Genomic DNA, 61,016 nt, shown 5'->3' with positions numbered 1-61,016 from the left:
CTTCTACAGGATGATTTATCTTACCTTTCACAAACCAGCATTTTGGGAGCAAATGTCTTAACTAATGAAGGAGAATGATATATGTTATCTAGAAAGAAGAAAGGCGGAAGAAGGAACACATGTGCTAAGCATTTTTATATTGTTGCATAGAAGGCTAGCTGGTAGCAGAGATTTGAGTGTCCCTTCCATAATTGTTACTGGGAAGTAGCTGATCTGCCAAGGACTATGTTCCCACCTCATTTACATTCAAGTGTGGTTATGTCACTAGTTTTTGCCAATGGAACGTGTCTTCTGGATTGAGGTGGTTAAGAGGCAGCTGCACCTTGTCCAGTCTCTTTTTGTGGCAGTTTGTGAAGCCACGTGTGACTATCACGAGATGAATTGTTCCCAATTTACTACCTCAATGATTACTTGCACTGGGATTATATACAAGGACACTTCTGTTGTACTAAATTATGATATTAACACAGTTTGGATTTTGTTAAAGAAGCTTGCATTGCTCTAACACACATACATTTTAATTTAATATTAATCTACTTTATGAAGTAGAATTATAGGTGAAGATGTGTTTGAGAAGTAACTTCTTTTTAGGCCAGAGCAGATCTGATTGAAAAGCTAATGAGTTCTCCATTATAACATGTTGAATCTTCGAGAAAGGATATTAGTTGAGATAGAATAAATCCCAAACTTTCAGATTACAAATTTTATTTTTATTTTTTCATTATTGTTTTGTTATTTATTTATCTTTATTGCTGAAAGTATTACAGATGTCACTCCCTTTATTCCCCCATTGACCCCATCTCTCTGTTCCCACCCTCCTCCTCTCTGTTTCCAACCCCCTCCAGCCTTCCCCATATTATTGTCTGTGTCCATTGGTTGTGCATATATGCATATAAATTCTTTGGTTTATCTCTTCCCAACCCTCCCACCCACCTTCCCTCTGAGGTTTGTCAGTCTGTTCCCTACTTCCATGTCTCTGGATCTATTTTGATTGTCAGCTTATTTTTTTTAAATTGTATTCCATAAATAAGTGAGATCGTGTGGTACTTGTTTTTCTGACTCAGCATAATACTCTCCAGGTACCTTCATGTTATCTCAAAGGGTAAGAGATCTTTCTTTCTTACAGCTTCATAGTATTCTACTGTGTAAATGTACCACAGCTTTTTAAAAAAATTTTTAATTTTTTATCTTTATTGTTGAATGTATTACAGATGTTCCTCATTTTCCCCCCATTGACCCCTTCCTTGCCACTCCCACACCCCTCCCACCTTTTCTCACACTGTTATCTGTGTCCATTGGTTATGCATATAAGTTGTTTGGTTTATTTCTCCACCCCCACCAACCCCTTTCTCTTTGAGGTTTGTCAGTCTAGCAACCAATTTGTTCTTCTTAATCCCTTCACCTTTTTCACCCATTCCCCCAACTCCCCTCCCATCTGGCAACCAACAAAATGTTCTCTGTATCTATGAGAATGTTTCTGTTCTGCCTGTTCATTTTGTTTGTAGATTCCATTGCCGATAGATATGTAATTCATTGCCATTTTGTTTGTTCATACATTTTATCTTTTTCTTCAAAAAGATCTTTCAACATTTCATATAATAACGGTTTGGTGGTGATGAACTCCTTTAACTTTTTCTTGTCTGGGAAACTCTTTATATGGCCATCAATTCTAAATGACAGTTTTGCAGGATAGAGTAATCTTGGTTGTAGGTTCTTGCTTCTCATCACTCTGAATATTTCTTGCCACTCCCTTCTGGCCTGCAAGTTTCTTTTGAGAAATCAGCTGACAATCTTATGGGAGCTCCTTTGTAGGTAATGAACTGCTTTTCTCTTGCTGCTTTTAAGATTCTCTCTTTGTCTTGAACCTTTTGCATTTTGATGATGATGTATCTTGGTGTGGGCCTCTTGGGGTTCATCTTGTTTGGGACTCTCTGTGCTTCCTGAACTTGTATGTCTGTTTCCTTCACCAAGTTAGGGAAGTTTTCTGCCATTATTGTTTCAAATAGGTTTTCGATTTCTTATTCTCCCTCTTCTCCTTCTGGCACCCCCCAAGATGCGAATGTTGGCTCGCTTGAAGTTGTCCCAGAGGCTCCTTACACTATCCTCATTTTTTTGGATTCTTTTTTCTGATTGGGTGTTTTTTGCTTCTTTGTATTCCAAATCGATGGTTTGCTTCTTGGCTTTACCTACTCTACTATTGAATCTGTGTAAATTATTCTTTTTTTCTTTTTTTTTATCCTCACCCGAGGATATTTTTCCATTTTTGTACAGATAGAGTGGGAGGGAGAGAGAGGAAGGGAGAGAGAGAGAGAGAAACATCGACGTGAAGGGACACATCGAGTGGCTGCCACCCGCACGACCAACCAGGGCTGGGGACAAACTGCAACCGAAGTACGTGCCTTTAGCGGGAACCGAACCCGGGTCTCTCCGGACCGCAGGCTGACGCTCTAACCGCTGAGCCAAACTGGCCAGGGCTGTAAATTATTCTTTATTTCAGTTAGTGCCTCCTTCATTTCTGACTGTGCATCCTTCATTTCTGACTAGTCCTTTTTAATGCTCTTGAGGTCCTCACTAAGTTCATTGAGCATCCTTATAAGCAGTATTTTGAAGTCAGCATCTGTTAGGTTGCTTATCTCCATTTTGCTTAGTTCTTTTCCTGGAGTTTTGTTCTGTTCTTTCATTTGAGGCCTGTTTCTTTGTCTCCTCATTTTGGCTGTGTTTGTTTCTGTGTATTACTTAACGAGAGGTATGGGGCTAGCTGAGACCAGATGCTGCTTGTTTGAAAGGATTTAGGAAAACCTGAAGCAGGATCCAAGACAGGCCAATCCTATGGTGAAGCAACTGGCAACAGCTTGGGTGGGCCTGAAAGTTGGGTGGGATGGGGCCTCAGGGAATCACCAGGGAGGGGCAACTAGTGTGAGCCAGGTTGCTGGAGTCCCAGATATGGCAGCTGTCTGCCACCCCAGGGAAGGGCTCACCAAAGGAACAAAGGCCTCTGACAGCATGTCTGTCCTGGAGAAAGCCCCCTCTCCAGCCCTCGCTTCAATGCCAAACAGCTCAGTTTTTCCCTGTATGTCTCTGGCACTCCTCGAGCTGCCTCCCCTCCAAGCTTGAGAGCAAGTCCGATAAGTCTGTGTGCGGGCCCTTAAAAGGAGCTGCCTGGGGCTCCAGCCACCTCTGCCACCCTGAGGTGGACGCCTGGTGGGGATGGGGACCCCTCAGTCTTTAGGGAGGACCTTCCCAGCCGAGGTGTCCTGATTTTTTTTTTTTATCCTCACCCGAGGACATTTTTTCATTTTTTGTTCAGATAGAGCGGGAGGGAGAGAGAGAGAGAGAGAGAGAGAGAGAGAGAGAGAGAAACATCGACGTGAAAGGGACACATCGAGTAGTTGCCACCCGCACAACCCAACCAGGGCCAGGGACAAACTGCAACTGAGGTACGTGCCCTTAGCGGGAACCGAACCCGGGTCTCTCTAGACTGCAGGCTGACGCTCCAACCGCTGAGCAAAACTGGCCAGGACGGTGTCCTGTTTTTATCTGCCACACGTGGGGATAAAAATCCTGTCCGCCTCTGCCCCTCCTACCAGTCTCCATGCAGTTGCTTTCTTAATTCCGTGGTTGTAGGACTTCCATTCAGCTTGATTTCAGGTGGTTTTGAATGATGATTGTTCTGTAGTTGTAACTTTGATGTTTTGAGAGGACACGATACTGCGTTTACCTACACCGCCATCTTGACCGGAAGTCTTTTTTTTTTTAATACCAGTAATTTTTTCTATGGACAGTGACAAGATCTTGGTAAGATAAGAAGACTCTTAATTGTTGTAAGTGAATATAGGGTTTTTTTTTTTTTTTAATCCTCACTCGAGGATACTTTTTTTCATTTTTATCTTCAGATAGAGTGGATGGGAGGGAGGGAGGGAGGGAGGGAGAGAGAGAGAGAGAGAGAGAGAGAGAGAGAGAGAGAGAGAGATCTATTGGTTGCCTCCCGCATGACCCCAACCAGGGCCAGGGACAGAACCACAACTGAGGTATGTGCCCTTGACTGGAATCGAACCTGAGACCCTTTGGTCCTCAGGCTGATACTCTACTGCTGAGCCAAACCAGCCAGGGCATGAATTTAGGTTTTAATTAAACTCCTTTTTTTTACTGGATTGTCTCTCCAAGAGACAGATTTACTATTTTGACTGTTTTGCTGAAAGATTTTGTGGGAGGAGTAGTAAGACAATTATTCAGGGCTACAATACTTATTAGCTATGGAGGCCTTAGGATCTAAACCTTCATTTCTGACTGTGTTCACCCTTGCTCACCTATGTTCCAAATGTCAGGCTCAGGAATCTGATTGGCAGCATTAGAAATTTTTCACTTGGTTTCAAACTCAAAAGAAATAACCTTTGGAAGATTAATTGGCTCTGAAATTAAGCAGACCAAAAGGTATAGAAGCAGAGTAGAATCTCCCTTTTGTATTTTATTCCTCTCATTTGGCTAAGACTTCCATAGCTATGAAATGTGGAGGGCAGGGAGTAATAGAACTTGATGCCACTTATCTGCCCCCAAAATAAAAAATGTACCTTCACCAATGGCAATTCTATTGACAAAGTTAGCCTCATGTTCTTTGAGCCTTTTGATGAGGACAACATGACAAACATTATATTTGCAGTTAGCCATCTTTTTAGCTATCTTTGGATTTTTCTGAAAGGCAAAAGTTCTTGTTAAATGGCTATCAGGTTTTGCCTGTATTTCACCCTCCATTCCTTTCTGGAAATGCTAAAGATATACCATGTTCCAACATTAAGAATTAGTATGTATGTATAGCTCTGGCCAGTTTGGCTCAGCGGTTAGAGCGTTGGCCTGCGGTTCAGAGAAAGAATTAGTATGTATACCCTGGCTAGTGTTTCCAAGTGGTTAGAGCATCAGCCTGTGCACTGAAGGGTTGTGGGTTCGATTCTTGGTCAAGGGCACGTACCTGGGTTGCAGGTTTGATCCCTGGCCCAGGTTGGGGCATGTGTGGGAGGCAACCAATCAATGTGTCTCTCTCACATTGATGTTTTCTCTGTCTCTCTCTGTCTCTCTCTCTCTCCCTCCCTCCCTCCCTTCCTCCTTCCCTCTCTCCACTCTCTCTAAAAATCAATGGAAAAAATATCTTTGGTTGAAGATTAATAACAACAAAAAAACCTGCTAGGTGCCATGTATGGTCAGAAGCTTGGTCTTATTTTTTTGTCTTTAACCTTTTATATTTTGAGTTTATTTTTTTTCCTCCAGGGACTTAACAGTTCTTATGAGGAAAACTTGCCTTTGTTCATGAGGCCAGATGGTAGTGTATAACCTGCTGGCTTGCAGCCTGTGGTTTGGGTCATAAGGACATATTTCTAAGGCTTTTGGTTCAATGAGGCCTAAATAGTAGGAACCATGGATTGGCAAAGAAAATATTGACATTTGAATTCAGGTGGCCTTGACACAGGCCTGTTTTCTGCTCTCAAAAGAAAAGTGGCATGAAAGATTGGGTACCTCAAGTCCTACCTATAAAACTTGGATAACTAAAGCAATAGCCTAACCAGTTAGATAATAGGAGAACTTCATTGCTTACATGCCTTGAAAGACCAAAAACTAACATCTATACATATTTTTTAGTCTTATAGATTGTTTTAAGTGGAATGCTTTACCCCCAAATAGAGTATAAAACAGGCAGGATTCCTGGGAATACTCACAGTGCTGGGGTAAGATGACATTTAACACCATAAGCTTGCGTGCTGGAGAAAGCATTCCTGTTCAGCATTACCCCCTTCTACCTCTTCTCCAAATGTACCTAATTAAGCTCTTTGCCAGTTGAGAATGCCTCTTGTCAGATAGGTCAGCATAGCTACTTTTGGGGAGAGAGGCTTGGAAGAATGAATACTATCTTGTTCAAGTTCAGGCTACTTCACAATAATCTGAGAATGCCAGTCTGAAGTCTCTAAAGTTGTAGGTATTAACATATGAAGACTCCCAGATATGAGCTAAGAATACACCATTTCTTTCTTTCTCTTTCTTTTTGAAATCAAAATGTATTTATTTAAGAATGCACCATTTCAAATCTGCTGTATTTCACTGCCTATAGGAGGCCTACTTTCCCCTATGGCTAGCTGTCTTTAGCTATCCTAGCAGACATACACTTCAAGGACTCCCAAGTTTCCAGGCAACAGCTATAGCTGAGATTCCTGCAAAGCAGGAACAGCATAGTCTGATAAGGGGGAAAAAAGATCAAGGCAGACTGGCATAAGCAACAAGGATAGAAAAGTGCCTAGAATAGCCCATTTTAATTCTGCTTTGTATCATGCCTACAGCATAGACAAAGGGCACAGAACTAGATTGTTAAATGTCAGTTTTCCTGAGGGCATTTAGGTGATTAAGTCCAGGTGGCCTTTGATTTGGAATAAGGTGCTTTTTAGGAATACAAACCAGGGTGGTTCTTTAAAGCTTACATTGCATATTAATGATTGTATTAGAGCCATGGTAGAGGCTTCTGGTCAAGATGAGGGAGTAGGCAAATGTGGTACAAGAATACTCCTAGGACCACATCAGAATTACAACTAAACTACAGAACAACTATCATTCAGAACTGCCTAAATTCTAGCTGAATAGAAGTCTTGCCACTAGGGATATAAAGAAGAAGCCACCCAAGTGTGATGGATAAAAACCAGGAGGGATATCTCAGCTGCAGAGGTCCCCCCTGAGGAGTGAGGGGTCCCAGCCCCACACTAGGTTTCCCAGCTCAGGATTTCAGTGCCAGGAAAAGAAGTCCCCATAATTTCTGGCTGTAAAAACCAGCAGGGATAGTGGCTGAGTGAGATAGAGGGCAGCTGGAGTTTCAGGTGTTGCTCTTAAAGGGCCCGTGCATGGACTTACTAAGGTTTTCTTGCTCTGAGCTACAGCACTGGGGAGGAACTTAATTGTTCGGCATCAGGGCAAGAGTTGGAGGGGCAGCTTTCTCCCAGACAGAAGTGCTTGTAGAGACTATTGTTTTTTTCGGAACCCTCCCCACACAGAGCCAGAAGGCTGGTGCCATATCTGAGCCTCCAACAATATGGCTAACACCATTTAGCTCCACCCCTGATGATTCTGAGACCCCAATCCACCCAAATTTCAAGCCCTTCAAAGCTGTTTCCAGTGGCTTTTCCATACCAATGGCTTGTCTTGGCTCATGCTTCAGACTTTCCTAAAGATCTCTCAAATGAGCAGCATCTGGCCTTGGTGTACCCTGTACCTCATGCTAAGGCCTCAGGCGCAACACTGGTGGCAGATGGCCTTGGTCTGAAGCTTGGCTTCATCTGGGCACCTCCAAGCCCAGCACAAGCAGAAGCCATCTGCAGATTGCTCTGTAGCTCATGCCGGGTGACCCTAGGCAGAATCTAGATGGTGGCTGAAGTTGATCTGCATCTCCTGGGAGGCCCCAGAGCTGTTGCACTCAGTGAACAGCTTCAGACCACATCAAGAATTACCCAACCACCTCCACGAGTGACACACTAAAGGGGCAGACTCAGTGGGCATCAGAGCCCTACTGAAGTAAGTCCTGCTCTGTGGGATGGGCCCCTGTACAGCTGATCCTCCATAGTGGCCATAGCCAGTCCTTGCAGCTGATTGGTCTGGGATTAAATCTCTCCCATTGATGTACCAACAGCAATCAAGGCTCAACTACAACAGGAAGGTGTATACAGCCCACGTGGTGTGGGGAGGATATACCTGGAGTGCCCAACTTGGGTGATTGGGGAGTCTGTGCTACTGGACCCTATAAAACACCTACTACATAAGGCCACTCTACCAAGCCCAGGAGATGTAGCAGTTCTACATAATACATAGAAACAAACACGGAGAGGCTGCCAAAATGAGGAGACAAAGAAACATGTTTCAAATGAAAGAACAGAACAAAACTCCAGAAAAAACGTTAAACAAAAGGGAGACAAGCAATCTACTACATGCAGAGTCCAAAACACTGTTTATAAGGATGCTCAATTAATTTAGGGGAAGAGTAGAGGAACTTAGTGATAACTTCAACAAAGAGAGAGAAAACATAAAAATGGAACTGGAAAACATAAAAAAGAACCAGTCAGAAATAAAGAATAGATGAACTGAAATGAAGAATACATTACACAGTAGATTAGATAAAGCAGAGGATCAAATCAGAGATTTGGAAGATAAGGAAACAGAAAACACCCAATCAGAACAGCAAAAAGGAAAACAGAATTTCAAAAGTGAGGATAGTATAAGGAGCCTCTGGGACAACTTCAAGCATACCGACATTTGCATCATGGGGGCGCTGGAAGGAAAAGAGAGAGAGCAAAGAAATGAAAACCTATCTGAAAAATAATGAAAAACTTCCCTATGCCTGGCTGGTGTGGCTCAGTGGTGGAGCATTGACCCATGCACCAAGAGGTCATTGGTTCAATTCCCAGTCAGGGCACATGCCCAGGTTGTGGGCCAAATCCCCAGTGTGGGGCATGCAGGAGGTGGCCAATTGATGTTCTCTCTCATCGAGGTTTCCATCTCTCTCTCCCTCTCCCTTCCTCTCACTCTCAAATCAATAAAGAAAAAAAAAAAAACACTAAAATGAAAACCAAACACAAAAAACAAAACAAAATAACACCAAAATCTTTCCTAACCTGGTGAAGGAAATAGACATACAAGTCCAGGAAGCACAGAGAGTCCCAAACAAAATGAACCCAAAGAGGCCCACACCAAGACACATCATAATTAAAATGCCAAAGATTAAAGTCAAAGAGAATCTTAAAAGCAGCAAGAGAAAAGCAGTTAGTTACGTACAAGGGAGTTCCCATAAGACTGTCAACTGATTTCTCAACAGAAACTTTGCAGGCCAGAAGGGATTGGCAAGAAATATTCAAAGTAATAATAAGTGAGGACCTACAACCAAGATTACTTTACCCAGCAAAGCTATCATTTAGAGTTGAAGGACAGATAAAGAGCTTTCCAGACCAGAAAAAGCTAAAGTTCATCACTACCAAACCAGTATTACATAAAATGTTAAAGGGCCTTCTTTAAAAAGAAGAAGGAAAAAAAAGAAAAAATATGAATAGTGAAATGGCAATAAATACATATGTATCAACAATTGAATTTTAAAAAAACCAAACAAGCAGAACAGAAATAGACTCATAGACACAAAGAACATTTTGATGGTTGCCAGATGGAGGAGGGGTTGGGGGATGGTTGAAAAAGGTGAAGGGAATAAGAAGTACAAATTGGTAGTTACAGAATAGTCATGGGGATGTAAAGTACAGCATAGGGATATAGTCAATAATATTGTAATAACTATATATGGTGTCTAATGGGTACTGGATTTGTTGGGATGATCACTTGTTATATTATGTCTAATCACTGGGTTATATAACTGAAACTATATAATATAATATTGTATGTCAACTATAATTGAAAAATAAAAAAATATTAAAAAATAGCCCTGGCCAGTTGGGCTCAGCAGTTAGAGCGTCAGCCCGTGGACCGGAGAGTCCTGGGTTTGGTTCCTGCTAAGGGCACGTATCTCGGTTGCAATTTGTCTCTGGCCCCAGTTGGGGTCATGTGGGTGGCAGCCACTCAATGTGTCTCTCTCACATCGATGTTTCTCTCTCTCTATTCCTCCCTCCCTCCCTCTTGCTCTATCTGAAGATAAATGCCCCCCCCCCAATGTCCTTTGGTGAGGATAAAAAAAAATAAAAAAATACTAGAGTATGCTTCAATATTGTATATAGTTATCTTTAGAGTTTTAAAGATAAAGGGAAAAGAGCTTTAATATCTAACTATTGTCCTTAGATAACCCAAACCTTTATTTTAGTCAGCAGCTTAGAAAAGTATGAAGTTTGACCATACTGATAAGGCTGGTCATATTAAACACAGTGCTTCAGAATAGGTAGTGAAAACTGACAACTTTGAATCATTCACCTAATTATTAATAGTTGACTATTGAACTAGGGAGGCCAAGGTTATAATGGAGGCCATTTGGTTTAGTCCACTGTAGCCTTGGTGAGATCTTGATGTATCTTGACACTAGAGGATCTTGAGACCTACCTTATTCTTTTTTTAAAATTTATAGTTTTTACATTATTTTTTAAAAATGTATTTTTTATTGATTTTAGAGAGAGAGAAAAGGAGAGGGAGAGAGAGATAGAATAATTGATGAGAGAGAAACATCAATAGGCTGCTCCCTGGGCATGTGTCCTGACTGGGAATCGAACCAATGACCTCTTGGTGCATGGGTCGATGCTCAATCCACTGAGCCACACCAGCAGGGGTAGACCTTCCTTATTCTTTAAAAAAATTTTTTTTTTCTTTATTGATTTTAGAGAGAGAGGAAGGGAGAGGGAGAGAGAGATAGAAACATTGATGAGAGAGAATATAGATTGGCCACCTCCTGCATGCCCTCCACTGGGGATTTGACCCACAACCTGGGCTTGTATCATGACCGGGAAATCAAATCCGTGACCTCTTGGTGTATGGGTCGATGCTCAACCACTGAGCCACACTGCTGGGCAACCTACCTTCTTCTTGAAGCATTTCTGTCAAGACTCTAAAGGGAAATGTCACTTGAAGAGGAAAATAATTCTTTGTAAGGCAAAACAAAGCAAATAGTTAAAGTTTGAGGAGAGGGAAAGCATGGTACCTTTCAATCAAGTGATATGAATCAACTTTCTGTTCAAGCTATTCAGTTTCTCTTCTCCCACTGTATGTACTATGGTTTCTCAAAGGTTTGGAAATTTTTGATGTTATAGTTAAGTATTGGAGAAGTGGTTCTTAATCCTGGTTATGCATGAGAAACACTGAGTAGTTTTAAAGTGACAGATTCTTTGGCCCCACTCCAAAACTATTGGGTTAGAATCTTCAAGAATGGAACCTGGCTAACTGTGGTTTTAAAAGAGTTCCACAAACCCTGGCCGGTTTGGCCCAGCGGTTAGCGTTTCGGCCAGCGGTCCTGAGAGACCCGGGTTCGGTTTCCGCTAAGGGCAAGTACCTCGGTTGCAGTTTGCCCCCGGCCCTGGTTGGGGTTGTGTGGAAGGCGGCCACTCGATGTGTTGCTTTCACATCAATATTTCTCTCTGTCTCCTCTCTCCCTCCCACTCTATCTAAAATAAAAATGGAATTGGGTGAGGATAAAAAACAAAAATAAAAGAGTTCCATCTGACTTGTAACTAGGGTTACTGGGCCCCACTCTGAGGTAAATAAACTAGCCTTGGATGGGCTCCTATTGTTTATAGGAGGAACTGCTGCATGATCTCTCCAATGAAGTTTCTTTAAAGACTACTACTAGAACTGGCCGGTTTGGCTCAGCAGTTAGAGTGTCGGCCTGCGGTCCAGAGAGACCCGGGTTGGTTCCCGCTAAGGGCGCGTGCCTCGGTTGCAGTTTGTCCCCAGCCTTGGTTGGTCACACAGGTGGCAGCCACTTGATGTGTCCCTTTCATGTCAATGTTTCTCTCTTTCTCTTCCTCTCTCTCCCTCTCACACTGTCTGAACAAAAAATAGAAAAATGTCCTCGGGTGAGGATAAAAAAAAAAAAGAAATAAAAATAAAGACTACTACTAGTTGCCTCTGACTGGTTTGGCTCAGCGGTAGGGCATAGGCCCTTGGACCAATGAGTCGAGGGTTCGATTCCAGTCAAGGGCATGTGCCTCGGTTGTGATTGGTCCCTGGTCAGAGTTGTGTGGGAGACAACCAGTTGATGTGTCCCTCTCACATGGATGTTTCTCTCTCTCTCCCATTCTTTCCCTCTCTCACCCTCCCACTCTATCTGAAGATAAATAGAAAAATATCCTGGGGTGAAGATTTAAAAAAAAAGGCTACTAGTTGGTATGATTAATCCCATTTTTAAACCTGGCCTTTTTCTTTATGGGGTGCCAAATAGAATTCCATAGAAAGTGACAGGCTCATGCATACTCAGAAATCAAAATTTTACTTTATTGTTGGAATTCCTAATTTAATGTACAGATCTTGAGCCAAATGTTTATATATACTTCATTGTTTAATCACTTCCACAGTTGTGTGAGGGATGACCACCATTTTACAGGTTAGGAAACTGACTCAGTGGTGGTGATAGCCTAAAGTTACAAAGTTAGTACATGTTTGAGTACTTGGTTCATGGTAAATAGCTAGGTAATCACTTTACATGTAGTAACTTATTTAATGCATACGATAGCCCCTCGAGATAGGGAATATTAGCAGTATTATCTCCATTTTATAGACAGGGAAACTGGTTTGTGAAACTGAGCTGGTAAGTGATAGCGCTGGGATGTGAATTCAAGTTATCTGGCTCTAGAACCTGGGTTCTTAGCCTCTAAATCATAAGGCTTAGCCTACCTGTACTCAACTACATTTGAACCCAAAATTCTGTCTGATGCCAAAATGTAGGCTTTTCTCATATACCAAAACAGGCAAATAAGTGTTTCCAGGCTCCAGTAATCAGTTGGGGTGGCAGTATAACATGAAATGGATAATTAAAGGTGGACCTGAGCCCTGGCCAGTTTGGCTCAGCAGTAGAGTGTTGCCCTTATTGCCTTTATTCTCCCCCATCAAGGTGAAAGACCAATCAATAGAAATCCTACAAATCTCTTTAGTAGAACCTGGGTTTCTTTGATAACAACAGGTGATTCAAATCTTCAGGGCTAGTATTCCTAATGCCATGCCTATAGCTTTCCAGAAACATACCCAATAAATAAACTGGAAGGCGGATTCTGTTTTCCAAAAATGCAGTTTCCCTTGAAGATGTTTGAAATTTCATATGTTAAGCGTTGCCACCTTGTTTCTTTAAAAAATATATATTCTCTTGGGAGCAAACATATTAAGTTTCTTAAATAATAATGCTAATAAACTCCCCACTCCCTTGGTTCCAGGATATACTGGGACAATGTGAGGGCCCTGGATATGAAAAGTGGCAGTGGTTGAAAAGTAGGGAAAATGTATTAGAAAGGAGGTAGATATGAAGACAACTCTTGTTTGATTTAGAATTTTTCCGAGGACCTTCTGCCTTGAAAGACTCTTGAAAGTGAGCTGGTTTTCTTGAATTAGGGAGTTATAGCTTGGTTGGAATGGCAAGAATATTTTAGTGTTAAAATTCACCCAGTTGCCTTGGCTGATTTGACCCAGCAGTTAGAGCACTGGCCTGTGGACCAGAGTCCTGGGTTCGATTCCAGCAAAGGTTATGTATCTCGGTTGTGGTTTGTCCTCAGCCCCGGTTGGACTCATGTCGTGTGGGTGGCAACCAGTCGATGTGTCTCTCTCACATTGATGTTTCTCGCTCTTTCTCTTCTTCCCACTTTGTCTGAAGATAAATATAAAAATATCCTTGGGTGAGGATTAAAAAAAAAAAATTCACCCAGTATTCTAAGATTTAAAGTCTATATTAATTTCCCTTTATTAATCTCAGTTAATTTGGTTCTTCTTCATGGGACCTATTTACAATTTACTCTTAATAATTCAACAAATAAATCAGCATATTTATTGAGTGGCTACTGTGTCCAGGAGGTGGTGTTCTAGATCAGTGTTTTTTAACACATGCCTGATAGAACATTTACACCGAAATGTTCTTATAAATACAGACTTCTAGAATGCACTGCAGACCATCTTTTTCTTTTCTTTTCTATTTTCTTAAATCTTTATTGTTGAATGTATTACAGTTGTTTCTCATTTATCCCCCACTGACCCCTTCCTCCCCCCTCCCGCCCCCCTCCCGCCTTTTCCCACACTCTTTTCTGTGTCCATTGGTTATGCACATAAGTTCTTTGGTTTATTTCTTCCCACCCCCCAACCCCCTTCTCTTTGAGGTTTGTCAGTCTAGCAACCAATTTGTTCTTCTTAATCCCTTCACCTTTTTCACCCATTCCCCCAACTCCCCTCCCATCTGGCAGCCAACAAAATGTTCTCTGTATCTATGAGAATGTTTCTGTTCTGCCTGTTCATTTAGTTTGTAGATTCCATTGCCGATAGATATGTATTCATTGCCATTTTGTTTGTTCATACATTTTATCTTTTTCTTCAAAAAGATCTTTCAACATTTCATATAATAACAGTTTGGTGGTGATGAACTCCTTTAACTTTTTCTTGTCTGGGAAACTCTTTATATGGCCATCAATTCTAAATGACAGTTTTGCAGGATAGAGTAATCTTGGTTGTAGGTTCTTGCTTCTCATCACTCTGAATATTTCTTGCCACTCCCTTCTGGCCTGCAAGTTTCTTTTGAGAAATCAGCTGACAGTCTTATGGGAGCTCCTTTGTAGGTAATGAACTGCTTTTCTTTTGCTGCTTTTAAGATTCTCTCTTTGTCTTGAACCTTTTGCATTTTGATGATGATGTGTCTTGGTGTGGGCCTCTTGGGGTTCATCTTGTTTGGGACTCTGTGCTTCCTGGACTTGTATGTCTGTTTCCTTCACCAAGTTAGGGAAGTTTTCTGCCATTATTGTTTCAAATAGGTTTTCGATTTCTTGTTCTCCCTCTTCTCCTTCTGGCACCCCAAGATGCGAATGTTGGCACGCTTGAAGTTGTCTCAGAAGCTCCTTACACTATCCTCATTTTTTTGGATTCTTTTTTTTTTTTGCTGTTCTGACTGGGTGTTTTTTGCTTCCTTGTATTCCAAATTGATGGTTTGCTTCTTGGCTTTACCTACTCTACTATTGAATCTGTGTAAATTATTCTTTATTTTAGTTAGTGCCTCCTTCATTTCTGACTGTGCATCCTTCATTTCTGACTGGTCTTTTTTTATGCTCTTGAGATCCTCGCTAAGTTTGCTGAGGTTCTCACTAAGTTCACTGAGCATTCTTATAGCAGTATTTTGAACTCAGCATCTGTTAGGTTGCTTATCTGCATTTCAGTTAGTTCTTTTCCTGGAGTTTTGTTCTGTTCTTTCATTTGGGACCTGTTCCTTTGTCTCCTCATTTTGGCTGCCTCCCTGTGTTTTTATTTCTATGTATTACTTAACAAGAAGTATGGGGCTAGCTGAGACCAGTTGCTGCTTGTTGGAAATTAGGAAAACCCGAAGCAGGATCCAAGACAGGCCAATCCTATGGTGAAGCAACTGGCAACAGATTGGTTGGGCCTGAAAGTTGGGTGGGGTGGGGCCTCAGGGAATTACCAGGGTGGGGCAACCAGTATAAGCCAGTTGTTGGTGTCCCAGATATGGTGGTTGCCTGCCGCCCCAGGGAAGGGCTCACCAAGGGAACAAAGGCCTCTGACAGTACGTTTGTCCCAAAGAAAGCCCCCTTTCCAGCCCTCGCTTCAATGCCAAACAGCTCAGTTCTTCCCTGTATGTCTCTGGCACACCTCGAGCTGCCTCTACTCTAAGCTTAGAGGGAGAGAATACAAGTAAGTCCGTGTTTGGGCCCTTAAAGGGGAGCTGCCTGGGCCTCCAGCCATTTCAGCCTCCTTGAGCCTCAGTTCCTGCTCATTTTTCCAGCCAGAAGTGATGGGGACTTCTCTTCCCGGCAGTGGAACCCTGAACGGGGTGCCTGGTGTGGGACAGGGACCCCTCAGTCCTCAGAGAGGACCCTTCCAGCCGAGGTATCCTCCTGATTTGTATCTGCCACATGTGGGTGTGGGACTAGCTTGTCCGCCTCCACCCCTCCTACCAGTCTCGATGTGGCTGCTTCTTTAATTCCGTAGTTGTAGGACTTCCATTCAGCTCGATTTCAGGTGGTTTTGAATGATGATTGTTCTGTAGTTTAGTTGTAACTTTGATGTGGTTGTGGGAGGACGTGATACTGCGTTTACCTACACTGCCATCTAGACCGGAATTCCAGACCTGTCAGTTTTGAATCTCTTAAAAAATAGGGATTGATATCCATTTCATAAGTACCTTTCAGAACCATTGTGTTAGAGCAGTGGTTCTCAAACTTGAGAATGCACTGGGATCACCTGGAGGTTTAAACAGAGTGCTGGACCCTACCCCAGAATTTTGGATTCAGTAGGTCTGCGGTGGGGCCTCAGAATTTGTATGTTAATAAGTTTCCAGGTGATGCTCATGTGACCACATTTTGAGAATCACTGTACTAGAGCATTTTGAGGGATATAAAGAAGTATTAGATTTAATTCTTTAAAAATTTTTTTGTTTTGTTTTGTTCAGATAGAGTGGGAGGGATAGCGAGGAAGAGAGAGAGAGAGAGAGAAACATGGACATGAAAGGGACACATTGAGTGGCTGCCACCCGCACAACCCAACCAGAGCCAGGGACAAACTGCAACCGAGGTATGTGCCCTTAGCGGGAATCGAACCGGGCTCTCTCTGGACCGCAGGTCGAAGCTGTAACTGCTGAGCCAAACTGGCCAGGGCTAGCTATAATTCTTCTTAAGGAGCTTATGATGGAGTTGGGGGAGATAATACATACACTTCAAAATGTAACAAGAAATACAGTATTATGTACATATTTGACATTGGATGGGATCATTAAGAGGAGCTGGGACTTAGTCTGGGCTCTAAGGGATGAATGGGCCTAGGGTTCAGGAGAGAATACCATAGGCATTCTTTTTTGTTTGTTTTCTTTCTCACCTGAGGACATTTTTCCATTTTTTGTACAGATAGAGTGGGAGGGAGGGAGAGGAAGAGAGAGAGAGAGAGAGAGAGAGAAACATCGACGTGAAAGGGACACATCGAGTGGCTGCCACCCACACGACCAACTAGGGCCAGGGACAAACTGCAACCGAGGCATGTGCCCTTAGCGGAAACCGAACCCGGGTCTCTCCGGACCGCAGGCCGATGCTCTAACCACTGAGCCAAACCAGCCAGGGCACCATAGGCATTCTTTTTTTTTTTTTAATCCTCACCCGAGGATATTTTTCCATTTTTTGTACAGATAGAGTGGGAGGGAGAGAGAGGAAGGGAGAGACAGACAGAAACATCGATGTGAAGGGACACATCGAGTGGCTGCCACCCGCACGACCAACCAGGGCCGGGGACAAACTGCAACCGAAGTACGCGCCCTTAGCGGGAACCGAACCCGGGCCTCTCCAGACCGCAGGCCGACGCTCTAACCGCTGAGCCAAACCGGCCAGGGCACCATAGGCATTCTTGATGGGGATTTAAAAGAAGGAAAGTATAAAGGTGTATGGGAGTGGAGTTGTCAATATTTGTTTGCTTGATATAGAGCTTTATATAGGGGTGCTAGTGGAGCGGTAAGGCCAAAAAGTTTGATTGATGCCAGACTGTGAAGAGCCTTGGCAGCCTGTTTCCCCTGCCTCCACCCATTTCACAGTCTTAGCTACACAGCTAGAAAGAGGAAGTCTCCCCGGCTGAATGTGCAAGAGGAAGCACAAGAAGATTCTGAGGGCCTGTGAGCCAATTGTAGAGGCAACAGGAAGACTAACAGACCAACCAGGCCGGGTCTCTCCGCCTAAAGGGTGTCACCACCCAAGCTGAAAGTGTTTGGGGAGATCAAGCGTTGCTGTCTGGATGTTCCGCTCTCTCGGTGGCCATCATGTCTTTGACCTCTGCCTACCAGCATAAATTAGCAGAAAAGCTCACTATCCTGAATGATCGAGGTCAAGGGGTTCTCATTCGTATGTATAATATCAAGAAGGTAAGCATGAGCAACTGGACTAGTGTTAATTATTCTAGCAGTGGTAGGGCAGGGAACTCTGAGGCCAGCATGTTCAGTGGTTAGACTTTCTCCTCTTTCCCACAGGTTTAACTGGCCTTGAGTCACCTAGATTATATTGGCGGAGCGGAAAGGGAGGCTTTTTCAGGGCTTCCCCTTTCTAGATATAATTCTCACCCCAATGAGAGTATCTGCTTTCTGCTGGGTATCGGGTAGGGGTGGGGTGGTAAATAATTGTGTTCTAAGTCACTTGGATAATAGTCTGGAGTCTAGAATTCTGGGTCATATTGTTTACTGCTGATCTAGCACACTCTGAAGATATCCAGAGTTGGGTCTCAGTAAAAACATCGGTAGAAGCACTCTTCAAAAAGGAAAAAAAAAAAAGGTGTGGTACTTACATTAAAACAAAAAGAATAGGTGCTTTCTGAGGTACTTAGAGTCTGAGACATTTATGCTGTGGTTGTGTGATTTGTGTATTTAGGGTAGGAACTGTGGAATTAAGAGGAGCTAGTGGCAAGGGAAGTATAGAGATAAAGACAGGGGTGGGAATGGGGAGTTTCTGGAAGAGAAAATAGTGGGCCTTGGGAGAAAACTTATGTGCATTTTTTAAATAAAGCAAACCACCAGGAATGTGGTTTTTCTGTCTCCTTTATTTTTGTATTATTTTTATTTTTAAAAAAACCCTCACCTGAGGATAATTTTCCATTTCTCTTCAGATAGAGTGGGAGTGGGGGTAGGGGAGAAAGGGAGACAGAGACATTAATGTGAGAGAGACACATAGACTGGCTGCCTCCTGCACGACCCCAACCAGGGCCGGGGACTGAATCAAAACCTAGGTATGTGCCCTGGACCAGAATCAAACCCGAGACTTTTTGGTCTGCTGGCTGATGCTCTAACTGCTGAGCCAAACCAGCCAGGGACCCATGTCTTCTTTAATAGCCCTTTCGGATTATTTACTTATATAGTAGACATAATTGTGACACTGTGTTTCCCACAAAGTCTAACTCCTGAGCAGCTGTTTTCTCATTCCTTCCGGCTTTGGCTGAAGGGTGGCGAGAGCTTCCTCTTTGTGCTGGGGCCAAGCAGACATTAAACTTTGCATGGCAAGACAAAATGCCCAGGTTATTTAGCTCTTCTGATAGTTGGCTTAATGTCCTTGAACTTGTTCCTGACTTACTCTTATGCTTTTATAATTAATTCCCAGATTCCCTTTCCCTAAGAGAGATTTTCATGAAAATGAATGATGCAGAAAGAGGTATGTTAATGAGGGGCAGGAGAAAGGGTTGAAATATAATGTGGTTTATCTGTGCAGACTTGTTCAGACCCCAAATCCAAGCCACCTTTCTTACTGGAAAAGTCCATGGAATCATCTCTCAAGTACATCAGCAAGAAATTTCCCAACATAGATGTCCGAAACAGCACGGTGAGAATGCAATCCATTTTCTCTCCTTTCTCTGAAATAATTATGCTTGGATGGCAGGAGATGGCATAGCCTCCTTTTAGTTTATCTAGGCTCAATCACAGAGCTTTAGGTTATTGTAGTCTTGAGAATTCTGAGAAAGATAGAATTTTCCCAGGGTAAGCTGGAGAAAAGCATTGCCTCCTTCTTCATTGCAAGATTCACGAGAACACTTTGTTTTTTGTAGAGGAAGACAGCTCTACCAACCCAGCTGAGTGCATATATTTTATTTTTGTTACTGTTTCCCACTCAGTGCTTCCTTGCTAATTGTCTTCAAATTACGCATCTGGTGGGATATCTCTTTCTTCTCTCTTAGGAAATATTAGCGCTGGATTTCTTACCATTTCACCTGTAGCGTGTTCTCATTCTGCTTCTTTGGACTTTGATAAATCTCTAGGAACCTTGACAGTTTCTCGTTTAGCACTCTATATCTAGTCAGAATCACATGCAACTAGATAGAAAATCTATCTGTTTAAAGACCCTCAGAGAGTTGAAGATTCCCCAAAACTTCCTCTGGCAGTGTATTTCAACTGTCTTCAAGAACTTTTTAGGTATAACTCCTATTCTTCTTGGGTTATTTTGATCACTTGTCTTCTTTTTTTTAAAGTTTGTTTTGTGTTTCTCTCAGCAACATTTAGGACCAGTACATCGGGAAAAAGCTGAGATAATTAGATTCCTCACCAACTACTACCAGTCATTTGTGGATGTCATGGAATTTCGGGTGAGCTCTCTTTATAACTCAGGCCCCAGTGTGGACATTGGCCTCTGAGGCTATTCCTTCCTTAATATATGTTTGTTTATGTTGCTTAATACAGTTTCTTTACAAAATAAGATGTACTGATATGGAAGGGTATCTAAGTTGCATTGTGAAATGAAAATGATTTGCAAAATAATTTACAATTATATACATAGGAAAGATTCAGAATATTATACATTAAACTAAAGAATAATTTATTAAACTATACATTTTTGTATTATTTTAGTTAAAATTTTAAAAATATTATCCCCCAATATTTTTTACAAATATACTTCTGGATTTCCTAATTGTTAGTATTTTGTCATGTTTGCTTATCTTCATTTTTTTTTTTCTGAACCATTGAGTTAATTGCAGACGTCATGAAGTTTCCCTCCATAAACACATTAGCATACAACTGCTAAGATATTTTCTTACATAACCCCAAATTCAATGATCATACTCAGGAAATATAAAATTTCTACAATATTATTAGTTAATATATAGCCCATATTCACAAATTTCTAGTTGTTTCAAGGATCATACATTGATTTTAGTTGTCATGTCTCTTTAGTTTTTTTTTTTTTAATCCTCACCTGAGGATATGTTTTTCATTAATTCTTGAGAGAGAGAGAAAAGGAGAAGGAGAAAGAGAGAGAGGAAGAGAGAGAGAAAGATATTGATATGAGAGAGAAACATCAATTGTTTGCCTCACGTATGTGCCCTGACTGGGGATCAAAACTTCAACCGTTTGGTGCATGGGATGACACTCTAACTAACTGAGCCACCCGGCCAGGGCATGTCTCTTTATTTAGTTTTTGATCTAGAATAATTCATAGCCTTCTTTTTCTCTTTCATGACACTGACCTTTTTGAAGAGTTCAGGCTAGTTATTTTTGAGAATAGTCCTCAATTTGATGGCTAACAGTGTTTGGTAGCAATACTACATGAATGATATTTTATTTGAACTTTAAACAAGGAGCACGTATTATTTTTGTTAATGTGAACAAACTAAAAAATTATTTAGTACAAATTTTTGAAAGGCAAATTGATAATGTGTTTCAAATTCTTAAAAATACATACTTTTTTTTTTTTGTTAATCCTCACCTGAAGATATTTTTTCCATTGATATTTAGATAGAGTGGAAGGGAGGGAGAGAGAGAGAAAGAGGGAGAGAGAAACTTCAGTGTGAGAGAGACACATTGATTGGTTGCCTCCCACACAACCTCAACCAGGGCTGGGGATGGAACTTTCAACCTAAGCACATGCCCTTGACTGGGAATTGAACCTGAGACACTTTGGTTTACAGGTGACGCTCTAACTGCTGAGCCAAACTGGTCAGGGAGAAAAATACATACTTTCTTTTTTTAAAAGTCCTGACCCAAGGATATTTTTCCATCTACCTTCAGACAGAAGGGGGGGTGGGGAGAAAGAGAGAGAGAGAGACAGAGAGACAGAGAGAGAGAAACCTTGATGCAAGGGAGACACATCCATTGGCTGCCTCCCACACAACCTTGACCAGGGCTGGGGACTGAACCGCAACCGAGGCACGTGCCGCCGACCAGAATCAAACCCTCAACTCCTTGGTCCAAGGGCCAACACTCCAACTGCTGAACCAAACCAGCCAGGGCCAAAAATATATACTTTTTAATGTAGCAATCCTACTTCTAAAATTTTATATTAAGAAAACAATAAAGTACAAAGATATATATGTACAAGAATGTACTCTGTTGCATTATTTTGATGTGACAACTTGATAATTGACTATATCCAATAAATAGAAGTTTAGCTTGGCCAGGGTGGCTCAGTGGTTGAGCGTCGACCCATGCACCAAGAGGTCATTGATTCGATTCCCTGTCAGGGCACATGCCCAGGTTGTGGGCCCAATACTCAGTGGGGGGCATGCAGGAGGTGGCCAGTCGATGTTCTCTCTCATTGATGTTTCCATCTCTCGCTCCTTCTCCCTTCCTCTCTCTCTAAAATCAATAAAGAAAAAAAATTTTTTAAAAAGGTTTAATTAAATTTCAGAGTATATGTCTGTAAATGAATGTTATGCAGCTGTTAAGGCTAATATATATTTATATTAATTGGCATGGAAAAATGATCTTTACATGTTCTTTAGTGTAAAAGCAAATTATAATACAACTTAAGATCTAAGATGTCCCTAAGATATATATTAACATAAATAAACATGCCTATACATGTTTTAACAATAAATTAAAATTATGCTTGTCTGTATTTTCTGCACTGAACATGTATTTTTAATGCATTCAAGCAATAATACAAATTTTAGCATTCTGAGCAGTCTAAGTTTGTGATAATATTATAGTATTTCTTCAGATAATACTACAACATGGGACCCTTGCCTTTTGTGCCCTGTGTCTACCTAGGGAGAGAATTCAGACCATTGATTAGATCACACAATAAAGAGAGAAGTGAGGTCATGGAAAACTATAAAGTCTGAAGGAGGGTGAGGTTAGAGGTTATTAATCTTGGAATTGAGAATAGTGATTATAAATAAGGTAGAGGTAGTAGAAAGAATGCTGGAAGCACTGGGAATGATAAGATCAGGGAGAGTGTATGTAATATAGTAGTGACTTGTGCCTGTGGAAATGTGGCGTTTGGCAGGATAAGTCTGATAGGGGCCCACTGACAACTTACTGAAGAGGAATTCCTTCTATTCAGCAATGTCTCTGTGTGTTACTCAGTGGCTCCCTAGGATCTGTAAGGGAGAGAACCCTGCCCTTCAAATTCTGGTAGTAGCAGTCATCTTCTCTTTATTCTTTATTCATTCTCATCTCAAATTCTACCCCTAGGATCATGTATATGAACTTCTCAACACCATTGATGCCTGCCAGTGCCATTTTGATATTGTAAGATTCTTTGCAATTCTCTTCTGTCCACAGAGAATGTCTCAGTTGGGACTGTGTGAAGTGGGATGGGACTAGAGGAATGGTTAGTATTCCTCCAGGACTATATAATATATAATATATTGTAATATATATAATACATATATATAATATAATATATATAATATATATAATACATATATACACACATATACACAGGAGTGGGCAAAAATAGGTTTATAGTTGTGGGTATGCAAAACACAGAGTTTATTTTTGTATTATTATTTATTAATTATTGCATTATTTCTTTGTATTATAACTGTAAACCTACTTTTGTCCACCCCTTATTATATAATGAATGAATGGCTATTTATTCTGGGACTATAATTCTTTCATAAAAAGTGCTGAAGTTAAAGTGTGTTTACATGTGAAACAGGTTAGCAATGTGAATTATTTAATATAAAAATTATACAAAAATGTTCTTATTCCTCTTCCATCAACCCCTAAATCTACCTTATTTCCTGGCCTTATTTTATCTTTTTAAAAAAAATCCTCACCCAAGATACTTTTCCATTTATCCTAAGATAGAGCAGGATGCTGAGGGGTTGGGGGGATATCAGTCTGCTACCTCCCACATAACCCCAACCAGGGCTGGGAAAAACCATAACTGAGGCACATGCCGTTGACCAGAATTGAACCTGAGACTCATTGGGCCACAGGCCGATGCTCTAACCGCTGAGCCAAACCGGCCAGAGCCCTTCTTGTATCTTGATGTCACTTTTGACTCCTAACTTTTGTTCCAATTTTCTCCTGAATTTTCAGTCCTGTGAATTCCTTCCTCTAAACAGAACCTTTCAGAGTTTATTTGGCACTGTCTGGAATAGTCGGGGAAGTAGGGATTAATTGGCCTTGCTCTTCTTGGGTTCCTGTGTATTTTTCTTGTAGAGCCTCAACTTTGACTTCACGCGAAGTTACCTGGACTTGATTGTAACTTACACCTCAGTTATTTTACTTCTGTCACGGATTGAGGATCGACGGGTACTAATTGGCGTGTACAACTGTGCCCATGAGATGCTGCATGGGCATACGTGAGTTAAGGGGATATAGGAGATGAAGAATCTCATATATGGTGCTATCACATAGGGGGTGGACACAAAGGAAATAGATGGTATGCTTTCTCATATGAGAACTTGTGATCTACATGATGACCTAGGCAAAATAAAGCAACTTAGAATACTTATAAGTGCACACACCAAGAAGTGTACTTTTACATATAGTTAACTCTTTTTTTTTTTAATCCTCACCCGAGGACATTTTTCCATTTTTGTTCAGATAGAGTGGGAAGGAGAGAGAGGAAGAGAGAGAGAGAGAGAGAGAGAGAGAGAGAGAGAGAGAGAGAGAGAGAGAGAAACATCGATGTGAAAGGGACACATCAAGTGGTTGCCACCCGCATGACCCAACCAGGGCCGGGGACAAACTGCAACTGAGTTACATGCCCTTAGCGGGAACCGAACCCGGGTCTCTCCAGACCGCAAGCTAATGCTTTAACCGCTGAGCCAAACCGGCCAGGGCACATATAGTTAACTCTTGAATATCTGCTAGTAGGTTGTCCAGTTTGCATTGTCTCTGACCAGTTTTTAATCCTGGTCTGGCTTCCCCTCTGCTTTTCAGGTTATTGCAAAAGTCAAAGAAAAATTTTTTTAGTATTGGTAGTAATATTAGCAAGGTAAAGCCATTAGAGATAAGTAATGTATGATAATACATTTGAAGCAAAATAGAAATGGATTTTGGATTATCTGCAATTCTGTGCTCCTCCATTAGTGCAAGTAAAAGTATTTAAGGGCTGAAAAAATGAAGACCAGAGGGATCAGAGTAAGCTGTGGCACATTGTTCTATGCATGATGTGTATTTCCATGTGTCTATATGAATACCTAGGCACATGCCTTACCCATTAGTTTTGAATGTATATATATATATATATATATCTTTAAGGGTTATTTATAGATATGGGTCCAGGCATATTATTTGATTTAAAACTAATCAGCATAAATTTATAGAGTACCTATCATGTGTCCAACCTTATTTTGGGTGGTTATATGAAAGACATTTTCATGGACCTGCTCAAAATTATATGATTCTATCTAATCATAGATCAATATAGCTGGGCCTAGAATGGATTTTCTGTACATGTAATTCACAGTTTTTAGTATGTATATCTTTGGAGGTGGTGGAGAATGCCAGCCAGTCTATGCATACATTTTTATCCTATATCAAACATGAAAGTTTACATTATAGTTAAGGGAGGGCTGTAATTTCTCTTTCCTGAACTTTTTTCCAGTGACCCTAGTTTTCCCCGTCTAAGTCAGATGATCCTGGAGTATGATCACCCTCTGAAGAAGCTGACAGAGGAGTTTGGGCCTCACACAAAGGCAAGTTCCCTGAGAGCGTAGGGAATTCCTCTGGCAGAAGTATATTTTTCCCATTGTTGACATTAAGGATTCATTTGTTTTTCCCCACAGGCTGTGAGTGGAGCCCTCCTCTCTTTGCACTTCCTCTTCATCAGAAGGAACCAGGGGGCTGATCAGTGGCGAAGTGCCCAGCTTCTAAATCTCATCAGCAACCCCCCTACCATGATTAACCCTGCTAATTCAGACACAGTAAGTTCTCATTTCCTCTTGTCAGTGGAGGCGGTCTCGCTCTGCCAAGACATCTCTGTAGAGGGCATTTCTTTCAGGAAATACCAGCTCTAAGAGTACTTTAGCTCTCTTCTAGGACATGCCTCTAAGTTGATCACCTCTTGTAGCTAAAAAAAAAAAAAAGTATTTGGTTTGGATCTTTTGTTTGGACCAGGATTAGTGTGTGCCTGCCCATAGAAGGAATTTACTAAATATTCACAGAATGACTGAATGAATGAATGGATGAAACTGAGTCATTAGGTACATATTCAGCCCAGTAGAAATTTGAACATAGGCATCAATTATTTAACAAATGTTTTTATTCGACTACTGTGGACCCAATGTCCTTGCTTCAAAGAAATTATAGTCTAGTAGGGAAGATATGCCATGTACTCATAAAAATACAACTGACTGCACAAAATGAATCTGTGCCAAATGAGTAATTTATACTTTAAGTGGTAAAAGAATTCAAAGGAAGAAGTCATGAGAAGATTTTGAGTTTTGCTCTCCTGTTATTAAAAGTATTTGAACTGTTAAAGAGAAGTTATATTAAACCTTTTGTTTGTCCTTTCAAAAAATGTTTTTATTCATATTTTTAGAGAGAAAGGAAGAGAGAGAGAGAGACAGACAGACAGACAGACATTGATGTGAGAGAGATACATTCATAGGCCACCTCCTGCACACCCCTACAAGGCATCTTCGTGACTTCCATCCCAAGTTTCTTTTCCTTTTCTCAACTCTATTTTCCCCCTTACCTCACTTCCATGATTAACCCTGATAATTCAAACACAGTAAGTTCTTGGCAGGTTTCCCAGCTATTGGCTTATTAATGTGTTGCAATTCAGTCAGGTAAAATAAAAGTTGGTTTTGGTACTCACATTTTAGCTTGATTGGGTTAGTCTTTAGGGGAAGACCAAGTTAAATAACTGCTTGACTACATCTACCTCTCTTTCCACAGATGGCCTGTGAATACCTGTCTGTGGAAGTGATGGAGCGCTGGATTATCAGTAAGTTTTGTGGGATTAAGTGGGAAGAGAGATAGCAGCATGTTACATGGATGGCAAGTATGAAATCTTTCTCTGCACTGTTTTACCCACCTGCAGTTGGGTTTCTTCTTTGTCATGGGTGCCTCAACTCCAATAGCCAGTGCCAGAAGCTGTGGAAGCTGTGTCTGCAGGGCTCCCTATACATCACCCTCATCCGGGAGGATGTGCTACAGGTGCACAAGGTCACCGAGGACCTGTTTAGCAGTTTTAAAGGGTGAGACATGAGAACCAAACTCATCTTATTTTGGGATTTTTTTTTAGTCCATCCACACATGCTTTTTAGTCTCCATGAGTGTCCTGAGTATCAGTGGTAAGGATTAATCTAATTATTGAAGAAATACTTATCAAATACCTACTATTTACTAGGCACTTCACTGGATTTTAGGGGTACATTAATTAATAAGATAGCATAGAGGTTAAGAGCAAGGACTCTGGAAATAAACAACCTAGGTTTGAATTCTAGCTCTATGACTTACTGGCTGTGTGATATTGGGCAAATTACTTAACTTCTCTGTGCCATACCTCAATGTTCTCATCTATAAAAGTGGGGATAATAATAGTACTTCACTGTGACCTACCTCATAGGGTTGTTATAAGGAATGAAAGAATTACTACTTATAAAGCACATAGAAAATTGCCTAATACATTGTAAGTGCTATATATGTGCTTGTTAAATAAAAAAAGACAGAATGTTTGCTCTCAAGGAAATTACAAATTGATGAAGAATAGACAAATTGTTGTGATATAGTAAGGGATTATGATGTGTGAACACAAAGTGCTTTGGAAGCATTTAGAAAGATACTTAAACTGGCTTTGGAGGATCCAGAAAAACCTGGAGACAGACAGACCTGAAGAGTTGAACAGGTGAAGTGGTGTGTGTGTTAAGGCAGCAGAGTTGTTCAAGGCAGAGCAAGATATTCTAGGCAGAGAAACTGTCAAGATTTTAAGGCAAGAGGGAACATGTCAAGTTCTAAGAAATGCAGGTAGCTCAGTGCATGGGCAGCTGGGGTACAAGGGTGCGGATGACCAAAGACAGATTTAGCCCTGGCTGGGTGGCTTGATTGGTTGGAACGTTGTCCCGTGTACCAAAAGGTTGCGGGTTTGATTACCAGTCTTGGCACATACCTAGGTTGTGGGTTTGATCCCTGATTGGGGTAGCTATAGGAGATAATCGATCAATGTTTCTCTCTCACACAGATGTTTCTCTGTCTCTCTAAAAAAATTTATAAGAACATATCCTCAAGTGAAGATTTAAAAAAACAGAGAGAGACATTTAGAGAGGTAATTTCTGAACTTGTATGTCCTGTCACAGTTTGAACCTATCCTAAGAAGGATAGGGAGTCACTGAGTGATTTCAAACAGGGGAATGACATGTTTTATTTACAATTTAGAAAAAAATTATTCTGGCTACAGGGAAAAAAAGTAGAGGGAAAAAAAGTAGAGGGAAAAAGTAGAAGTAGACATTAATTAAGTAAATTAGGAGGACTTGAGGATAAAGTCAGGATTTCCGGTATGGATATTTGGTATTCCTTAAGATAGAGAACATGTGAATAAAAGCAAATTTGTGGGGGAAGACTGTGAACTCAGTTTCGAGCAGGTTGAATTTGAAGTGTCTATAGGACACTGAATATACATGTGTGTCAGATCTTTTATTTTGTGACTCTGGAATTTAGGAGTGAGATCTGGATTCAGATAAGAATTAGAGACTTGGACAGAACCTCTGAGGATACTGATATCTAAGGGCCAGCAGAGGCAGAGTAATCAGTGAGGGATGTTGAGAAGAAGAGGGAAAGCAGAAGTCAAGGGAAGACAACATTATAAAGTTGGTTATCTATGTTAGGTGATGTTGAGAGGTCAAATGAAGTGAGGATTGAAAAAAAGTTTATTGGATTTGGCTGTATATAAAGATGGTCTTAGTGTCCTTCTTATGGACTTCAGTTGAGTGGCGAGGTTAAAAACTGGGTTGTAGTAGGTTTAGGAGCAAATGAGAGATAAGGAATTTAATGAGTAATTCTTTCTTTCTTTCTTTTTTATTTTATTTTATTTTTTATTAATTTATTTTTGTTATAGATGTTTCTCCTTTTCCCCACATTGACTCCCTCCTCCCTATCCCCTCCCACCCTGTTCCCAGTTTTGTTGTCTACGTCTATCGGTTATGCACACACGCATATAAGTTTTGTGGTTTATCCCTTCCCCCCACCTTCTGAGGAATGTCAGTTTGTACCCTGCTTCAATGTCTCTGGGTCTATTTTGTTTATCAGTTTGTTTAGTTTATTATATTCCAGAAGTAAGTGAGATCATGTGATATTTGTCTTTCTCTGCTTGGCTTGTTTTGCTTAGGATAATACTTTCCAGGTCTCAATAAGTTTGATTGTGAAGGGTAGAATAGAGAAGGAGGTGTGGGATTAGGGAAGGGGTCAATACCTTTATTATATTTTATATTTGTAAAACTAACATCCAGAAATGTAAAGAATACAAAGTAGAAGTTGACTACAATCTCACCTCCCGAAATAGTTTGGTGTATGTCCTCCAGATGCTTGTGTTTATATATACACATGTAAAGTTGTGCATGTATTTTCAACCTTATATTAGCAATTTTTAAAATGCAATGAATCCACACTCTACATTATGTTCTGCAGGTTGCTTTTTTCCCCCACTTAGTGTATTTGGGATATCTTTGCATATCAGTCTATGGAGACTTATCTTTTTCTTTTTAACAGTAGAATAGTATTCTATTAAGTGGTTGTAACATAATTTAATTACCCAATCCCCTATTGGTGGACATTTGAAATGTTTCCACTCTTAAAAAATTTATAAACAATGCTGTAATGAACATCCTTAGATGTATATCTTTGTGAGCATTTATATAGGATAAATTATCGGAAGTAGAATAACTGGGGTAAAGACATATTTCAAATTTCAATAGTTTACCAAAATTCTCTCTAAAAAGATATATTATCTATAGTTTATCTGAATACTTATTCTTCATACTTTCAACAACTGGTATTATCATGAAAGAAATCATTGCCAGAATTAGGAGAGAGTAAATCTAAGGTTAGTAATTTGAAGTTATAGGAAGTGGATTTGGATCTCTATCTATATAGCTAGATTTAGCTATCTTTATATACCTAGATGGATCTAGATATATGGGAAAACTTTGTAATGATTACCAGTTCTGAGAAATGAAAGGGCTGTTTGAAGAGTGTTTAGTTCTCCATCACTAGGAACAACAACTGACATAAGATTTATAGTTTAGGGAGTCTTTGACATAAAAATGATATAATTTGACCTTCACAGTACTTATAAGCAGGTATAAGTATTAATATCTTTTCAGATAAATGATAAAATGGAAACAGTCTAAATATCACTCAGTTAAGAGGTGAACTAGGAAATAGTTCCAGATTTTTCAACTCTTAATCCTGTTTCTTTTGATCGTACTGTGAGGAGGTTGAAATAATTATTTGCCAATGGAGTTGAATCCTGATTTCATTAAGATACTTTTTAACTTAACATTTTTTTGATTGTGTGCTAAGTTCAATAAGGGAGTGGTTTAGAGAAGGGAAATGAAAGGTTATGAAGTTCAACTAATGTGGTAGCAACAGTGACGCAGGAAAAGACAAGACAGATATGAGGAACATAGAGAACAAAGCCTCAGGTAATGTGGGATTTTGGAGTGTGGATTATTCATAGAACAAAATAGATATTGTGAGGAAAGTCAAATATTACAGACAGACCAAGAATAATTAACAGGCCATCTAATTTGGTGATTCCAGAGTTCACGATGATCTTAGAGAGAGGAATGTGTTTAGCGTCAAAGTCTGTGGGGTTCAAGGGTGAAAGGTAAAGAAGTAAAAAGAGCATAGGTGTCCCTTTGGATGAGTTTGGTGATGTGGGAGAACAGCCAAAGTTTAGTAGATAGTCATAGTCAAGCAAGAATCTTTTTAGAATAAGGGAGTCTTTGAACTTATTTGTGAGGAGAAGAGAATACGCCAGTGGAGAGGAAGAGATTTTAGAGACAAAGGGATAACTGATAAAGTTAAATTCTAAAAGGTGGGGGATGGGAATGGGACCCAAGGTAGAGATAGAGTAACTATTTTACTTGAGAGCAGGGTCTGTGTCATATTTATGCACTGCTGTTGTTATCTCCCACAAATCTGGAAGAGTAGTTTGTCTTGAAGGTGTCAAGGCAGGAACATAGCATAAGGAGTCTACTCCCAGCTTTGCCATTAAAACCCTATTTGACCTGGGGCAAGCCATTCTTTTCCCTTAGGTATTATTTTCTTCATTTACTCATGGGCCCCAGGCTGTAGTTTGGAATCTCTGAGGACTGGGAAGGTGGGATAAGGCCTCTAGCCAGTGGTATGGCCAACCCTGCTGTGCTGTGTCAATCCTCAGGTATGGCAAGCGAGTGGCAGACATAAAGGAAAGCAAGGAACATGTCATTGCAAACAGGTAAAGGTTGAGAATGGATTCTCCAAGAGGGGTGGAATAGGAATCTCTCCTAATCTTTGTTCTCACCTAATCCATCCTCAATTTCTGTACAGCCTTATTGCTTCAACCTAAGAACTTGCTGCTGCACTTTAGATTCTTGTGTTTTCTTACAAAGTCTAAATGTAGCACTGAATCTTCCTCTGCCTGACACCCCTTCCTAAATGCAGCTCTCTTCTATGCTGCCTTTGGAGGAATTTTAAGAGTGGGAGAGGCCATATTCTTGTTTCCACTTTTTTTCTCAGTGGCCAGTTTCACTGTCAACGCCGCCAATTTCTGCGGATTGCAGTGAAGGAGCTGGAGACTGTGTTAACTGATGAACCAGGACTACTGGGTCCCAAGGTAAGAGAGAAATGTTGGGAGGGGGATGATGATAAAAGACTCTATATGGGAAGTGACTTGGCATTCATGAGTTTTTGCATTTCTGAGTCTTCTGATATCTATTTGTATATGTATATGCTAATTCCCTTGAATCTTCATGTATGTCTTTTTGGGCACTATATAGTATGTCATATACTTTTGCTATTTGTGTACTTATCCTCTATTTGAGTGTGAACTAACTGAAGACAGAGCTTGCTTTTTTTTTTTAGAGCTTGCTTTTTAAAAATCACATAAATGCCTAGTAAATATTTTTCAAATTTAATTTGAGAGGGAGGAAAGAGTATTGACTGTGAGCTAATGTCAACATAGATACATGTCTGATTCTGTGTCACATAGTATTTTGTGGGTCTCTGTGTTTATTGGACACTCTTGCTGCTGTTACATAATTCTATCTATCTATCTATCTATCTATCTATCTATCTATCTATCTAATCATGATAGTTTTCTCTGTGCTTGAAAATCAATTTTTAAAGTTGGAAATTCTCATAATCCTATTCTCTCCTTAGGCCCTTTATGCTTTCATGGCCCTGTCCTTTATTCGTGATGAGGTCACCTGGCTGGTTCGACACACAGAAAATGTCACCAAGACAAAGACACCTGAGGACTACACTGACTCGTTAGTACTTCACATGGTTAAACATCTTGACCTTAAATGGACTGGGAAAAGGGATGGGGAGGTATTAAATGACCTTAGGAGGTCTCCATTTCTGCCCCGTTATCACTGTTTTTTTTTTTTTTTAAATCTCAGTTCATATTTCTATTCTCATACACCTCTCTGTTCTTATCAACTTTGTAGGAGCATTGCAGAACTGCTTTTCTTGTTGGAGGAGATTAGGGCTCTGGTCCGAAGACACATCAAAGTGATACAGCAATACCACCTTCAGTACCTGGCCAGATTTGATGCTCTTGTGCTCAGTGACATAATTCAAGTATGTTTAATCGATTATACTTGGAAATTTCAGGGTGATCCCTGGTCATTTCCCCTGGGGAACACCCTGGCTGAATCTCAAAAAGCCTGATTTCCCCCTCTACACTTGTTTAAAGGAAAAAGGAAGACTGATAGTCTCATCAGTCTCCCCATCTCCCCTCCGACCTCAGGTGAAACTGCACAGAAATAGGAGAGAAAAATAAAGAAAAATTAGGTGTTAGCACGGCAGGGAACCCAAGAAGTTTCCTCCATCTTTTGCTTGGCTCTTTCTGTTTGCGGCACTTAGCAATTCTTTCTACCTTCATACACTGACTGTACCTTGTGGTCCTTATTTCTATCCTTGTAAAACCTATGTGCATTTGATGGTAACCCAACTTCTCTCTTAGAACCTGTCGGTGTGTCCTGAGGAGGAGTCCATTATCATGTCCTCATTCGTCAGTACTCTTTCTTCTCTGAATCTCAAACAAGGTAACTGGAGGGAAATGGAGGAGGCTGGGTATATGTGAGGGTGAACATCTTTTTTTTCTTTTTGAAATATGTTTTTATTTATTTTTTAGAGAGAGGAAGGAAGAGAGAGAGAGAGAAACATTGATGTGAGAAACATCGATCAGCTGCCTCCTGCATGCCCCCTACTGGGGATCAAGCCCACAACCCGGGCATGTGCCCTAATGGGGAATCAAACTGGACCTCTCAGTCCATGGGATGATGCTAAATCCACTGAGCCACATCGGCCAGGCAACTTCTTTCTTTCTTTCCTTCTTTCCTTCTTTCCTTCTTTCCTTCTTTCCTTCTTTCTTTCTTTCCTTCTTTCTCTCTCTCTCTCTTTCTCTCTCTCCCCCTTCCCTTCCCTTCCCTTCCCTTCCCTTCCCTTCCCTTCCCTTCCCTTCCCTTCCCTTCCCTTCCCTTCCCTTCCCTTCCCTTCCCTTCCCTTCCCTCCCTCCCCTCCCCTCCCCTCCCCTCCCCTCCCCTCCCCTCCCCTCCCCTCCCCTTCCCTTCCCTTCCCTTCCCTTCCCTTCCCTTCCCTTCCCTTCCCTTCCCTTCCCTTCCCTTCCCTTCTTTCTTTTTTCCCCTTAGAAATATTGATCTCTTGAGCCAGGGAATGAGACAAGATGAGTTTGAAGAGCACCTACCATTTTATGTAGTTGGATATAGAGTGCTGCTTTATTATTTCCTTTTAAACTTACGTTTTTCTTGCAGTTGATAATGGAGAGAAGTTTGAATTCTCTGGGTTGAGGCTGGACTGGTTCCGCCTACAGGTAGGTCTGTTCCTGTTAATGGTCCCCTATTCTCAGGTTCTTCCTTCCCCACAATCCCTTCTCTTTTTATCTCCTAAACTCTGCTATATGGAGTGATTCAACATTGAAAACTGTTAATTGGACAGGAAAAATCACAGCCAAACTTAGCCCCAAGACGGTTTTTTCCCCATTTATCTTTTTTCATTTTCATTGTTTTTCTCCACCCTTTTCCTAACTCCAACCATAGGCATACACCAGTGTGGCTAAGGCGCCCCTGCACCTGCATGAAAATCCTGACTTAGCCAAGGTGATGAACCTCATTGTCTTTCACTCCCGAATGCTGGACTCAGTAGAGAAAATGCTGGTGGAAACCTCTGACTTGTCTATTTTCTGGTATGTCCTTATTCAGAGCTCTTGGTCAGTCCACCTGATGTCTTGCATGGCATCTGTGGAGGACTGTAATTGCCCCAGACAAACGGGAAAGTCTTGTTTTCTTTGAGATCTCCTTAAAGGCAGATGTTCAAACTCCATACCTCACTCATTCCAGTTTCTACTAAATGATAGGAATGTGAAGATGATTCCCTTTTGTTCTGGCTTTCTTTAAGAAAACCATTTGGCCCTGGTGGGTTTGGCTCGGCAGTTAAAGTGCCGGCCCACAGACCAAAGAGTCGTGGGTTTGATTCTGGTCAAGGGCACATACTTACTTCGTTGCAATTCGGTTCCCGGCCCTGGTTGGGGTCAAGTGGGAGGCAACCAGTTGATATGTCTCTCTCACATTGATGTTTCTTTCCCCCACCCTCAACACATACTCTATCTGAAGATTAATGGAAAAATATCCTTGGATGAGGATTTAAAACAAAAAGAAAGGATTAAAAAAAACAACACACAAACATTTGGACTTTAAACAGCCTTCTCTTTTCTGGAATAATTCATCAATATATCTTTTTCCTCAGTGTTATCTTTGGAACTTTGTTATTCTTGGGTCATTATGATTTAGAAGAGATATGCAAAACTTGGGGTTTTAGTGGGGAGAATGGAAAATAATCAAGAGGGCTAGAAAAAAGGGCCTATAGAGAATAAAAATTAGCTTGTCTTTCTTAATATTATTCAGCATTTATTAAGTGATCACTGTTGTGCATAATTCGACCCACTGAGCCGATTGAACAAACAACACAGTATATTGTGTCTGCTCTCTGTATTGAATATAGATGGGGAGATATAACACCCACATGAAAGGGACATCAACATAATAGTTGAAAATGTAAGGAAAAAAAAGAGTGCATGATGTTCAGAGAATGTAGGGTTGTGAGGAAAGATCAGTCTCGTGGAATTACTCTGAGAAAGTTTTCTGGAACCCAAGTGTCCAATTTTGGGTGTAATGTGAATCAGTTGTACTAAAAGACTTCTAAATTAGGGAGAATGGCCCAAATCATGCAGAGGTTCTGAGGAAGCAATAGCAAATTTGTACAAGGAAAGGGAAGAAGATTATCACCAAACTGCCCTGGAGTCCAATATAATAGTGTAAAAGGATTAAGTTTCTTGAGTTTCTATCTACCTTAAGGGTAGGAAAATTACAAAGAGGGTGAGAAATATTAACAAATATTTGTTGAAAGAGCGAATAGTGTCTCCACCTCAAAGTGACCAGATCCTAAACCCTGGTTTTAAGTCTCTTTCCCTTTTTTCTGCAGCTTTCATCTCCGTACCTTTGAGAAGATGTTTGCTATGACCTTGGAGGAACATACCATGTTGCGTTATGCCATTGCCTTCCCCTTAATTTGTGCTCATTTTGTGCACTGCACTCATGAGATGTGCCCAGAGGAGGTGGGTATCCTAAACTCCAAACCCTGTCATCTCTCCAATCACATCTCATTCGTATTCCTTCAAAACACAATTCTGAAGGGTTGATTTTGGGCCCAAGAAGGGTGCAAACATAGCCCTAAGTGACATGAGTCCCTAAGTGTCTTATCTTTATAGACTAAGTCCTCTCTCTGGGTCTCAGGTTTTTCTTCTGTAGGAATTGGTAGATCAGGCCAGAGGAGCAGAGCAGTATTATGAGGAAGAAGTGGCTGTCTTGGTGATGATAATTTTTTTTCCGTGGTTCCTCTTTCCCAAAGTACACCCACCTGAAGAACCATGGCCTTCATCACTGCAACTCCTTCTTGGAAGAGCTGGCCAAGCAGAGCAGTAACTGTGTCCTGGAGATCTGTGCTGAGCAGCGAAACTTGAGTGAACAGGTAGGCTTAGTCCTCTGTTGAAGTTTCCCCTTTGCCATCCCTCTTTGCCTTTCCTTCTGTCTACCTTTGTTTTCTTCTCAATTGTCAAATTCTATAGATCCTTTCTATCAAGTAGAGCTAGAGCTTTTGTGTACTTGAGTTTATGGCACAATTCTTTTCTTAGTGTAGTCCCTTAAGTCTTTACTCCTGTAGGACTAGATAGAGGTATCTAAAAATACTATTTGAACAGCTGCACTCCAACAAAATCTGTGCTGTCATTTGAAGAGTTCTGAGAGATGAGTTAACTTTCTAATTTACCTCCCCCTCCTCCCTGCTCTGTGCACATATACTTGGACAGTGGCCCCCATATCACCTGTCCTGTCTTACCTTTCTGTCTGTCTACACCCTAATCTGTGGCTGTCTGAACATTTTTAGGCACCTCCTCTGTGTTTATCCTCAGGGCTGTTTTCTTGTTTTTGTCTGCTTGTTTTCCTCTCCCCTCCCTCCCTTGACTGACTCACAGCACCTGGTCATGATTAGCTCAGCCTAAATTTCAGAAAATTAGAAAATGAGGACTTGTTCCATTGTTGCCCTGGAGTCTTTTAGGTTACCCAGACTACCCATCCCTTCCAGAGTCTGAGTCAGGCTTTGAAGAAACTTTGGTAGAAGAGGGGCAAGGGTGTGTGTGTGTGTGTGTGTGTGTGTGTGTGTGTGTGTCTACATATGAACAGTTATATTATTACATAACCTTTCAATTTCCTCATTTGCAAAACGGGGATAAAAATAGTTTCTTCATAGCGGTATCATAAAGATTAAATGAAATAAAGTATGTTACATATTTGGTATTCAACTCTCAATAGATGTTAGCTGTTAACATTATTTCGTACTTACTGAGTGCTAAGCTAGGTTTTCAGGACAGGGTCCTGGAAGGAAGGTACACAGTCCCTGCCCTAGGGGAATGTTCCAGTTTAAGGAAAAAAGAAATAAAAACACACATTTGAAAGACATTTAAATAATGAATTCAAGGAAGATATGGAAACAAGTATATTTATGGATACATTCATCACTCAATTTGAATATCTACTACATGCAAGGGACAGAGTTTTGCTCTGTGCTGAATCAGGGATGACTAAAACACGTGAGTAGTTGTTTTCACACACCAGAACTTTTGCAATCATGACTATTGCCCTTCCAAAGTTGTCATTTTGAAAAAAATAATCACTGATGTTGCCATTACAAATGGAATTACATTTTTTTTGGTATTACTTTTGGAATCTATCACAGACACTTTCACATCATTTCAAGGTTGACACATCTTTGTCCATCAAGGTGGACTTGATTTTTTTGGAACAGTAAGAGTTTGGACTTAAAAAACAAACAAACTGTGTGCCGGCCGGTATGGCTCAGTGGATTGAATGTCGCCCCATGGACTGAGAGGTTGCTAGTTTGATTTCTGGGCAGGACACATGCCCGAGTTGAGGGCTTGGTCCCCAGTGGGGGTCGTGCAGGAGGCAGCCACTCAGTGTTTCTCTCTCACATCAATGTTTCTATCTCTATCTCCCTCTCTCTCTAAAAAATCAATGAAAACATATTTAAAAAACAAACAAAAAAACAAAGTGTGATTATAAAGTAACAAAACCAGTTTTCTCATGGCTTTTATGCTACTCTAAGAATAATTCCAAGTGAGGAGTTTGAAGCCATGCTCTCTGTACATGCTCAACAGCATTTGACTAAAAGGAGAGGATCTGAGGTGATTACTTGAAGGAGATACCTGAATATATGAGGTTTATCTTAGATTTTCTGTATGGCTAACTGGGGTATGTGGCTGAAAAGAAGAGATACAGAATTGATATTCAAAGTAGCTAGCAAGAAATATGATGTCTTATTTAAAAAAAGAAAGAAAGAAAGAAAGAAAGAAAGAAAGAAAGAAAGAAAGAAAGAAAAGAAATAGAAAGAGAGAGTTGGCCACTGGCCACATTGAGAGCACTGAGTCTTTGGTGGGCTGTGGTAGTATGGGTAACTGTCTCCACTGGACAGAGTATGAAGGAATGTAGCAGGTGAGATGGTTGTTCTATACCAGAAAACAACAACAACAACAACTGTCTTCCAGGTTGGAAGACCTTAGAATGTGCAGTTGAGTGGAGCTCTTAGATTGTATTCTTTTTACTTGAATTTTTCCATTAGGAAAGAGTGTCTTTCAAAATGTGGGTTGGGGATTGATGATCTGATCCCTGGAAGACACTGCTATGTTGAGACTTTGAGCTGAAACATGGGGAGATATTTAATAAAAACTAAATAGGCCCCCATTTGAGAAAGAGATGCTAGGAGGGAAGAGAGAGAAAGGCAGAAAGATAAAAAGACAGACAATCTTTGGGGAACCTTTGTATATCTGTTAGATGGGCTATTTGGCAGTTTTAGGAATTATTCTCATTTCTCCGTTCACTGGTGTTTATTTCTAAAGCTTCTGCCTAAGCACTCTGCCACTACCATCAGCAAGGCCAAGAACAAGAAAACCATGAAGCAAAGGCAGACTCCCAGAAAAGGAGAGCCTGAGAGGGAAAAGCCAGGAGCTGAGAGTCAGCGGAAGAACCGCAGCATTGTCACCAAGTGAGGATCTGGGCCCTAGAGGATCAACTGGGCACTGCATCAAAGAAGGGAGAACAGGGAAGGAGGAAGGTGATACATAAGAGAATGCAGAAGTGGTGGAGAATGACATGGAAAAGCACTTAAATGTGAATTTTTTACTTTGCCTTTGTAGTCAGTATCAATGTGTACTGTTCTGGGCTGAGTGTTCCTAGAAGATGAAAGGGGTCTGAAGGTCATGACCCAACAAATCCTTTCCAGAGAATAGCAGGTAGTGCCAGACCCATAATCAAGGCTCATTTTACTTTCTCAATTTTACACAGCATGGACAAGCTACACGCAAACTTGACAGAACTGGCACTGACAATGAATCATGTACACAGCTTCACTGTATTTGAACACACTATCTTCCCTTCTGAGTATCTCAGCAGCCATCTGGAGGCCAGACTCAACAGGTATCAGTATTGTCTTTTTTAAGTTGTTTTATTTGAGTTTTAGAGAGAGGGGAAAGGAGAGGGAGAGATAGATAGAAACATCAATGAGAGAAATGTTGATTGGTTGCCTACTGCACACCCCCTATTGGGGATCGAGCCCTCAACCTGGGCTTGTGCCCTGACAGGGAATCAAACCAGTGACTTCTTGGTGCATGGGTTGATGCTGAACCACTGAGCCACACCAGCTAGGCTTGTCTTCTATGTTTGTATAGTATGATCATTTTCTTTAAAAATTTTTTTTTTCCATTATTGATTTTAGAGAGAGAGGAAGGGAAAGGGAGAGAGAGATAGAAACATCAATGAGAGAGAACATCGACTGGCCACTTCCTGCATGCTCCCCAATGGGGATCGGGCTCACAACCTGAGCATGTGTCCTGACCAGGAATCGAACCGGCGACCTCTTAGTGCATGGGTTGACGCTCAACCACTGAGCCACACCAGCCAGACTCATTTTCTTTTTTTAAATCCTCACCCAAGGATACTTATTTCTCCATTTATCTTCAGATAGAGTTGGGGGGAAGAGAGAGAGAGACATTGATGTGAGAGAGACATAGATTGGTTGCCTCTCGTATGACCCAGACCAGGGCCGGGGACCAAACTGCAATCAAGGTATGTACCTTTGACAAATCAAACCCATGACTCTTTGGTCTGAGAGCCAACACTCTAACTGCTGAGCCAAACCAGCCAGGGGTAGTATGATCATTTCCAAAGTTGGGTTTCATTAGATTCATCTTGGTAGTCATGCTACACCCTGGAGACTTTGATGCCATCAATCTGGCATAAGTTCCCCAGAATCTCTATTAAAAGCAAATAAACAAAAAAGAACACCAAACCTTTACAGGTGGTTTTGTTGAACAGCCAGAGTTGATCACCACTGGTTTAGTAGAATGAGGAGAGCCTTTGTAGTCAGCAGAACTGTGTTGAGATCCTGGCTAAGATACTTGAGTAGATTACTTAACATGTTTGGGCCTTAGTTTCCTACCCTGTTAATTAAAGATAATGATATTTACCTTATAGATAGATAATTGAGAATTATCTGTAATTGAGAATTGGTAGATAATTGAAGATTAAAATGAGTGCAATGTTTCTGACATATATATGTATAATATACCTCCATAAAATTGATTCTCTTTCTTCCAACTTTGCCCCTCATTCCATTGCCCCCAAAGTAGGAGGAACATTCCTTATATTGGAATTGGGCACCATAGTCAGCAATTAGGGGAACGAGGGGAAGAATTGTTGTGTGAATAATTTCCTAGTCGTCTATGCTTTCTTTGGGAATATGTAGTATATTCAGTTATTCATTCAACAACTATTTATTGAACAAGTTGTGTCAGCAGTGTTCTAGAAATTGTTAATATAGCAGTATACAGAACATAAAAGTTCCTGTCCCCATTAAAAAAAAACAAAAACAAGAAAGGGATAGGAAGTGTGTTGTGTGTTGCAATTTTACATAGAGTGGCCGCGAAGGGTCTGCTTGAAAAAGTGACATTTGAGTAAACTCCCTAAGGAAGTGAGGAAGCTAAGTATGTGACTATCTGGGGAAAAAACAATCTAAGCAGAGGAAAAGCAAGTGCAAAGGCTCTGAGGAAGGAGCTTGCCTGGTATGTTCAGGAGACCAGTGTGGCTGGAGTAGAATGAGGTAGGCAGAGACTCAGAGACTGGTAGGACGTGAGGTTAGAGAGGTTGGAGAAGTGGCATACTGTGCAGATGCTTCTGTGTCATTTTAAGGACTTGGCTTTAATCTGAGTGAGATGGGTTTGAGCAGAGCAGCACAAGATTTCACTCAGTATTTCAGTAGGGTCACTCTGGCTGCACTAAGAGAGCAAGGACAGAAGTAGAGAGAATAGATAGGATTCTGTGTTTTCATTGTAGGAGATGCCATATTTATTTTTCAATTAGGTTTTGCTTGTGTGATGGTAAATTTAGTTTGTTTTCATACTATACACTAGTGACATGGAAAGAAGTATTTCAGGTGCATAAATAACATCAAGAAGATGACAAATTGATAATTGTCCATGTATAAACCTTGAGGATCTGGCAGTGGTTTCTAGGCCTTGGAGCAGCATGGGTGTGATATTCTAGTTTTCCCTGAATCACTCTAATTCTTTATTCACTGATATCATTATTCCTAAAGCCCCAACGTTGGCCTGAAATTATGGCATCAATGTAAATTCAAAAATAGATTAGGCTTGCCCCCAATCTGTCCCTTCTGTATTTTTTTCCCCCTCAAGTGGTTGCTTCTCTCTTTTCCTTTCCCTCTGGGGAGCAGGACCTCCTGTTCACCTCTTCCCTACCATAAACATTTTGCCCAAGACAAAAACAGAAAGCTCCCCAAACATCTGTGGCTTTAAGAAGAACCTGATTAACTCATTCATATTGAGGTGCAAATGACTGACAAAGGCTTTGGCAAAGTGGAATGTCTCTTTTTTCCCTGCCTTTTAAGAAGGAAAAAGCCTTAGGTCAGAGGACTAACTGAATTCTCAGGTTCCTGGGCAAGGTATTTTGGAGGGAGATGGGGGTGCAGTGGGAAGAGGTGTTCTTGTGTGCCCTAAAATAATACAGTAAGTCTTCATTTAATGTAGTTGATAGGTTTTATGACTTCAAGTGAAACAACATATAAGAAAACCAATTTTACTGTATAAACAAGAGTTAAGTTCCTATGGCATCTCATCAATTTTACAATTAAAAGATCAATGCCAAAACGAAAAATGTTACTCAAGGACTTGCTGTACAGTGTGAACAGTTATCCCACCTTCTCTAGAGTTGGCTATAGCTGTCTGCCAGCCAAGTGTGCTGTTCATCCAGCTCTGGCATCCCATGGCCACTAGGGACTGCCCTGTACTTCCAAGGATTTCCAGGTGTGGTTTTCCATTTCTGACAGTGGTTGGAACTAATTCTTTCCAAGGAGAAAAGACAAAATACTGGTCTTGAGAATGCAGGTGGTATGAGTTCTCAGGTAGAGTTAGATGATATTTGGGAGCCCAGGTCTTTTACCACCTGACCTAATTTCTCCAGACGAGGCAGAACCGCATAGTGGTTAGGAATAACATATTGGATTCATGTCCCAGCTCTGCCACTTGCCAGCTGTGTGGTCTTCACAGATAGCAAGGGACTTACTATCTGTGTCTCAGTTTCTTCATCTGTAAAATAGGGATAATAATTGTACCTATGTTATTGGGTTGTTATGAGGTTTAAATGAGATACTATATGTAGTACAGAGCCTAGAACACAGTGTAAATGTGATAACTGTTGTTACTATGTTTATCATTATGGTTGTAATTATGGTTTTTATCACCCAGAGCCATTGTGTCACTGGCTGGCTACAACGCCACAACCCAGGAGATTGCAAGGCCTTCTGAGCTGTTGGCAGGAGTCAAAGCATACATCAGTTTCATACAGTCACTGGCCCAGTTTTTGGGTGCAGATGTTTCCAGAGTCATCCGCAATGCCCTCCTACAGCAGACACAGCCGCTGGACTCATGTGGGGAGCAGACTATCACCACTCTCTACACAAATTGGTCAGTGTTATCCTTGCTCTGCCTTACCTCTTTGTTACACTTTTTCCTTACACAGTAGCCCAGGCATTTTGGCTCTCAGGGTCACAGACCCTCAAATGAAAGCTTTTTCTGCTTGAGAACTGGAGCAATGAGCTGGGGTAATCCAGATTCCCTTCTGTCCACCATGAGGTTTCTTTCTAATTTTCATGTAAAAATTTGTTACTCTGTAATAGTTTGACCTTTTTCCTCTTAATTTCCATTTCCCAACCTTCCTTTTCTGGATTCTGTTTTAATTTCAAATGATCTCTCTTCCTCTAAGTTCTGTTGTTTCTCTTTTCACCCAGTTTCTTCTTCTGAAAACCATTCTAACATTATCTCTCCAAAGCACTATCTCTTCAACCCCAGACATGAGCATTTCTCTAGCAGATTGTTGTTAACAGGAAGGGGATCTCCTCTTCAAAACCACAGGTAGGAACAATATTTCCTTTGAGGTCGAAGGACAGAAAGGAGCCAGATTTCTACCTCCCCAAGCCACTGGGTGGCGCTCTTAATCCAATATCAGCTCAGCAGGAAACAGGCTGCTGAGAACCTTCTGATAGGGTGAAAGACAGGCAAGGTTTGCAAATACAAATGCCAACAGGGATCTGGGAAATAAGGGATCTGGGTGTTGTGGGCTAGGAAGGAATTTTGGGTAGCTGGGGAGAGCATGCCTCTTTAAAGGGGGCAGCGGCCACTTAGCTCCCCCTGCTTGCAGCCCCACTACATCCTTATTATTATTTTTTAAATCCTCAACCGAGGATATTTTTCTATTTATCTTCAGGTAGAGTGGGAAGGAGGGAGAGAGAGACAAATTGACTGGTTGCCTCCTGCACAACCCCTACCAGGGCTGGGGACAAACTGCAACCTAGGCACGTGCCTTTGACCGGAATCAACCTGGGACTCATTGGTCCACGGCCAATGCTCTAACCGCTGAGCCAAACTGGCCAGGGCTACATCCTTAGTTTTAATGTAGTATCTCTCTGTTTCAAACGTTTGAACAGCTAATTCAAATTAAAAGAAAAAAATCATGTTTAGTGAGTAGGTTTGGCCCACCTGTGGTTAGTTTGAGACTTCCATTAGACCTAAGCCCAGAGGAAGTGCCTGGGTGAGTGGCATGGGGTGGCCAAGCCCTCCTCTGCTGACACTGGCTGAAGGCCATCTCAGCTTACCCAGAGGTTAGGAGGGTATATTTGGAGACTGGATGACTAATGTTCTTGGGGCTTCTCTCTGTCCAGGAGGTTTGACTTGAGATTCACTTCCAAGATCCTAGGTCTGTAGTCCAACATTCTCATTGGAGAGGTTGAGGCTAAGTATATTTCAGAGGAGCCCAGTTAGTAGTAACTTTTCTCTGGTCGTCTTGGGCTTGCCTTACCTGACAGAAGAAGGCCAAGGGTGAGGGGAGTGCAGAAGCTGGAAAAGAGCAGGGGCTGAGGGAGGGCAGTGCATGCCATTACACATGACAGCCCTGCAGATTAGAAGTGACGTGGATCTACATTACTGCCAGTTGTTTTTGAGCCAATGTTTAGGGGTGTTAACTAGGGTGTTTTACTGTCTTCTTTGAGTCTCTTCTCCCCAGCCCAGTCTTTGGAGGAGTTTCTCTTCCTGAGCGCAGTGGTAGTGGGAGGGAGCAATGGTAGACAGAAGGGATTGAACACTAATTTTCTGTGCTTTCTTGGCCAACCCTGTAGGTACCTAGAAAGTCTGCTTAGACAAGCGAGCAGTGGGATCATCATCCTCTCCCCAGCCATGCAGGCCTTCGTCAGCCTCCCCAGAGAGGAGGAGCAGCACTTCAGCGCAGAGGAGTTCTCTGACATCTCTGGTGAGCCCAAGGCCTGGTCGCCTCATCAAGGACCTGAGTCTTTCTCCTTAATACAGTATCTCAGCCTATGGACCTTATCTAAATTCTCCTGTCTTCTCAGAAGCTTATTCTACACTCTCCTCTGCTAAATTCTACTTTAGGGACAATAAAAAAAGATTCTAAACAAGACCCGAACTTGAGGAGTGGCCTGGGGGTTGAAGATAGTGAGAAAAAATGAGGGGAGTTAGGAGTTGGGCAGGGACATTCAAGTCACTGAAAGGATTTCTTTCTTGAAGGGTACTAAATAGTTATTTTCCATCTCTACAAAGAATAAAAGAGTAGGACAGCACAGCCTGTGTGGCTCAGTGGGTTGAGTGTCCTCCCATGGACTGAGAGATCCCTGTTTGATTTCTGGTCAGAGTATATGTCCTGTGTACAGTCTTGGTCCCCAGTAGTGGGCATGCAGGAGGCAGCTGATCAATGTTTCTATCTCTCTTCCCCTTCCTCTCTCTCTAAAAAAACCAATAAAAAAAAAATATTTTTTTATTATCCTCACCCGTGGACATTTTTCGATATTTTGTTCAGATAGAGTGGGGGGGGAGAGAGAGAGAGAGAGAGAGAGAGAGAGAGAGAGAGAGAGAGAGAGAGAGAGAAACATCGACGTGAAAGGGACACATTGAGTGGTTGTCACCCACAGGACCCAACCAGGGCCAGGGACAAACTGCAACCTAGGTACATGCCCTTAGCGGGAACCGAACCCGGGTCTCTCTGGACCATAGGCCAATGTTCTAACCGCTGAGCCAAACTGGCCAGGGCAATAAAAAAATATTTTAGAAAAAAAAAAGAGTAGGACATATCATGAAGGGTAAAGGATAGATGTAAGGAGGAAATTCTCATGCTTGGAATTATTAAACACTGTTCCGATATTATGGTATCTTCTTTTTTAGGGATAAATTTTAGAGCCGTAACCAGTGCTTTTATTACTAATGTTTAACAATTATTATGAAATAATAGATGGCATTTATTGTGGGCTAAGTTGTCAGTATTCTCATATATTAACTCATTTAATTCTCACAGGAGCCTTCTGGTAGATACTTTTATTACCCTCATTTTACAGATGAGGACACTGAGACACAGAGAGGTCAAGGAGCTTGCCTAAAGTCACACATTCATAAGTGGTAGAGCTGGGATTTCAAGTCAAGGCAGTCAAATTTCAGAACCCAGGTGCTTAGTCACTGTAATGCTGCTTCCCAGTGTATAAAAGTGCTTTTGTGTCTCAAGGGGAGCCAGGTAATGAGTGTGTAATGAATGAGGTGGGAAGTCATTCTCTTTAAAAAGAGGACTTTAAGCCATACAGATCCTTTTTCATAGATTTGTTTACTGCTGACTGATTGATCAACTCTCCTAGTGCTTCCTCCTGCCTCTCACCTTCATATAAATCATGGCTCCTGCATGGTATCTGGGACAGGTAGGAGATGTTTTAGTGATCTGCCCTCTCCATTCTTCCCCTTCCTTGGGGGTGTTATGAGAGTCAGAATATGCAGTTCTGTTTTCCAGCCCTGCCTTCTTCCTATGATCATTCTGACTCCATCAGTAAGCTGACCCTACTCTTCATCTGCTGGAGGTTTCAGGTGTCCCTTTCTCATCAACTCCACCCACAAACTGTAGGCAGCATCTAAAATCAGCTTTAGGTCTTGCTGACAGCTGACAAGCAGCAGGAGGTAATGCTGTTTCCCCTCTACCACCCCCACCCCAATTTCCTTGGGTTACCATGGTAATGGGACAATGCTACTCCAAAAATAGATAGATGAAAAGAGGAGGATGCCCTAGGGTTACTAGCCTGTTGTAGAGGAGACTAGAGTAAGGAGGTTTGTCAGATCCAACCATCTCCATCTGCTCCGGAGAAGGCAATTCAGACTCTCTTCCCCTGTCAGCCATTTTAGCATTATCGAAGTTGGCTGGTTCGGAAATCCTTTTCTAGTTCTCAGCTTAATCGCAGCTCACATAGGTGACTCTAAAAATGTATTTGCTCTGGACAAGGCTCTGTGTCAGCTGCTGTGACCAGTTCCATGTCCTCAGTCATTGGTGGAGGTGGAGTTCAACCAGTCCTGCTTTCAAAGAATGGAGCCTGGAGCCTGGAGCCTGGACTTTCTTTTCCCTCTGAACTATGTTAAACTCACCTTTTTTCTACTGGTCTCTTGTTGTTACTTTTGGTCTTTTAGGGTTTTCTTTGCTGGGATGGCTCATACCCAAAGATTGGAGCTCGAGCTCCTCCCTGTCTGAATTTGTCAATGGTGTGTCCAACATGGGATTTCCCCAGGCAGCTATATTGATTCACAAAGGGCCAGAAGCAGGCTAGGTAGGGAGGGATAAGGCATTGGGGCAGACTAGAGGAAAGAAGGATTTAGAGAAAAAAAACGATTAGAACTCTGGTTATGTGTTGATTATGAAAAAGAAAAGATAGCTTAAAGAGAGGGAAACTTGGGCCCTGGCCGGTTTGGCTCAGCGGTTGGAGCGTCGGCCTGCGGTCCTGAGAGACCTGGGTTCGGTTCCCGCTAAGGGCATGTACCTTGGCTGCAGTTTGTCCCCGGCCCTGGTTGGGTCGTGTGGGTGGCAGCCACTCGATGTGTCCCTTTCACATCGATGTTTCTCTCTCTTCCTCTCTCGCCTTCCCACTCTATCTGAGTAAAAAATGGAAAAAATGTCCTTGGGTGAGGATAAAAAAAAAAAGAGAGGGAAACTTGGACAGTGAGGTGTTAAATGAGGGAAGTGGCGGGAGGAGCATAGAAAAAGCCAGACTTTAGATAAGGAACTAGCGGTGGTATCTGCTGGGACACAGGAAAGGGCAGTAAGGCAAGGTGCTAGGTTTCTGGTACCAGCTCTTGCCTTGGACAACCATTTAACCCTGCCTTGTCTGTTAAATTACATACCTCAGAGAGCTGTTAATAATGATCATAATAATCCCTGATTTATATATATTTTTATAGTATTCTAAGGTTTTTATAATGTATCTTATTTATTGTAATATCAACTCTGTCAGGTATTCAGGGCAGATATTAATTTCTTCATTTTCAGAAAAGTAAACTGAGGCTCAGAGAGGGTCAGTGCCCTATTTAAGGTCTTAATCTAGTAAAGCTACAACAGCTGGTCCAGCAAGAATGCAACCCAAGGACCACATAAAGGGACTTGGGAAAATATAGATTCTTATAAGAATGTAAAGTAAATAGTTACCATTTCTGGTAAATCTTGGTGTGAGTATCAGTGGGGAGAGGGTAAATTGTCCACGGGCAGGCTAGACCTGTCACCTGAATGCAGGATATCAGGTGGCTTTTGCTCCTCAACTTCCCACTCCCTTTCCTTGTTGGAAAACGTTTTAAATGTTCAGATTACCCTATAGCTGCTATGCAAATGCTCCAGTGTCCTCTGAGTCCCACCTGGGAACCCTGAAACTCTTTTCCAGAGATGCGTGCCTTGGCTGAACTCTTGGGTCCTTATGGCATGAAGTTCTTGAGTGAAAACCTGATGTGGCATGTGACCTCTCAGATTGTGGAGCTGAAGGTACTGTGGAAACCAGCCCTGGGTGAAAAGTTTAGTCACGGGAAGTGGATGAGGAATAGGAAACTGGGAGAAGATGTACAATGGCTCTTGTCTTTTGCTGCTTAATGTTTCTGTGTCCTGGCTACAGAAGCTGGTGGTGGAAAACATGGATGTACTTGTTCAGATCCGATCTAACTTTAGCAAGGTGGACTTAATGGCTTCTCTGCTGCCCCAGCTGATGGGTGAGCACCTCCCCTAAAGGGAAAATAAATTGTGGGAAAAGTGTTGTGGAAGACTGGGGTTTGGGTTCTGGGGCTAGGCTGGGCCTGAAGAAGCAAAACTATCACTATTCTCCTATCACTGTTCTCTTCTCTCACACGATTCTTTCTCCTCAGGGGCTGATAATGTGCTGAAGCGCATGACCATCATTGGAGTTATCCTCAGTTTCAGGGCCATGGCTCAAGAGGGACTTCGGGAGGTAAGTTGGGGGAGAGAGGGCTGCCACAGAATCACAGACATCTCTGTGGGTAGGGCTTGTATGAGAAGTTGTGGAAAGGATTGGTGAGCTTTGAAGAGAAAGGAGCTTACTTTGGTAGAAATCTTGGATGATCTCTGGGGGGATAAATGAACTGAGAAAATCTAGAAGCATGAGGGAGGGGTGGGACGTTTATTTAAGCTGATGTTCTTTTTTAAGCTGATGTTCTTTTTTGTTTGTTTTTACCCATTTTTGAAGGCACTGGCCACTGGCCCGTGGATTCATTTATCTTCTCTTTCGTCCAGGTTTTCTCTTCCCACTGTCCATTTCTCATGGGTCCCATCGAGTGCCTGAAAGAATTTGTCACCCCAGACACAGACATCAAGGTAAAGGGGAGTACAAAGTGGACTCCAATTAGGAGATTTGTTGTTGGAAAAGGATGTAGCTAGGATCTTGTAAGGGAGAGAGGGCTCTGAAGAATACTATAGGGTGAAGAGCCAGGATTTGAATAGAAAAACTCTGGGGGAGATTTTATGAAGAGAGAGAGGTGCATTGGTCAGACAAATGTTCTTGGAGAAAGGGCAGAGCTGGGGGCACTCTGGGGTGATGGAGAGAAGTGGGAGCCTGAGAGAGGCTGTTGGGGCTGAGGAAACATTGAGGAGGGGGAAGGGTAAGCTCTAGGACAGTATCTGTAGGTTTTCATTTAAGATGTGCACACAGCCCTGGCCGGTTTGGCACAGCGGTTAGAGCATCGGCCTGCGGTCCAGAGAGACCCAGGTTCGGTTCCGCCAAGGGAAGGACCTAAGTTGCAGTTTGTCCCCAGCCCTGGTTGGGTCGTGTGTCCCTTTTACGTCAATGTTTCTCTCTCTCTCCCTTCCATTCTATCTGAACAAAAAAAAGCAGAAAAATGTCCTTGGGTGAGGATTAAAAAAAAAAGATGTGCACACAAGTTCTCTTTTTAGTCAGGAGCTTAGGTACTTCTTACAAAAAGATTTGTTCCTCCATTTCCACTCACCCTGCCTGACGTCAGTTCTTTTCTTTTTCTGGCCTTTTCTTCCTCCTAGTTCTGAAACTTTCTGGTTCCTCTGTCTGTGTCACCTGCCTCAGGCCCCATTCACTACAGAAATGGAGAAAGAAACAGGGGCTTCTGTAGATACTCCAAGTTAAACATCCCTACTCCTCCCCTACCTTGCATTATCTTGTCTTTTGAATCACCTGGAACAAACAAGTATGTTCTGCAGGAAATACAGCTGAAGGTTGGGAACAAGGGCCTTTAAAATGCACAGGGCAGGCTACTTCTTTTGTTGATTCCTTTAATGGAGGGAGGAAACTGGTTAGCAGGAATAAGTAAAGTTAGATGTTAAGAAAAACATCCTCACCTCTAGATCAAGAGTTGGGAAATATCTCCCCCTGTCTGTGTAAAATCAGACAAGGGTCAAATGGTTAAGGCGGCCATGAGGGGGGGATGTTTCTCTGGATGGCTGCTCCTTTTGCCCTGTCTTCGATTTTATGATTTTATGGTGAGCCTGAATTTCTGGCAGCTGCTGATATTGGGGTCGAATGCTCTAGACTGTCAAGAGCTCGTCTACCTGATGTCTCCTGGGCAGCCCTGAGTTTTAGGCTCTGTTTGTTTGTGAAAATAAGCAGATGGAGGTAGAAAGGGGGATGACCTGTCCATCAGAGATTCTGTTACTGCCGCAGGGAGTAAAAGATTAGAAGAGAAAATAAGACTCCTTCAGTAAGACCCTTTTCTTTATCTAGAAAACCACAGGTCATGGATCAGGTTCCTGATCTCCTAGGCTGTGGTTGCTATTAGCAGGGTCATCTAGTTAGTAGGGAATTTAAATAAAGGACAAAGCAGAATGTGGCTAAGATTTGCCTTCTATGTCGAGTATCATAAGCCAAGTTTGTGTATATTGTTATGTTTGTGGGGTTCTTTGCATATGATACTCTACTTAGTTGTCTGCTATTGACACAATCATTCTTGTTCTCTCAGAATATTTTAAAGTTTTTTTTTTTTTTTTAACCTCAAACGTTGTAAGTACTTGGTATGGGAGTGGGGGGTTTTGGGACTAGATCCTTGGAACCTGATTCTAAGTACATGGAGGGATTCAGGAATCAATAAATAAATATTAATGGAGTGCCTTCTATGTGCTTAGCATTGTGTTGAAAAACTAGAGAGGAGCCCTGGTCGGTTTGGCTCAGTGGTTAGAGCGTCGGCCTGTGGACCAGAGAGACCTGGGTTCGGTTATCGCTAAGGGCACGTACCTTGGTTGCAGTTTGTCCCTGGTCCTGGTTGGTGTTATGTGGGTGGCAACCACTCGATGTGTCTCTCTCACATCGATTTTTTTTCTCTCTTCCTCTCTCTCTCCCTCCTGCTTTATCTGAAGATAAATGCAAAAATGTCCTCAGATAAGGATAAAAAAAAACTAGAGAGGATAAAAAGAAATACAAAGTTCTTAACTTTGAGATAAAGGAAGAAGAGAAAGGAATAATGTTTATTAGTCTATTGGTGACTCTGTTAGTCCCCAGGGTGGATACTTTACACGTGTGGTCTAATTTAATTTAATGTAAACAACAATTCTGTTTGATAAGTACCAATATCCCAGTTTTACAGATGAGAAAACTAAAGCTCAAAGAGGTTAAGTAATTTTTAGCCAAGACCACACATTCAGTAAGTGGTAGTGTTAGAATTTGAACCCATATCTTCTCACTCCAAAGCCCTTTTGTCCCTTCTCCATGTCATAGAGTTTCGTTTTTGTTTTTAAATTAATTAATTTATTTTTGTTACAGATGTTTCCCCTTTTTCACCTACTGATTCCCCCCTCTCCCTCCCTTCCCACCATGTCCCCACCTTTTTTGTCCATGTCCATTGTTTATACATACATGCATATAAGTTCTGTAGTTTATCTCCCCCCCCTTCAGGGGATTGTCAGTCTGTACCCCACTTTCACGTCTCTGGGACTACCCCGTTCCTCAGACTGTTATGTTTGTTATATTCCACAAATAAGTGAGATCATGTGATATTTGTCTTTCTCTGCTTGGGTTGTTTTGCTTAGGATAATACTTTTCCAAGTCCCTCCATGTCATCTAAAAAGAAAAGAGATCTTTCTTTCTTACAGCTGCATAGTACTCCATTGTGTATATGTACCACAGCTTTTTATCCATTCGTCTACTGATGGACACTTGGGCAGTTCAAGTTATAATTTTTTTTTTTTAATCCTCACCCAAGGACATTTTTCCATTTTTTGTTCAGATAGAATGGGAGGGAGGGAGAAGAAGAGAGAGAGAGAGAAAAACATCGATGTGAAAGGGACACATCAAGTGACTGTCACCTGCACGACCAACCAGGGCCAGGGACAAACTGAAACCGAGGTACATGCCCTTAGCGGGAACCGAACCTGGGTCTCTCTGGACCGCAGGCTGACGCTCTAACTGCTGAGCTAAACCGGCCAGGGCCAGTTTTTAATTTTTTAAGGTAACACCATAGTGTTTTCCATAGTGGCTGCACCAGTCTGCATTCCCACCAGCAGTGTACTAGAGTCCTCTTTTCTCTACACCCTCGCCAACACTTGTTGTTTGATGATTTGTTGTTGGTGGCCATTCTGACAGGTGTGAGGTGATACCTCATTGTTGTTTTAATTTGCATCTCTCTGATGATTAATGATGTTGAGCATTTCTTCTCATGTCATGAAGTTTTTTTTTTTTAAAAAAAAGTATAATCTAGTTGGTGAGATAAACCTTCTACTGAAAAGACAACTGAAATTACCAGATGCTGTGTGTGACCAGGGCTAAGTTAGCGGTAGCAATTTAAGAAGGGAGGCATGGGTCTGGGCTGAATTAATCAGAGAGAGCATCACAGAGAACATGAGATTTGAATTAAGCTTCAAAGAATGGGTGTCACTTAGATATAAGTAGAGGAGAGGAAAGGACACTCTGGAAGGGAGAAGCACATGAATCAAAGTATGGAAGTAAGGAAATAAATTGTAGTTTGGAGAGTGAATAAATTACCCTGGCTGCACCGACTATAGGAAGTGTTTGGGGAAATAAGATTGAGAAAGTCAATTTGTGCTATGGTGCATATGAGTAACAAGCTAAAGCATTTGGGTTTCCCTCTCTGCAGGGTTAGGGAGAGCTATGAAAGGAATACCTAGAAAAGGTGATAGTACACCAAAAGTTTAAAATCTGTGATCTAGGAATCCTGACTTCCTGTAGCTTTTGTCAAGCACTTCTATCTTGGGAATCATCTCCAGAATGTTGTTTTCTTCTCTACCAGGTGACTCTGAGTATCTTTGAGCTGGCGTCTGCCGCAGGAGTGGGCTGTGACATTGATCCAGCCCTGGTGGCTGCCATTGCTAATCTGAAAGCTGGTAAAATTGGGGAAATGGAGGGCTTGGGCCATATTTTTGGGTGGGAAAATGCTAATATCAAAGAAACCTTTTGTTTGGGATTGTGAATTCAGGGGATATAAACTGGGAGCTAAAGAAAGACTTAAAACATGGTCCCTAATCCCCACAAAATACTTACACAGGCAGTTTAGATTTCTAGTCAGAATCCAACCAGTTGACTTGTCAATCAGCTAGAAAACATTAAACCAGAGTCTGTTTGATGCTCAGCAAATGTTCAAAGGAACTTACAGTCTGGTTGGGGAAATAAGAAGAATGCAAATGAAACAATGACAACAATACACAATAGTATATGATTTCAGGTGAGTTGTATGGTACAGCTTCTGAGTTCCCCAGTGGGATCTTGTGCTCTTCTCTCACATAGAATCACCACGACACTATTCACTTCTTCCCCAGGTCTCACACTTGTCTCTCATATTTTCCATTATACATTTCCTGTGATTAGCACGTTCATACTTATACACATTCAGAATAAGATGGAATCAAGGGGCTGATATTAAGCCTTTTCAAAATTTCCAGACTGGTCCTCCCTCTTCTCGCTCGGTTTTTGTGAGACTCCTCCTTTTCTCCTTGCCTCTCTACCCCATCGCAGGTGACAGAGTCCTTAGACTGCTTGTCAGCAGAGCCCTTTGCTAAGAGCTCTGCTCCATCTCCGGAGGAGGCCTCCAAGGACTCAGGCCCACCACTACAAGTGGAGGCTAGTCCTGTCCCCTTCCCCTCAGCAATAATCACTTGCTGATAATGCTTTATAAAGTGTATTCATAGATATTTTCTCAGGTGATCCTCAGTAATGCTGTGATCCCCCTGTGGAGGATGACTCTTATTGACTGACCTTTCTTCTTTCTCCTCTTTTCCTTTTAACAGATACTTCATCCTCTGAGGATGAATATAAGGTGGCCTGCCTGCTCTTGATCTTTCTTGCAGTTTCCCTCCCAATCCTTGCCACAGACCCATCTTCCTTCTATAGTATTGAGAAGGATGGTAAGTAAGGAGTAAGTCTGAGGAACCAGTGCTATTTAGATTACTGCCCTGGGGTAGGGAGATGAGATGGAGACAGTTATCTATCTGGAAAATACAGACTTCTGACTCAGGTGTGAAGTTCCATTTCAAAAGGCACTTGCGAATGAAGCATCCATAAAATTCAGTTCCAGTGAAATTTCATAGGAATATCATTCTCCTAATCCCCAAATGCTTTCTACACGTTTTAAATAAGGATGACCCAGATTGGAAAAATGACAACTGCCCAGCTGGGATCATCTCGGGTGACTTACTTTTTATTTCCTTTTGTTTTGTTTTTCTCCCTCTATCAATAACAACCTAGGTTACAACAACAATATTCACTGCTTGACCAAAGCCATCATCCAGGTGTCTGCTGCCCTCTTCACACTGTACAACAAAAACATTGAAACTCACCTCAAGGAATTTCTGGTGGTGAGTAGGTCTAGGTGGTAAGGAATGGAAGGTTGCAAAATCTGGCTAGAATTGGTTTGACTTAAATCCATAGACAATTACTGCTGAGCAGGACTTGGAGTCCAACCTCCCATCTAATTCATTCAATAAGTAGTGAGAGGCCACTTTGTGAAAGGCAGAAGTTTCTTCTAAGTTCCCTAAGTGCTAGTATTATAGCCTCTGCCCAAATACTTGGAAAGAGCATTGGAGTAAGAGTCAGAAAATCTGAGTTCTAGTTCTGGATCTACCACTAAGACATTGTATGACCTCTGAGGAGCCAAACTTTGGGATCTCAATTTTTTCATTTATAAAATAGGACAATTAAGCTAAATCCATGATTCACCAACTTGGTGTGCATTAGACAGATTCCCAATCCTTATACCAGTTCTACTGAATTAGAATATCCTAGGGTGAGTCCAGGCTTCTGTTTTTGATAAGATCTCCAGGAGATAGGAAGCACAATAAAGTTGGAGAGACACTGAGTTTTAAAAGGCCCCTTCCAACTCTAATACTGACAAAAAGCCAAACTTAAAAAAAAATTCTCAAACTTTAGCATAAATCAGAACCACCTAGAAAATTTCTGAATCATTGGATTAGAAGCAGTGCTAGAAATGTGCATTTTCAACAAGTTCCCAGGTTCTGTTGGTATTGCAACCACTAGTCTAGATTACTAGGGACTGGTGCTTACAACCAGGCAGCCGATTCTACTGTAGGTTATGTCCAATTTGAAAAAAATTGTTTTAAAACAAATTTCAGCCAAAGTTAGGCTCCCTGTAACTATCACCATTGATCTTAGCTTTGCCTCTGGAAAAACACAGAATAAATATAATCTCTTTTTATGTATTATTGAAAGAGGCCCAGAGTTTTCAATTCTAAATCCTCCATGGAGGAATTGCATCCATACACTTCTGATATGTGGCCCATTACCCACTGCCTGCTTGAGCATTGTCAGCAATAAGGAGCTTATTCCTTTGCAAAGCATGGTCCTGATTTAAGAACCAGGGCCTCATCTTTCTCCTTTCAGGAGGAAACACAGTAGATCATATTCTCTTGGGAATCATACCATTGTCTTGAGAAGTATATGTTGGTGACTTGGAAGCTTAGTGAGTTGGTCTCTATTTAAACCAAAACAGCCAGTCAGACAGAATGGACTCTGAGCATCTTAGATATAAAGAGGACTCACACCAGATCTCTAAGTTGGGGTGAAAGGGAATTTTCCCCTTTTTCCTTTTACCCTCTTTGCTTGCTAAATGCAGGAAACCTGAGTCTTGGATACAATTAATCACGTTTCTTCCTCCCTCTGGTTTGTTGGGGACCTAGAGGTGAATGGTGAGGACAGCTATTTGGGAGTTGACAGGCGGAGAATACCAAGAGCACTGCGTCTGAATCACAGGCCCAGCTCTGTCTCTTGTTGGGCGGGGAGTCAGCTGTAAACAGCCTGATAATAGTGGTGTCTGGAGGCTGCCTAGGAAAAGAGATTAATCTCCTGGCATACAGTATTACCTTCCTTTGTTCCAGGTTCTTTCCTTGCCCTTGTAACCTCTCCCCAGCACCCCAGGCAACCTCCCATTGTTCACACTGGCTGGTTTATAGGCAGTGTGCATCTCTGAAACCTAGGGAATTTGCCACTTTTCTATCCTGAGTCTCCAGGAATATCTCAGCACTTCTTAACTTTCCTCCTTGATCTTTTAACTTCCTGTAGCCTGAGGCTGTCCTACTCTGACCTCCATAAAAATCTGCTTCCCTTACAAACTCTTCCCTTACAGGTGGCCTCTGTCATCCTCCTGCAGCTGGGCCAAGAGACTGACAAGATTAAAACCAGAAATCGGGACTCCATTTCTCTGCTCATGCGCTTGGTATGTATCTCATTTAAGTTGCTCTTCGGAAAGTGAGAGGAGAGCCAGAGAGACACTCTTCTTTAAGGTTTTTGGCCCCTGGTATTGTCATCACTTGAAATCAATAACTGAGAACTTAATTCTGCCTGACCCTCTGGGCCTAGTCTTCATATTCTGTTTAACTTTGTAGACTTGTCCTGTAATCTCAATGTAAAGCCTCAAGCACTTCTCTGCAGGACAGGCCTTCCTGGCTCTTAGCTGACTAGGTCTCTTTTCCTGCAGTGTTCTAGAGTCTGACCTGGTTTGTCCCTCATCCATAACTACCTGCCCAAACAACCTGTTTGGTTTTACTTGACCACTTCCTACTACCATATTTCTTGTCCTTAAGAGTACTATGAAGAGGGTGCTGAATAGCACAGAGGTGAACTGGGGGTGTGTGGTGAGGGGTGAGAGGGCAGAGGAGGCAAATGAGGGCAAGTGCTAGTAGTGTGCCAGAGAGCAAAATTTTTGGAGCATCATGACCTTGGACAGTTAACTAACCCTTGTGAGACTCCGATTCTTTATCCATAAAAGTGGTTAGTGTTAAAGAGATAATATATGTGAAAGTGCTTAGCACATAATAGATGCTCAAGAAATGTTAGTTCCCTCTCTCTGCTGTTCATTTTAGTTTCTGGATGGTTAAGCATACCTCTTTATTTTCTTGGGCAGTTTTCACTTCTGTAAGGTTGGAGGTGATACTGTATTGCCACACAGCCTGACCTCTTCCTTCTACTTTGCTTCCCTCTGCCCCACCATCCCCAAAGAGTGAAGAGGTGTCTGCCTCTTGTGGCATTTCAGTGAGCCCTGCAGAGTAGCTGGAACAGAGAGCTAGGACCGGGTGCTTTTTATTGGAGGGAGTGACAGAGGGACTAGCTGCTGCAAAGCTATTTAAATGCAAATGTTTCCACAGAGAAATTGAAAATTACTGAAGGGGAAGGAGCTGTATTCTGATATAAGAGGCTACTCATGTAGCCCCAAATCCTAGTCAGGTACTTCTCTCCCCGGGGTCTTTCTGTCTTGGCTGTCAAACCTGGGCAATGCCCATCCCTGTATTGCCAGCATGTTCCTGGGTTTCACAGAAGAAAGAGATTACTCTCTCATAGAATCACAGAATCTTAGATGTTAGAACAAGGCCAGATACTGGCAATTAGTTCAGTCTTTGCAACACATAAGTGAGGAAACCAAGGACAGGGAGGGAAAGATGACATTCAAGGTCCTCCCCAAAATATATGGGCAGATTTGGGACCACAACCCAAATTTCTTAGCCTTTATTTGATTGTTTCTGCTACTATGAATCTCTTCCAGTTAGGAACCCTATTATTTTCTGTGCTTAACGGAGCAAAGAATAGGAAGTCTTGGGCCAGTGAATCCTTCTTGAAGCTGTCATTCATTTCCCTGTGCCTGAGGGTTGTGTCCCAAAAAAGAGATCTGATCTCTGTCCTGGCTTAAGGTTTGAAAGTCTTGCCAAGCAAAAAATTATTTTCATTACCCAACCCAAGATCAGAGCTACAGTTTTATTGGTAGATTTTCTTCCCTTCAGCCTGCAGTGTCTGCTCTTCTGGGGCTGTTGTGTGTATTGTGTGTGCATGTGCTTTAAAATACACATTTTAAAACCTGAAAGGACTTCGGAGAGAGAAGAACCATGTTGGAGTAGATGTGATAGGTTCTCTTTTCTGAGTGAATTTTCAGGACTTGAAATAGCCGCCATATTAGGGAGGGCCCTTCTGTGTGAATCGCCAGAGGATATGGGACACTTCTCTCCAGAGTGTGTCTTTTAGTCCCAAACCTCTTGATGAGAAGAGTACTGAAGAAAATACACTCTGTTCCTTCCTCAGAGATGGGGACCCTCCAACCCAATGCTAAGTTGTACTGCTCTTTGATAATATACAACCCCCCGCCCCCCTCCAGTCTTATCCAGGCTTCTTGATCTGTCTTTCTGCTTGGCTGTGGGGGCTGCTGGGATTACCACAGTACACAGGCTTCTAATTAAACAAATTAATCAAACCTGCTCCTTTATGCAGCATCCTTACTGTTCCACAAGCACTGAACTGAGGGAGGGAGGACACTGAGGCCCAGCACAAGCGGACCCATGAGGGTTCCAGGCCCCTCTCTCTCAGCCTGCAGCGGCGATTGTTTCTTTCTCAGCCAAGTTCGTTATTGTCACTTTTATTCATCCTTACCTGCATCTGTGTGGCCCGCCCACATATGCTTTAGCATCCAGAATGGGACAGAATGTTTTTTCTGCCACAAGGGAAGTGATTCTTTCCTGTCTTCTGTTTCTGAGCCCCTCACATAACTCTGAGGAGGGGGACAGGGGCCATTATGATGGAGGTGAACAGGCCACATTGCTTTCCTAGAGCTAAATCAAGTTGGGGAAGAAAGGGAGTGTGACTTGGAACCCTGTTCACTTGTGACTCTGAGGGCCTCAGAGAGCCCAGGGCACTGAATGAAGAGGAACAGGGTGTCACAGAGGTATGCCCTACCTGAGGTTCTCATCTCTTGGCCCTTTCTCTTCCAGGTGGTGGAGGAGTCCTCCTTTCTGACCCTAGACATGCTGGAGTCCTGTTTCCCTTATGTCCTGCTTCGAAATGCCTATCGGGAGGTATCTCGGACCTACCACCTAAGCCGAGTGCTGACCAGTACCCACTGAAGGGCCCTTTGGACCTGCCTAAACCCATGCCATACTGGAAGCTGTGGTCATTTTCTCAAGGGGTGGGAATGGGGTGGGGTCTGGAGCAAGAGCAGATGCACGGACAGTCCAGGGCTGAGAAATCATAGAGAAGTGGGGCAGGCTGAGGGGATAGAGGACAGTTAGTAGGAAACGTTAGGGGCATGGGGCCAAGTGTGTGAATTTTTACAATGGGAAAAACAACAACAACCCCACCACCACCACAACAAAATACCGAGAGACATACAAAAATGTTTCTATTTCTATCTTCTGGTGACTAGAGCTTGAGCTCTGACTTGCCTGGGTCTCTCCGACCTTCATCACTATTCTAGGATAATGCTGGCAGACAGAGATGATCAATCATCATATTAAACCATAATGAGCTTATAATCCTCCCACTGGAGCTGCTATTGTCTCCTGTACATTCATTAGGACGATTATTTCCTTTCTTCCTTTTCCAAACGTATTCAGAAAATACTCTGCCTGTTTCTGCTGCAAAGTCGTAGCAAAGGGACCCTTTTCCTTTGTGTGGGCACTTACAGGAGTCAGAGGTCTCTTCCTCTGCCTCCAGGGGCGATGAGGAGAGATTTTCACTGCCCCAAACCTTTTCACCTGCCCTATACAATTTGTGGGTAACAAGTAAGTTCTCTCATCTGCTTAACTTTCACCCCTCCTGCTTTTTCTCTGACATCACCACAACCCAAAGCAGAGGGTCAGTCCAGGTAATTCTAAGTCACAGGACAACTAATTGGACCAGAGTCATGTGGTTTTCTTCCTGGGGTACTCTTCTTCCTATCTGAAAGGACTAATTTAACCCAAATCCCCTTGTCATCTTGACTTCAGCTGTTGCTCCAGGCAGGGATTTCTTTTCCAAATCTTAAATTTCATAGACCTTATTAGGTTATAGGGCCCTGAGAGTGGTATACTTGAGGGAGTACAAGCTATTTCAACTTAGCCCCTTTCTGCACTAATTAGAATTTCAAGTGTCACAAAGCCTGGGGCATTCAAGATAGCACTAAACTAGGTTTAGTTAACTCCCTGGTAGGAAACAGTCGCCTCCATAGCATCACTTCTGTGCACCCACTGCCAGGGAGGCTGGAGCAACAGATCATCTATGTCACAGGTTTAGAGTGGTTGGAATAGACATATATAGTTAACTAGTTGATCAACCAGGGCCATGTTCATACTTGCACAATTAAAGGGGAGCAATTGTTGATTTTCAGCAAAACCATCTGGCCTTCATTAAAGCTCTATATTAGCTGTATTTGGATTTTGTATGTGTGTTTGACTTTTATTTCTCTAGACCCAGGCTTAGTCCATACATTTTAAACTTGGCACTCATAATCAATATACAAGTTTTTCTTAGCAACAACTGTCTGCTCTTTAGGACAGAAGCAACAGAGGATCGTGCTTCCTGCCTCAGCAAGTTGTCCTTCCTTGCAATGGAAAGGACAGTATGTTCTAAGGAGTGATTCAAGGTCAGGCCTACTGAGACTGAGGGCAAAGTTGATGAGGAAGAGAAGGCTCAGAAGAATCTGAACAGCGCTGGTCGGTTTGGCTCCGCAGTTAAAGCATTGGCCCATGGACCAAAGAATTGTGGGTTTGATTTTCGGTCAAGGGCACATACTTTGGTTGTGGGTTCTATCCCCAAGCCTGGTCAGGGTCATGAGGGAGGCAACCAGTTGATGTGTCTCTCTCTCACATTTATGTTTTTTTTCTCTCTCTCTCCCTCCCACTCTATCTAAAAAAAAAAAAAAAAAAATCAATGGAAAAATATCCTCAGGTGAGGATTAAAAAAAAAAAAATCTGAACAGCTACTCTTAAACACAAATCTCTGCTAGGATTATCATCTTGAGGAGATGGAGAGCCCTTTCTCATCTACATGTGGAAATGCTTAAAAGGAGCCTCCCAGAAGACAAAAGATAAGTTGCTGCAGGGGAATAGGGTAGACATAATACCTTTATTTTTTTAATTAAAAATTATATTGAGATAGTTAATCCAATAAACAAATGCAGAGAGATCCTGTGTATCTTTACCAGTTTCCCTCAATGGTAACATCTTGCAAAAATGATAGTGTACTGTCGTAACCAGGATATTGACATTGATACAATCCACTGATCTTATTCAGATTTCCCCAGTTTTACTTATAGTCATTTCTCTGTGTGTATGCATTTAATTCCATACAGCTGTATCACATGTAGGTCTGTGTGTCCACCACGTCGGTCAAGATACAGAACATTTCCAATATCACAAGGATCTCTCGTGCTGCTCTTTTATAACCACACACACTTTCCTCCTGCACCCCTCTTCCCTTTCCTTAACCCTTGGCAACATAAATTGGTTCCCCTTTTCCAAAATTTTGTCATTTATTGTAATACCGTCTTATAAACATATAATTACACATACGTTTCTCTACCACGTATACTTTTGCAAAGTGTTTTTGCATCCTTATGACATTTCTGCAAGGTAGCCAGAGGGGGCTTCCTTATTTCAGGCCAGTAAACAGATTCAGAGATATTAAATGACTTGAAGGACACATATTTATAATTTTTTATTTTTGGTACGTGCCCCTAGCGGAAACTGAACCCAGGACTCTCTGGTCCGCGGGCCGATGCTCCAACCGCTGAGCCAAACTG

The 61,016-nt window shown here is 41.8% G+C and overlaps 1 protein-coding gene across 1 annotated transcript; it reads left to right on the top strand.

Annotated features, from left to right (window-relative positions):
- Positions 1 to 17,357: 17,357 nt before the first annotated feature.
- Positions 17,358 to 59,688, top strand: NCKAP1L (NCK associated protein 1 like). Its single transcript, XM_036251150.1, has 31 exons — positions 17,358 to 17,533; positions 18,864 to 18,974; positions 19,639 to 19,731; positions 22,559 to 22,615; positions 23,537 to 23,679; positions 24,930 to 25,020; positions 25,111 to 25,248; positions 26,225 to 26,273; positions 26,370 to 26,526; positions 30,708 to 30,764; positions 31,046 to 31,142; positions 31,688 to 31,797; positions 31,978 to 32,110; positions 32,496 to 32,577; positions 33,307 to 33,365; positions 33,592 to 33,737; positions 35,033 to 35,165; positions 35,459 to 35,578; positions 38,019 to 38,164; positions 38,464 to 38,595; positions 41,937 to 42,155; positions 43,862 to 43,992; positions 47,432 to 47,529; positions 47,657 to 47,750; positions 47,904 to 47,986; positions 48,289 to 48,369; positions 52,260 to 52,353; positions 53,254 to 53,370; positions 53,711 to 53,820; positions 55,605 to 55,694; positions 58,231 to 59,688. Exons 1-31 carry the CDS (start codon positions 17,432 to 17,434, stop codon positions 58,360 to 58,362), a joined length of 3,405 nt encoding a protein of 1,134 aa, XP_036107043.1. The 5' UTR covers positions 17,358 to 17,431; the 3' UTR covers positions 58,363 to 59,688.
- Positions 59,689 to 61,016: the final 1,328 nt, after the last annotated feature.

The sequence above is a fragment of the Molossus molossus genome, unplaced genomic scaffold, assembly GCF_014108415.1.
Source record: "Molossus molossus isolate mMolMol1 unplaced genomic scaffold, mMolMol1.p scaffold_m16_p_10, whole genome shotgun sequence".
In the NCBI taxonomy this organism is placed as follows: Eukaryota; Metazoa; Chordata; class Mammalia; order Chiroptera; family Molossidae; genus Molossus; species Molossus molossus.
Note: the sequence above shows the minus strand (reverse complement) of the source record. Positions and strands in the feature narration are given on the sequence as shown.

Bases quoted from the DNA above. Each gene is read 5' to 3' on its own strand.
- NCKAP1L (XM_036251150.1), top strand. From the start codon at position 17,432: ATGTCTTTGACCTCTGCCTACCAGCATAAATTAGCAGAAAAGCTCACT. The intron at 26,527-30,707 runs GTGAGACATGAG...GTCAATCCTCAG, and splicing joins CTGTTTAGCAGTTTTAAAGG to GTATGGCAAGCGAGTGGCAG. The intron at 35,579-38,018 runs GTAGGCTTAGTC...TTATTTCTAAAG, and splicing joins AGCGAAACTTGAGTGAACAG to CTTCTGCCTAAGCACTCTGC.